The sequence below is a fragment of the Podarcis cretensis genome, assembly GCF_951804945.1.
Source record: "Podarcis cretensis genome assembly, chromosome: 17".
In the NCBI taxonomy this organism is placed as follows: Eukaryota; Metazoa; Chordata; class Lepidosauria; order Squamata; family Lacertidae; genus Podarcis; species Podarcis cretensis.
Window position 1 is genome coordinate 381,476 of NC_137187.1, and position 59,385 is coordinate 440,860.

Genomic DNA, 59,385 nt, shown 5'->3' on the forward strand with positions numbered 1-59,385 from the left:
ATACGGTATATAATGAAAATGGGGCTAAAGAATGGAGATGAGGACAGCAGCACCGGAACTGAAATCTGTTTATTTTCTAGACTGTCCACCCCAAAGATGTGCAACGAAACAAATCCTGTACCCCCTGGCATTTTGAGGAGGCTGCCTTTTTGCTTTTAGGCCTGGAGAAGAATGTTCCCACTGAAGATGCCATTTAAACTTGGTTTAAAGTTGTAGTTCATTGTCTTGCTTAATCTTTGTATTTCCATTTTGGTCAAAAGGCAGCAAAGAAATAAACTATAATATAAAATCCAAATCAATTATATTTCCCATCCTTTGCCAAGGAAGTTTTACAATGGATTCTCTCCACGTTCGGGTCTGTTTAGCAGTTCTGCAAAACTGCTGTGCTGCCGTCAGCTGGAAGCAGAATTAAATCAGGTTCCACACGACAGTCAATGTTGCAATATTTCCCCATAATAATCCTTCAATGCATATCCCTATGGTAAAGCCAAAGGGGGCAATTGCTGTAGAATTTCAGCCCCATGCCAAGAGCCTATGTCTGTTTACTGATGTCTGGGCTGAATGATGGGGGTGGAGACGCTCTTTCAGGTATACTGGGCCAGGGCCATGTAGGACTTTAAAGGTCAGTACCTTTAAAGGTCAGAATTGTGCCTGGAAACTTACTGGGACCCAGCGAAGATCCTTTAGGACCAGTGTTATATGGTCCCGGTGGCCACTCCCAGTCATCAGTCTCGCTGCCGCATTCTGGATTAGTTGTTGTTTCCATTTCATGCCAGCACAGCTATGCTACAGGATGGATGAATAAAGCTGGAGTGACCAGTTCTCTAACTTGTCTAGTTCAGAACCATGAGGACCTGGTTGAGGAGGGTCAGAGACTCACCAAAGGACATTGGGACTGAATGCCTGCTTTGTTGTTGTTGTTTAGTTGTTTAGTCATGTCCCACTCTTCCTGACCCCCTGGACCTGAGCACGCCAGGCACTAATTATTCTAATTATTTGCCAATTGCAGTGAAACCCTCGCAGGGGTTATGTCTTGGCACAAGCTCAACCATAGCCAATTTTCATGTCTGCCCTGAGTGTCAGTGTCAAGAGGTATAAATATGGGAGAGGAAGCCTTCACAGCATGGTATGTTGTTGTTGTATTTAGCCGTTTAGTCGTGTCCGCCTCTTTGTGACCCTCTGGACCAGAGCACGCCAGGCACTTCTGTCTTCCACTGCCTCCCGCAGTTTGGTCAAACTCATGCTGGTAGCTTTGAGAACACTGTCCAACCATCTCGTCCTCTGTCGTCCCATTCTGTCGTGCCCTCCATCTTTCCCAACATCAGGGTCTTTTCCAGGGAGTCTTCTCATGAGGTGGCCAAAGTATTGGAGCCTCAGCTTCAGGATCTGTCCTTCCAGTGAGCACTCTGGGCTGATTTCCTTCAGAATGGAGAGGTTGGATCTTCTTGCAGTCCATGGGACTCTCAAGAGTCTCCTCCAGCACCAGAATTCAAAAGCATCCATTCTTCGGCGATCAGCCTTCTTGATGGTTTAAAGCAGAGGGCTCTCACAAAATGGGAGAAGGTGTAATGATAAATTCCAATCATTGGTCAACATCTTTCAAATGTATTGCAAGGGTAGGGATAAAAGCTATTTGATGAGAGTTTTTCACATACCCCAATTTCATTTTTTGTGGCCTTTTAAAAACCACACTCAAAACAGGGCTAGCCTGAAAGAAGATCAAGACCATGTTGGACCTCCATGTGGATTGACACAGCTGAACTTGCAAGAAGCCACACTCTAAGCGTCTTCCAATATTGGCCATCTTCTAATTGCATCATATTAAGAACAAACAGTTCCACATTTGCACAGAAACACTTCCCAGTGATGTGGTTATTTTTTAAATAATGACTGCTGCTCCTTTTCTTAGCATTTTTCTCTGAGCCTAATCAAGTATATTCTTGCTGACAAATCTAGCGAGACAAAGAGTAATTAAATAAACTGCAAGCCTCAGAAGATGGAGGGAAGGCAGAGAACCAGCTCTCAAGCTGGCTGTAACTGACATGCCAAAGGTGGCGGCTCCAGGGCACTGTAACATGAAGGCTGCACAACCACGGGCTGCCAACTTTGATCTGGCAACGGCTCCTGTGTCTTAGTCACAGGCAAAATTCAGAAAAGCAGAAATTCAGCAGAAGAAACGAAGCTTTTACTGAAATGCAGGTGCAATGATAGGGGACAATTTCCCCGGCTGAATTTCTATTTGCCAACAGCTGTTAAAAGCACAGTTGTAAAATTTAATGGTGCCAGTTACCTTTCCTAACAATTTAGCATGCCAGACCTTCTCTTGGCAGGAGTGCAGCTCAGATGGAGGGAGCAGAACGATCCCATTCTGTCTGGCTCATTTTGATCTCCACACCTCCCCACTTTCTGCTATTATCACAACTCCATATTTTCCAGAGTTGAGTCACAACACTGAAAAGACGTTATGTTCCTATACCCTCAGAAACCTGGCTTAGTCAAAATTATGGAAGGGTGTAGTGACTAGTAGGGCAAGAAGAAGAAAACTCCCTAACGTTTGATAGATAAAAGAGGAATACTCTACCATAGTTGTAGCACCCATATTCTTACTCAAAAAACCACTGCTTCAGCACTTCTCTCTCTCTCTCTCTCTCTCTCTCTCTCTCTCTCTCTCTCCGCCCCCAAACTGGGGAAGCCTCATCTCCAAGTTCCATATATTGTACTAATGTTCTCTGCCGTGGTCTGTTCCTGGGTTGGTTTCCTTGCAAGGCAGGGAGACTAGTGGCATCTTAAGAAAGATGTTAAAATCATTCAATGGATCCCTTGATGCAGATGACCTCACACATTTTATCCATAGGATACAGCCTGGGCAACTGGGCAATCCAGTTTTTTATATTGTATTTTTGTGTTGTGAACTGCCCTGAGATCTATGGATGACGGGCAGTACACAAATTTAAGAAATAAAATAAAGCCATCGCTACAATAGTGTGCCTCTCAGGAGATGAGCCCACTGTTCTTGTCCAAATTTAATCTAACACCACTTGTCTCCTCAAAAGAAAATCCTGTCAGGGTCGGGACCTGCCCCACCTTGCCGTGAAGAGCAGAGCTACACTAGGTATAGGAAAGGCTACCCACGGATTAGGCATTCCTTGGTCTACTGTGTTTTGGAATTTGCTTTGAAGTTTTTATTCAGAAAGCGAAAGAAACTCCTGGCTTCAGAACAAACTTGTTCTATTTGCATGGCACTTCTCTTGCTACTGAATCACTTGCTGAAAACGACCAGGTCGTCCTGCCAAGCATCTGGCCACTAGTTTAAAAATAAAATAAAATAAAATCAAGATTGTGCATGTCATTGCTCTTGAAGAGGAGGTCTGTATGACCCTTTCATGATCAGGGCTAGATTTAGGTTTGATAAGGCCCTCAGCTCCTGAAGGTAATGGGGCCCTTTCTATGTCCAGCTGCCCTTTGCCAACAACAAATTGTCGCTGAATATATGCTGTATGGTAATGTATGGACCTCATAGGTATCTCAAGCCATTTGCCCATGTTGCCCTGCAACCAGTCCATACAGAATGGAGGCACCCTATATATAGAAAGGAGCAAACCAGGGATATTTGAGGGAGCAGGCGAGCAGGCGGGGGCCATGACTTACATCACAGGAGCCAACACAACACAAAACACTGTTGCTGTATCTAGGTTTTATTTTGTTTTTTATCTTATATTTTGGAAATGTACATTCATTTAATTGTTTTGGGGGCCCCCAAGAGAGTGGAGCCCTAAGCTAGAGCTTGTTTAGCTTCTACGCAAATCCAGCGCTGTTCATGATGTTGGGAAGTGCAGCATTCAGCCTCAGTGTAACGTCACCTAAGCAGCCTGGCCAGCCCACCTCAGCGTGTGACGTGGCAACTGAGTGGGATAAAGCGGAATTGCCAAGAGTCCCTTTTAATAAAATCTGCTGCAGGAAAAACAAAACTGCCAGCTTGGTACATAATATACGGTTGTAAGGGCAAGGAGGTCTTCATTAGCTAAATCAGCCATTTTTTTCTGCTGCAAAGGAAAACACTTAGCAGATTGCGCATAATCATTTGACTATGGATAATGGCAAAACAAAATAGGCTGTGAAATGGCCAGGTAATGAACGATCCATTTAATCCTTATTTTCACTCCGGACCCCCAAATGCCTTGCTTTTAGACAGTTACGGTAAATGGTAAGAATCATCAATTGTCAGAGGATCACAATGCCTCTTCTTCTACAAGGCTTGTTGTTCTGAAAGTATCTATTTATTGGGATAAGGCAGTGGTAACCAACCTTTTTGGACTAGTGGGCACATTTTGAATTTTGGGAGAGTGCTGTGGTGCCAGGCACAAAATGGCTGCCATAGAGGAGGCATAACACAGGATGACTTCAGTCAGGTGTAGCATTACACAAAATGGCTGTCATGGGAAAAAGTGATATAACACAAAAATGGAGAAACAACTATCCATGACAACCATATGCTCACAATTGGAAGTCAGGTATGTCCTCCTAGTCCTGATTATTGAGAGAGAAGCTGCTACTGTTGCTGTCTAATAATAGGGAGCATTCCTCAGTACCAAGAAAAAATATATGGACTGTATTTTGATCTGCTACTCCTATTTTATCCCAACTGTGCAGATTTTTAAACAATTGTAGTCAATCTAACTATGCTCTCTGTCAACACAGTGCGTCTTGTGGATAACCCTCTTCTGCCTTCCTGTTGTTCAATCTTATCCCAACTGTTTGAATTGAAACAAGCAGAAATCAAGGTGGTTCTGAATGCCAGGCTGCTCTGAAAAAAACTAAGACAAGGGTTAGCACTTGGGAATCTCTCACAACCATGCAAAGCATGTGGAGGAAAACACTGTTCTGCACCACCCAAATCTCTGAGTGGCACAAGATTCCAGAGGTTCCAGGGGTTTACCCAGGGTTCGTTAACTTTTGGAAATGAGGCACAGCAGAGACTGTGGTGTCTTTAAGATATATGGTTTATTTACACATATATGCAGCCTGAGTCTCCGACGGATGGATTCACAGCGTCAACACAACCCAAAAGGGTCTTGCTTCTCCCTCAGCCTTGAATTCAAGCAGAGATCCAGCATGGCTCTCTCTCTCTCTCTTTGCTTGCTGCTTTTCCTCTAGTTCACATCGCAGCCCCAAAACTCTAATACAAACCCTGGTTTTGTCCTTCTAACTATGGCCCACCCATTTGCCATGTAGCATAGACCCCCTTTTCTTTGTTCTCTTAATGGCTCATCACCCAGGCAATCACCTCAATCTGACCTGGCTTTATATTTTAACATTTGCTGGATCCAGGGATGAGAGGGGTCTGGCACCCATACATGATTAGATTTAAGAATTAAGACCCCCAAACTCATAACAATACAAAGCAAGCTGGAAAATATGCCCTGCTGTCACAAAGATGGAGAGAGAGGGGGATGCTTAGAAGAGACCTGGAGGCCAGATTGGAGGGCATCTTCAACTTGAAGGGTGTTACCTGTGGCACGCAGGTATGGTGGAAGCTTCCCAAAACTAGCATTCATAATTAATTTTTGTTTGTTTTTATCGTAAGAATAGCCCTGCCGGATCAAGTCGGTAACCCATCTAGTCCCGCATCCTTTGCCTATAGGTTTGCCTGCAGGGCTGTTCTTATGATAAAAAAAACAAACACAAAAATGAATTATGAATGCTAGTTTTGGGAAGCTTCCACCATACCAGCATAGGCAAACCTATTCAATTATCATCATGGGAGAAATTATGGAAGGAGAATTGGAGATTTACAGCTTGGGAGGCAATAAAGGAAAATTTGTTAAAGATGTTTTACAGATGGTATGTAACACCAAGCAAAATATTTAAAATGTATAAAACAAAATCTAAATTGTGTTGGAGGGGCAATCAAGCAGAGGGGACGCTACTACATATGTGGCGGACCTCTGATAAAATTAAGAGCTTCTGGGATTTGGTATATGAAGAGTTGAAGAAAATATTTAAACAAATGTTTGTAAAAAAGCACACCCCAAAACAGAAGATTTTCTATTGGGAATATTAGATTCAGATATTGCTAGGGAAAACACAAAAAGATTCCTGTAATATCGGCAGCAAGAATCCTAATTGCCAAAAAATGGAAAAACAAGACAGTACCAACAAAAAAAGAATGGCAAGAGAAAATATTTGATTACCTTGAGTTGGCTAGAATGACAGATGCAATTAGGGGTCAGCCTAAACAAAATTTTCTAAAGGAATGGGGAAAATATAGAGATTATCTTAAAAAGCAGTACCCTCAAATTAATACCTGGACTTGTTTTGATTAACTTTTGCAAAACAAATTAAGGTGTAAAAGTCTAAAATAGAAAGAAAAGTAGGAAAAAACAAAATGAGAAGGAAACAGTTTATTAAATATGAAAGTAGACCTACGTTGAGGATGAAGGAAGTCAGTTGGAAGAAAACAAGAATTGAAATATGGTTATATGTTTATTATTTGTTTAGTATTTGTATCTATATTCATACTTGTATATTCTTTTTAAGTTTATTCTTTTAGTGTCATGTGTGTTTGTGATGCAACAATTATATTTATTTATTTATATATATGGTATCTATCTATCTATCTATCTATCTATCTATCTATCTATCTATCTATCATCCAGTATCCTGTTCTTACAGTGGCCAAGCAGATGAAATAACAGAATCATAGAATTCTAGTGTTGGAAAGGACCCCCTGGGTCATCTAGTCCAAACCCCTGCAATGTAGGAATCTCAGCTAAAGCATCCAGGGAGCCAGGGTGGTGTAGTGGTTCAGAGCGGTGGACTCGTATTCTGGTGAACTGGGTTCGCTTCCCTGCTCCTCCACATGCAGCTGCTGGGTGACCTTGGGCCAGTCACACTTCTCTGAAGTCTCTCAGCCCCACTCACCTCACATAGTGTTTGTTGTGGGGGAGGAAGGGAAAGGAGAATGTTGGCCGCATTGAGACTCCTTAGGGTAGTGATAAAGTGGGATATCAAATCCAAACTCTTCTTCTTTTTCTTCATCCATGACAGATGCCTGAGAGAACCCTTAAGCAGGATTTGAGCACAAGAGAAATCTCCCATCCTGTGGCTCCCAGAGATGCACATCTGTCAGAGCTGCCTCTAGGTCCCAGCTCACAGAGGACCAACGCTAGGCTGTCGTAATGTACAAAAGTCTTTATTGAAGTTCAATTTCCATTTCAAAGCCGCAGCGCGCAGCCCTACATCTTAAACCCTAGATCGGCGAAGTCCCGTCTGAATCTCCTCCCCTCTGACACCAGTTTAAGATCCTAGCCCTGCTCCACCTTTTCCGCTGCTCTCTTCTCCTCTGGGTCCTCCTGCCCGCTGGGGCATTCCCCTTTCTGGACTCCTCTGACGCTGAGTCGCTTAGCTCCTCCCCCTGCCTCCGGCGGGCTTTAGGACCCGGTTCCCAATCCTCATTCTCTGCTGTCCCACGCTCCTGTACATTTGAACTTGCCTCTCGCGCCAACCCAGTGACCTTCCTCCTGAGCGTTACACTACTTCTGTCACTGCTTCCCTCTTCCGGGATTCTGGCCGGATCTGACCTCCCCTCCGTTGTCTGACTCTCCGATGGAGGTGTGGTCAGCCCTGACTCCTCTCCTCTCCCTGCTGGGGGAGACGCTACTCCCGATACCTGGGACTCCTCCCCCCCACTACGCTCTGGTGGGGAAGCTGGTCCTGATTTCCAACTGCTGCTCTGGGAGTCCCCGCTGGCCCCTTGCTTCTGGGGTGTCCCCCTTGGGACCCCCCTTGCCCTGGCCACCGGCGCCCCCTTCTGTGAATCTTCCGATTCGCTGGAGAGGCTCATGGAATCTCTCGGGCCACTGTCATCTTCTCCTACGCTGCCCTCAGATTCTTCCCCTTCGCTCTCCATCTCCCCTCTTCCCTGTGCCTCCATGCTCCTTTTAGAATGGGAGATTAAAAACAAACAAACAATTTGTAATTTGTAATTAAATCAAAGAAGCTGCCAGCAGCAAGGTATGTCGGTTAAGAGAAAGAAATCTAATTCCGTGTTATCTGGGGATCCTTAACCTTGTCTGCTTTGGGTCACTTTGCAAATGAACTTCTAAACTGCAAAAGCTTAAAAACCGGATTGGAACTGCTTGGAGCCGCTTGAAAGCAGCAGCAGCAGCACGAACAAGCGGAAGCCTCTCCAGGATTGCCTGGCAACAGGGAGGTTGGGAACATGCAATTCAGATTGGTGTCCCAGCCCTTTCTGAACAGGAGGCCGTAAATATGACAAGAGAAGAGAGAGCTTCTCTCTGCCTGAGGCAAAAGCTCAGCCCATCTGCAGGTAAAGTTCAGATTTCAAACAGCAGGAAAGAGAAGAGAGAGGCAGCAAGAGGAGCAGCAAAACAGGTTCAGGAATGCCAACGCCCCTGGTTTCTCTAGCACAGGGATTCCCAAACGGTGGTCCATGGACCACCAGTGGTCTGTGTGAGCATCATTCAGGTGGCCCACAGCGTGTCTGTAGATTTGTGGTTGAAGATGGGAGACGGCACATCCAGAGCACTGAATTTTCATATTGATTTTTAAGTGTATTTTATCATTTCTTGTACAGTATCCTATTGCATTACAGTTTGAATCCTGTGGAATTACGACTGGTACAGCAAACAGGAAAATCATTAAGTGGTCTGCTGAGTTGCTTCTAATTAGAGACGTTTAAGCCCCATTTCCTGACTATAATTTTTTAAGCATGGCAGATGCAGAGTCTGTTGTCACCAACATCTCCCTAAATCTCTGCCTGCTTCCTTTCTAAGGGCCAGAGAGGAGCCCGTCTGCAGGAACTAGCAAGCCAGTTTGTTGGCAGGAACGACCTGCTGTGAGCTGATTAAAATGAGAGGGGAAATGATGGCAGTGAGAGAAGCAGCCCAGGGGGGCAGCTCAGACAACCGTGTGCAACCACTGATACCCCAAAAGTTGTCATAAAGGGCAGTGCCGGATTTATGTATAAGCTAAACAAGCTGTAACTTAGGGCCCCACTCTCTTGGGGGGCCCAAAAAAATTAAAGGAAAAGAAACTGGATGTACATTTCCAAAATATAAAATAGAAAACAAATAAAATAGAAAACATTTCTGGCCTCATCAAACCTAAACCCGGCCCTTGTAAGGGGACAGGCTTTGCTGCCCCTTGTTTGATGCACCCCACGCCCAGTGGTAGTGAGACAGCCACTACTAACAAGCCCATCCAGGGCTTTTTTTCTGGGGGGACGCAGGGGTACACACACCCCTAAACATTTGGTGAATCTAAGCTTGGCCTCATTGAGGGGCAGTATTTCAATATGAGTAGGAAAATGAGAGTACCCCTAAACATTCTTTTTAGGGAGAAAAAACCACTGAGCCCAGCCATTTTCACTACTAAAATATTGTGGCGGTTGGTATTTTGGTATCTGGTCTTTCCCAGCCTCAGGACCAGATTAAGCAAATGTGAGGCTTCTGCAATTATCCCTGCTTTCAAGATCACCAAAACATACCCATCAAATCGGTGAATAAAACAGGTATGCTTCTCTTTGTTGAGATGATATAGTGGGAGGCCGGTGAACGTCCTCTTGCGGCATTGCATTCTCACATATGTTTATAGTAACAACCACTGCGAGGAACAAATCAAAACTCATTTTGGAGCAGACTTAATTAGATTGTAACTGTTGGTGCACCTATGTAACAACAACAACAACAACTGGATTTTTCTTTCCCGTTCTTCATCATGGGGTCACAGGTCAGGTTACAAGAATTTAAAAATATTAAAACAGTTAAAGCAGATTGCACTCCAAAGAACAGGGTGGTTCAAAAAATATGTACCTCAGGTGTCAAAGGGAAGGATAAAGAGGTGCATGTTCAGCACTTGATGAAACTACACCATAAAACAGTTAAATTAGAACAAATGCTTCATCTGTGCCCTTGGTGGCCAGAGTCAACAGCTGTGGGCTGGACATCAGTCAGTTCTAGCACAGAGGGTGACGCTGAAATACTAGCTAGGCGAAAAGGCCTCAGGGAGATGGCTACAATGGACGCCTCCCTACCCAAAAATATGTACCATGCGTGATAATGGTAAAACAGGACCTTTGCTGCCTGTGAGATTACAGAGTATCAGATAACAGAAGATGGAAAACAAAGCAGAAAAAAGATAACAAGAAGCCTGCAGTCATTGGAAGCCTGGAGTCCACCAATTTGGGTCAACAGAAAAACAATAACTGCCTGACGGTCCCTCTTACCAGCAAGTCTCCATACACCAGATTCATGGCTTAGTACTGTGATGGGATAACGTCTGGCTCCCAGTCAGCTGAAGTGTCCAGACCAACAGTGAGTTTTCCATTGTTGGCGGAGTGAGACGCAGCTGCTCAAACCCACTTCCTTGCCTTGGGACACCACCCAGAACGAAGGGTCTTCACAATCCCACCTGATACATTCGACTTGCTGGTCTACTCTGTTCATGCCTGGGGTCTGCTGTATTCCTAATAATACAGTTGTTGTTGTTGTTTGGTCGTGTCCGACTCTTCGTGACCCCATGGACCAGAGCACGCCAGGCACTCCTGTCTTCAATACAGTGGTACCTCAGGTTAAGAACTTAATTCATTCCAGAGGTCCGTTCTTAACCTGAAACTGTTCTTAACCTGAAGCACCACTTTAGCTAACGGGGCCTCCTGATGCCGCCACGCCGCCGGAGCACGATTTCTGTTCTCATCCTGAAGCAAAGTTCTTACCCCGAGGTACTATTTCTGGGTTAGTGGAGTCTGTAACCTGAAGCGTCTGTAACCCGAGGTACCACTGTACAACTTACCATTTACACAATGCTTTTTACGGGTTCAAAGCCTTAAACATACATTATCTCATAATCTGTAGCAAACCAGAAAACTCTTCCTTCAGATATTGCCTCTGCTCTAAACTCAAGTCACTTTCTCTCGCCCTCACCGCCTCCATCAATAATGATCGTGAGCTACTTTGCAAGACTATTCCAGCACAGTCTCATAGTTGCTACATAGTAGTGGCATTATGGAACAGATCAGGGTAGGACTATCACATTGTTGTTGTGTTGGGAGCCACCCAGAGTGGCTGGGGAAACCCAGCCAGATGGGCTGGGTATAAATAATAAATTAATATTATCATTATTATCCTCAAAGCTGCCTCACCCCTCGTGGTTACTGGCAGTGCAGGTAAGCAAGGCCCTTCTGCTCCATTCTGTCCCACTACTGCAACTGCACACAATTTCATTGAAACTCTATTATTTATTTCCAGGCTTCCGAAAACGTGCATTCCTCCCTCCTAATTGTTTTTGTTGCAATCACAAAATCAGCTGTAACATTGAAACGAGAAGGCAAAAATTATCTTTAGCAATTTGATTAGCCAAAGAAATTTGGGTCTTTCTGCTATGAATCAACAATATCCCTCTAGGGACAGATTGGTTATAAGAATTTAAGGTCTCAAATACATAACTTAAATGTACAAGGCAAACACGTACATAAATATATACACCACATGTCTGAAACAGTACAGGAGGACAGTCCTGAAACCATTTTGAATCTCCCAAACTGACCAAATGTTTCTCTGCAAGGAGGGGGTAAAGGAAAAAACCTCCCCATTGTCTCTGTGCTCACGAGTCCTGCCTTAAGGGCACATTTAAGATATGAATAGGGTGAGCCTGTGACCTGGATTCAGGAATTAAGTACAGTGGTACCTCAGGTTACATATGCTTCAGGTTACAGATGCTTCAGGTTACAGACTCCGCTAACCCAGAAATAGTACCTCGGGTTAAGAACTTTGCTTCAGGATGAGAAATCGTGCTTTGGTGGCGCGGCAGCAGCGGGAGGCCCCATTAGTTAAAGTGGTGCTTCAGGTTAAGAACAGTTTCAGGTTAAGAACGGACCTCTGGAACGAATTAAGTTCTTAACCCGAGGTACTACTGTAGTTATAATAACAAAAGAGTGGCCAAAACCTAGATAATGCAGTCAGGTAACCTGGCAGACAGGAGATAAACAACACCTTCAGGATTCTGTTTTAGACCACCCCCTGTGATGTATTTCTGCTGGAGAACCTCTTTCTGTGATGTAGGTATGATATATGGAGGGGTGGTTTTGAGCTCCAGGGCAGGGAATTTAAAATGTCTATATAAGGGTGGGCACCAGTGGCGTAGCGTGGATTGTCCGCACCCGGGGCAAGGCAAGTAATTTGCGCCCCCTAACCCTGGATTTGCGCCCCCTAACCCTATCCCTAACCCCCAGATGTTGCGCCCGGTGCGGCCGGCACCCCCTGCACCCCCCACGCTACGCCACTGGTGGGCACACCTTGGTTTGGGGTCCTCCTCCTTTCCTGCGTGTGAGGGGAGCGCCCTGTTGCAACAGTTCTAATAGAGATCAGGCTTACTAGCTGCTTTGCTTCTCAATATTCTCCAGTTGGCCTCTGTTAGTTTCTCCTACTGATGGGGAACCCACTTAAGGACTCTATATGACTCTTGGATACCCCATAAAAGAAAAAGGGCAGATTTTGTTTACAACAGTCATCTGACCCAAGCTCTTAAAATGCAGGAATCTTTTTGCCCAGTGTGGGAGCACGATTTCTGTTCTTATCCTGAAGCAAAGTTCTTACCCCGAGGTACTATTTCTGGCTTAGCGGAGTCTGTAACCTGAAGCGTCTCAAACCTGAAGCGTCTGTAACCCGAGGTACCACTGTACTCTACTGCCTGAGCGTGTGACTTCACAAAGTGACTATCCCTGCAATAGCTATTGATTATTCTGCCACCCATGGTAGGAAAACAAAACCACTGCTTCTTCTATACAATCTGAATCTCCCCACCCCACTCGCTTGTGGGAAAATGACTGCTGGTGCCTGGTGTGTGTGTTGCATCGTTATTTTAATAAATCCCAGCTCAAGGCTATGATTACAGTGGCACATTCATCATAACATCACACACAGAGAGAGACATCGTTCCAGGAATGGTCTCACTTTATTTTCATGCGCTATTAGCACTCAGATCACATATGAGGAAGGACCGAGAATCAGTGAGCTCAACTGCTTCTGCCTGCAGATTCGAAATAGCATATTGCCTTATGCTGAGACTGGGCTTTAGCTAAAATGACAGAGGACTTTGGCTCGTGGTCATATTTGAAAAGAATGGGAGGGTAAGACTCAGTTTTGTAACATCCCTTCCTTCCCCCAAGAACATTTTTCTTAAAACATCCCAACACCCTCTTCCCAAATAATGTGGTGATTTTGTATTTCAAACTGGCTCAGTGCAAAATGAGCAGGATGCAAGTACTGCGGAATTGTGGCCTGTTGCTATTTGCATTCCAGATGCATCTAGATCAGGACGGTATGCAAATATTCAACAGTACAGGTACTAACAAAGTTCCCCCTTTGAATTACAAATATCTGAGTCCTGTTTTCCAAACACTGCGTCTTTAAGGCATGAGCTAGAAGAAAAGTGTGCTATGCAAATGCGCCAGTGCCTGATGCCTCCATTCCGTTTCCAAGAGCTGCAATTCTGCTTGTTTTGAGTGTGAACAGAACCAGATTGTTGAAATGCTCTATCAAGCCCCAAGATCTCAGCCAAGAGTGAAGCTGCCTCCTGCTGCCTCTCTCCTTATGCTTCCCAGCCTCGCTGATGCAATGTCCCCAGAATACTGGATTTATAGCATCCCATATAACTGCAACGCTAGTTTGGGATAAAGCGTTTTATTTGAAATAAAAGGTTTGTGCTGGTTTTAGTTGTTCCCTGGGCACCACATCAGCAAGGAAACCAGGGTTGAAATACGATTTATAAGACTTTGGCGCAGACCCACTCAGACTCAAAGTGAGGTGTGGCCCAATATTTTAATTGTTCCTATGTCTGTCTGCGTTACTGTTGCCCAAAGGTCCTTTAAGATGAAAAGGACCCAAGAAATCAGTTCACATGATGACATATTTCATATGAATATATTGTTGCTGCCACGGGTATTATGTGTATGTGTGTTTTAATGAGCTGAATAGAGTGAAAGATTATAAATTGGTTGGGTGTGGTGAGTATGAACTTAACAGTACTTAATTTATTTTTTGACTGCTATTTTGTTAATGTTGTTTTACAGATTATAAATGATGTATTGATTTATTAGTCATAGAATACATAAATAGAAAAGGGTAAAGGAGCCCTGGACGGTTAAGTCTGGCCAAAGGTTACTCTGGGGTTGCGGTGTTCATCTCGCTTTCAGGCCGAGGGAGCTGGTGTTTGTCCACAGACAGCTTTCCAGATCATTTGGCCATCATGACTAAACCGCTTTCTGGCACAACGGGACACCGTGACAGAACCCAAAGCACACGGAAATACTGTTTACCTTCCTGCCACAGGGGTACCTTTTTATCTACTTGCACTTAGTGCTTTCGAACTGCTAAATTGGCAGGAGTTGAGACAGAGTAATGGGAGCTCATCCCATTGTGGGGATTTGAACCACCAACCTTCTGATTGGCAAGCCCTAGAGGCTCAGTGGTTTAGACCACAGCGCCACCCCACCCCCTAATACATAATACATAATACATAAATGCATAACTAAGAAAAGGTACAGCAATACAATTATTCCTTTCTTCTCTCTTTTAACAATGTGTGTTTGCTTTACAAAACAACAATTTAAACTGACTCTGACTCTGCAAGTTAGAGTTGTTCTGCTATACCCACAGATGACAAAATTCATCCAGTGGGCGAGACGAGCACTATGACTGCTGCCTAACTAGGGATCCTTTGGCTTGCTAGATCATGCTGCTCCTCTTCATTCAGAAAGTAATTCCAGGTAATTTTATCATCTACTTTAATTTCCTTCTTACCAATGGCTGATTAAATTACAAATGCGTCAAGTCACCAGGCCTCTGTTTTCTTGTGACAATACACGTTTCCGTGGCAGCTGATCACTTCCAGGGAAACAAGCCTTATTTCTGTTCAGTCAAACCTCGGATCCTGTTTTGGCTGCCAAACGCCAAAAACCTATAAGAAAATGCTCCAGTTTTCAAATGTTTTTCAGAAGCTGAACGTCCGACACCGCTTCCGCTGAGTGCAGGAAGCCATGCCTCGGTTGTTGAACATTTCAGAAACTGAACGGGCTTCCATAACAGATTACATTTGACAACCGAGGTTTGACTGTATAGCAAATGCATTATTTGAGGTGCAAGAGTGAATTGTACCTTCAGTTTGAATTTGTGGGTGGGGAGCAGGCCTCAACTCCCTGAAGCATGGGAAATGTTCGATTAGGACAACTGTGGGGGGAAGATGATGAGCGTTCAGCTTTAAAACACTTCTTTCTAAGTGATCTATGGATTACAATAATTTAGAAAATTTAAGTGCTGTTGGCACCTTGAATCTATGATTCAGCACAGGACACTAGTATTTTACTTAATTAGAGAGGATCAAGACAGAATTTATTACTGCTGAGTCAGAGGCTATTATGCGCTACAATAAACCGCAAAGCAGAATAAACCTAATTCCTAAACCCCAGCAGGAGCAATGGATTTGCTCCAGCCATGCGCCTGCATTGCCATGAGCTCCCTGCCACTCTTGCCCGTCCTGGTAAATGGCAGTGACACCGCTGCTGGCTGGAGGCTGGGTGCCCCATGAGCCCCTCGTGCCGCGAGAGCCAGGCTGACAACAATAGTTTTAGGAAAAGGACGAGGCCAATTGCGGCAGCAGGAGCAGGACATTGGCTGCTCAAGGCAAGAGCAGCTGACGGGGTGCCACTAGGAAGCCAGGCGCCCAGAAGTGGCATCCCTTCTGCTTACCAGGGCAGGGCAGGAGTTGGGCAGGTGCAGAGGCAGGAGTACCAGACTGGCCACACTAGTGTGCCTTTGCTGCCAGCCCTCACTGCCACTCTGCTTTATCCCATTGCACTGCCCCACGGATATAAGGGACTGGACTGAAGAGGAATGGTGGGGGCTGCCCCACTTCTCCTGAACCAAAAACAGGAGGACAGTATAGATTTAGAACGGTGGTTTGCAGAAGGGCATATTTCAGAGGCTGCAGAGGGCAGAAGCTGGGAAAGACTGGAAGAGGAAGAGCAGGAAGGAGGAGAAGCACCGGGGGAGAGGCAGCTGACAGATTCAGTGTCCTCGGAAAGCATTCCTGACCCCCCTCCCTCCAAGACCAGGCAGGCATTGCGGGTATTAGAACAGAGAGCTCAGAGGCAGAAAGCTCAGATTAACTGATGCAGGAGTGACGTCAAATAAGGGGGACGTAGAGGGGTGGGACTTTACTTGGAGCGACACCATTATTAGGAAGGACACATTCCTTCATTGTTCTCTGTAATTATTGAATAAATTGCTGTCAGGGAACTGCCATCAGTGCCGGAGGGAGATAGCAAAATCCAGAGGGATTCCAGAGAGCGTTCCGGGATTGGGGGAGAGGCAGCCCATCTTCTGGGGAAGAGAATTAGCGTAGCACCAGTGGAGAAGGGGGGCAGATGGGGGAAGCGGCGAGGCGGTCCCATGACTCCTTACCGGGGACCAGCGGGGAGAGTAGGGGTCCTCCGCTGCCTACGCCCTCCTTGCGCAGAAGGCTTCCGCACAGGGAGAGTAGGAGGAGACTAGGCGTCAAAGAGCTTCTTTGCTGGAAGAAGTTCAAGAAACGTCCACTGACGGATTCTGCCAGCAATTGAGGCAGCCACGGGTGAGTGGCTGTCCGGACAGAAAAGGTTCACTCAGGAACCCAGCCAGGTGTTTGCACCGGCTTACGCACGAGCAACCCCTAGAACATTACAATTGCTTTTTAACGTTTCTTTCATTCTGGGCTGCCACCGTGGGAGGGATCTGATTCCCCGAGCCTGACAGAGAGTCATTCTTTTTCATTAAGAGTCCTGCTGGCTACAGTTATTTCAGAAAAAGGAGTAAGCAGGACCAGAATCAAACATAGAAGTGTGGGCGAGCCCTTGGTCTTGAGGAGTCCCCGGATGGTGGTGCTGCAGCTGCTTCAGGTGAAAGCAAGAGTTGCCACCTGGCTAAACAACAGACAAACAAAACACCAACCAGTCTTTCCTCCTTCTGGATCTTTAAGAGTGTGGGGTTGTTTTTTTAAGTGTTTGGTTAAAGAAGAAAATAATAATTTCCAGGATGCCTAGATCTAGGTTTGGGGCAAGGACTCTTTGGTGAGAGAGACCCAGCAGAGATTTAAAATCACAAAACAGGTAGCGTGGAATAACAAAACACAAGTGTGGAAATACAGTCTGTTAGACCCTTAAAATATCCCCTTTTAAGTTCCTTTCCAATGTTTCCCTTTATTTCCCTTAGCATTGAAAGAACACGTTTGGCAAGTTAAAAACTTAATTTACTTACAAAGGTCAGATTCATGTGTTTTTCCATGCAGCAGCAAGAAAACACAGGCAGCAAAACTTGGCTTACAAAAATTGGTAAAATGTTCCTAAATTATTGGTCTAGAAACACAAAAATGACTTGTAAGCCATGCACACAGTCTGAGCCTGGAGCAACCAGGTTCAGATCTTTTCCACACATGGAGTTCACATGGTAGACAGAATGTTTCTAATTTTTTTGTATAGAAACACAAAAATGGCTTTGCTAAAGCCATGCGGCCATCTAGGCTGATTGCTCATTGATTACATGGTGGAAAAGAGAATGAACAAAGAGCTTTGCTAACTCTTGTCCCAAGGTGAGGGGGCGTGACCTGGATCAGTCTGGGATGACTGCTTACTCTGTGGTCTTAACCCCTTCATGCATTAACTGGAGTTAAGCAAATGAGGCTCAATTTTCCCACAAACAGTTTTGCCAAAATGATTAAGTTAAGGGTATTTCCTGGCACAGAGTCCAGCATTATCATTTGCTAATTCTTGTGAGCGAAACTGCTGTTAATGGGGAAGCTATGTGAGTTGATTCAGAAGTTGGCAACCTAACCTCACAGGACAGAGAATCCAGTAGGGGGACACTTCAGTCTCCCAGGACATTCAGTACAGGATCTCAAAGCAGTTGTCTTATTACAAAAGAATTTCAGAAATAGACTTGAAAGAGAACTTGCTGAATTACTTATTACTAAACTGAAAGCTATGGAGAGACCTGGTCTGAATAGAAATATTGGATTCTTGTCTCATTGTTGTTGTTGTTTAGTCGTTTAGTCGTGTCCGACTCTTCGTGACCCCATGGACCAGAGAACGCCAGGCACTCCTGTCCTCCACTGCCCCCCGCAGCTTGGTCAGACTCATGCTGGTAACCTCGAAAACACTATCCAACCATCTCGTCCTCTGTCGCCCCCTTCTCCTTGTGCCCTCCATCTTTCCCAACATCAGGGTCTTCTCCAGGGAGTCTTCTCTTCTCATGAGGTGGCCAAAGTACTGGAGCCTCAGCTTCACAATCTGTCCTTCCAGTGAGCACTCAGGGCTGATTTCCTTCAGAATGGATCGGTTTGATCTTCTTGCAGTCCATGGGACTCTCAAGAGTCTCCTCTAGCACCATAATTCAAAAGCATCAATTCTTCGGCGATTAGCCTTCTTTATGGTCCAGCTCTCACTTCCATACATCACTACTGGGAAAACCATAGCTTTAACTATACAGACCATTGTTGGCAAGGTGATGTCTCTACTTCTCAAGATGCTGTCTAGGCCTGTCATTGCCCTTCTCCCAAGAAGCAGGCGTCTTTTAATTTCGTGGCTGCTGTCACCATCTGCAGTGATCATGGAGCCCAAGAAAGTAAAATCTCTCACTGCCTCCATTTCTTCCCCTTCTATTTGCCAGGAGGTGATGGGACCTTTTCTCATTACATATGCTAAAACTATTTTTGGTCATCTGCACACTATCCCTTGCTTTTTCCTGTAGGACTAATTGCAGTCGTTAACAGTCGTCAACAGGTTTACCATACCCATTGAGTCAATCCCCCATCTCCTACTAGCCTTCTGAGAAAAACCCACCCCACCCTCCCACTATATATAAAGGTCTGGCGACTTCTGTTTCAGTGTATCTGAAGAAGTGTGCATGCACACGAAAACTTATACCCAGAACAAACTTAGTTGGTCTCTAAGGTGCTACTGGGCAATTTTTTTATTTCGACTTAGAAATAGTGGAATGTTATTTCCTGGTACTTAATACCTGTCCATTTGTATTTAGCCACTTCCACTACTGCATATTTCTTTCTTTTGCTTTCCCTGGTGGTTTCACATTGCTCTGAAACAGTATGACAAAATAGTTCCCCTTTAATGGAATCAGAGGCTCTTTTCTTCCGGTGATCTCATTAAAACCACAAAACAAGCCAGCAGAGGGTGTGAGAGCCATAATTAACAGCTGGAAGGTCAATGGCAATCCAGTTACACATAATCACTTTTTTGTTTTCTGTGTCTTCCATAAGCAAATTACCCTTTGAAAAAGACAAATATTTTTATTGCCTTTGAACCTAATTCATCTAGATTATTCATTGGATCTCATTTCAGCTTCCGTACTTCTGCTGCCCGACTTTGGTGCAACATAGATTTTTAAATATAGATCTTCAAACGAATGGTGAGGTAACAGGAAGGAAACAAAAGTAATATTTCTGGACTGTTTCATTATTTCTCTAGTTTATTGGCCAATGTGACCTAACAGAATAGACAATAGAGACTGAGGCAGTATATGTGTATCAGAGTCCCACACACCATTTACTCATCTGATTAAACACATTTCCTTTATTGTCTTCCATCAAGCCTCCTGGTCTTTATTTCCTTATATTCTGTTTCTCTGTATAAAATATTAAAAGCTGTGTGTGTATATGTGTGTGTGTGTGTGTGTGTGTGTGTAAACTCTAACAAGATTTATGCTTTGTACTTAATTTGCCAAAGCTACTTGATTTAACAAAACAAGTGTAAAAGTTATTTTGAAAAACATTGTCACCATTATTTATTAAATTTATATACCACCCTTCATCTGAAGAGCTCATGGTGGTTCACAAAACATGCCCTGTCCTGTGACCATTTACAGGGCTGAAATCTGCGTGAGAAGCTGCAGGGTACATGCAGGTTAAGGAATAGGAAAAATACAGTGAGATAAACAGATGAAATCTATTTCTGCTCATGCCAGGGAAATCACATTAATTTTTTTGGGCCATAGATCATGGGCATAGCCAGGATTTTTGTAAGGGGAGGCAGGCTTTTGTTGGGGGGTGAGGTGGGAGGAGAAACTAGATTTTTATTGATTTAGGGGGGCGCAGCTGCCCCCTGTCGCCCCTTGGCTATGCCCATGCCATAGATGGAACAGAACAGTTCAAATCTCTTGTATTCATATCTGATGTGAACCTGATCATTGGTGTAGCTGTGGAGGCCACAATACCCACCTTCCCTTATGATGGGAATGTTCCAGGGTTGGTGAATTCTGGTCCATAGCATTTAAAGAAATTGCAATAATCATACGAGGACAAAATGAAATGTCACAACTGGCCCTTCTCTCCATTTTCAAAGGAACCAACGTTGATATATTATTTAAAAGATCTTCTGATTTTTTAAAAATAGTAACTGCTCAATTAACTATTGTACAGAAGAGGAAAACTTTTAGAAGGCTTGGACCTCTGAATATGGCATTAACACATTCATGTTATGGCCATTTCTATAAATATATGTCATCTTCAAGCTCTGCCGGGCACTGCTAAACCTGACACTTTTCACACCGCATGGCAGGGCCAGCACCCAGGCGACTGCCTCAGGCAGCACAATCTACAGGGGCAGCAGATCTGGCCTCCATCACCAGGGCGGGTCCTGCTCTATAGTGGAACTTCATTCAGCAGCTCCCCTTGAAATATGGAACTCTGGATCTGTCTATGATCTAGCTCATGAGTAGGCAAACTAAGGCCCGGGGGCTGGATCCGGCCCAATGGCCTTCTCAATCTGGCCAGCAGACGGTCCAGGAATCCGCATGTTTTTACATGAGTAGAATGTGTGCTTTTATTTAAAATGCATCTCTGGGTTATTTGTGGGGGTAGGAATTCATTCATTTTTTTTTCAAAATATAGTCCGTCCGCCCCCCCCCCCCAAGGTCTGAGGGACAGTGGACTGGCCCCCTGCTGAAAAAGGTTGCTGACCCCTGATCTAGCTAGCTATTTTGATGTAATCTCTCTTCCCTTACTGTTGTGTTTTGATGTTTTTTACCTGTATCACAGATGCCTGTTTTCTCCTTTTTTTGTATTTTATTTCTTTATTGCAATTTTATTGGTGCAGTATTAGAATCTTACTGTCCTCTCGAGATTACGATCAATATGCTCCACACTTTGTCAAATGCATGTTTATTAAGTTGCTTTCACTGCACCGCGGTTTCACTTAATGTTCTCCAAACCCTTGGAGTCATAGTAGCGATTTACTCCAGACACACGCTTGTCTCTCTCCAGCAGATACCACTGATAGGTGTTTCGGGCGATTCTCTTCTCCTTGCCCCCATTGGTGTATCTGTGGATGTAGGTGGTGCTCACGCCAGGGATGACCAGGCACACGTACATGAGGCCCAAGCCAGGCAAGATCTCGTACCACATCCCGGAGGCTGGGCGGCTCTTTCTCTCCCCGACCCTGGAGACCTCTCCGTCAGCAGAGCTGCCACACGACCTCACTCTCAAAGCAGAGTTCGCCTGTTTTCTCTTTGGATTTTCTCTGTGCTCTGAAAATCCGGTAAAAATAAAAATAAAAATGATTCTATTTTTTTAAAAGAAGAATCTTAAACTGGAGGGGTTGTGATTGTATAATGTATTTGTGTTTTGTTCTTAAAGAAAATCTGCCTAATTTCATGTCAGCAGACTTAATTGTAGCTCTGCGGTACGTCTCACATATTATCTCTGTAACCATTACATCAATGTTTTTATTACTATCTTTATCGCTTGTCCCGTGTGGTCCAAGTGTGGTGAATATATAATGCAGCCCATTGTTCTCTTCTAAATACTACTCCAGGGGGACAGGCTAAAGATGAGACAGTGTCTTATCAAAACTCTGGAATGTGGCCTATTGTGGTGAGAGACTGCAGGGATCCTAAAACACAGGAGTGCAGATCATCTAAGTGAGCCAAACCACATGCTACTACAAAGGAAATCTCCCTTAGCCCCCCCCCCACCCCTCTCCTTTCGTTCCCATACATGCATCCTTCCCCAGCTTTCATACAGACAGCAGCACGTGCATACACAAACAACACTATTCCAGTTCGAATAACACACAGGCAACAACGACAGCACCCCTCTCATGTACACACAACCCACAAGCTGATGTTCCGGTTCCTTCCTTCTGGTTCCTTCCACTGCTGCAGCCCTGCTCATCCTGGAAATTTACCTGTATCTTTTGTGTAACAGACTCCATTCTGGAAGATTAAATTTGTTTATCAAACCTAGGGTTGTCATATTTCAAACAGTGAAAATCTGGACAGAAAAGTTGTTGAGCATTTTTGGGCAAAGTTGTTCAGTTGTGTGTGGTTTTTTTACTTTTGCCCAAAGTTGCTGTGCACACAAAAAGAGTTTTAAAGGAAAGTTGCCAAAAACGACACTGCTGACATGTGTTGCCATACATCTGGATTTTCCTGGACATTTTAGCTATTTCCACCTGGACACTACTTCCAACTACAGTATTCTGGATATGTCTGGGAAATTCTGGATGTATTGCAACCCTCATCAAACCTGTGCTACATTTGCCAGCACTTTTCTCCAAATTTATTCCAAAATACTTTCTTGATATACATTGCATAGCTTTGTCCTTGAACAATTTATATAAATATACACACATATATGTTAACGAAGTCCAGAGGGATAGGAAGTGGACCATAGCCCCTGAAAATTTATGCTATAATAAATTTGTCAGGGATTATGCATTTCAGAACTATCTTCTAACAGATTGATTGATTTGTCCATTTCATAGTAACAGAAAGATATGCAACTTCAACAATACTGTAGGACTCTAAATCAAATTATAAATTCGTAAATTAAAAACATTTTACACAGAATCTACCTTGGCTGTGGTGAATGCCAGTCATAAGGTCTGAAACCAGTCAGACTTTTTTCTGTTCATGCTTGTCTGTCTGTAACACAAAGGAAAATATATTACAAAACAGATCATTCTTTAGACACAAACTGGAGTCTTTCAAAGGTCTTAGCCAAAATGGTCAATACCTCTTTATAAAAGTTTCCTTGGGAAAGGTCTTCAACTTTTCTGTATTGACACTCAACAAAGAACAGCCCACACTCTGGTCAGTGACCGAAATAAATTGATTCATTCAACAGCAGTCCAACAAGCAAACTTCACTTGCCCTTGGACATAACCAGATCTTCACTCTGCTCAAAGTGCGCAAGGATCATTCAGTTGTGTTCATTGTAATGTGGAGGGAAAGTGCTGTAAGAATGGCCATTTTAATAGCAAGGAATAGTTCAGTTGCATATGTCACACAGTGACAGGTGTATTTCTTTAGTATATATTTTTTTGCCCACAACTCGTAACAAGGAACAGATTCATCCTGTAAATTTTTAGAAACCAACAAATACTGTATTGTGATTTTTAAATGGATACTGTCATTTGTGAGTTTGGACCCATGACACCAAATACCAGGTGAATTCCTGTCAAAGTCATGTTTTGGTCCTCCATCTTGATCCAAAATGGCATCTAGCATGCAAACGGATGAAACGACAGTGGCACCTCAGGTTTAGAACTTAACTCGTTCCAGAGGTCCGTTCTTAACCTGAAACTGTTCTTAACCTGAAGCACCACTTTAGCTAATGGGGCCTCCTGCTGCCATGCCGCTGGAGCACAATTTCTGTTCTCATCCTGAAGCAAAGTTCTTAACCCGAGGTACTATTACTGGGTTAGCGGAGTCTGTAACCTGAAGCGTCTGTAACCCGAGGTACCACTGTACACCCCCATCGATATCCAGGTTTTCCTGCTGCTCAGCTTGTACAGTAAGGGTAGCTGCCTCATTATTTTCGGTTGGGATATTCTCATGCTGTACCTGGATATTTTCCTTTCCTTTTGAGGCAGGAACATTGGGTGCTGCTTGCAGGATGTCTGATGAAGTCGTTTGTTTTCAGTGTCTGTTTGGGGCTCACTAGCTGTCTTCTGCTTTTTGAAGCAGTTGCAGATGCCTGCGGCTAATCAAAACCAGCTGCGCTTCTTTGCTTTCCCTCTCTAAACAACCTCGTATAGAAAACCCTTGGGCCTTTATTTCAATCTTCAACGAACCAAGAAAAGAATTTTCGCTCCCCATTTCCTGAGAAACTTGGGAGCAATTTTATTTTTTCTCCTGCAGGTTACCTTGGGTTTCTGTTTTTGCCCAGTGATTCCACCTTTGGTCCTCACCCTGCACTCGGCTCCCACCTGTGGCTCCTAGAAGCTGCCAGCATGTGACTGCGGTGACACCCTGGGAAACAGCTTTGACTGACCCGCTAAACCAGATGAGGGTAGTTGATGGGTCTCAATCCCTCGCTCAGTCCCTGGCTCTGGCAGATTGAGCGGCTAAGAACAAAAGCAGGTTCAAGAGTCAATAACGTGGTTTCTGCCCGTATTGTAGAGGGAAGTGAGGGACAGATGGGGCTCATCCACCTGGGAAGGGAGCCAACTCTGAAAAACTCTGATCCTCAGCCACCTCGGCTGCCTGGGGGGATACCTTGGGGAGAAGAAAAGGTTGAGTAAAGCCAACACCAATCTGGAGCGGAGTCCCTTAGGCTGTTGGCTGGTGCCTTGTAGGCTTCCATCTGGCAACTCCTGCAGCCAAGCTGGCGCCAGACAGACTGCTCTGCTCTCCTTTGGCTGAGGGGGGAGGCTCTTGTCCTTTGGGCAGCCCAGCACCTCCCTATCCACGGCCCACTTGGCTGCAGCCAGGGCTCAGCTTTGACTCCCCCCCCCCCAACCATCTAGAGGCTTCCTCCATCTTGTCCCATCTGGGCAAGTCGAGTCCGGAGATCAGAAGCACCAAGGGCCATGGGAGCTGCCGGCAGACCGGCCCAGTTAGGCTGCTCTCCCAAGCCTAGTTTGGCCGGGCTGGATGTGTCTGCCGACATCCCAATAACTATACAGTGGTACCTCAGGTTAAGTACTTCCTTCCTTCCGGAGCTCTGTTCTTAACCTGAAGCACCACTTTAGCTCATGGGGCCTCCTGCTGCCGCCTCCACATGATTTCTGTTCTGATCCTGAAGCAAAGTTCTGAACCTGAGGTACTATTTCTGGGTTAGCAGAGTCCGTAACCTGAAGCGTATGTAACCTGAAGCACATGTAACCCGAGGTACCACTGTATATTTAGGGTCAAGGGTGAAGGAGGCCAAATAACTATACAGTGGTACTTCGGGTTACATGTGCTTCAGGTTAGAGACTCTGCTAACCCAGAAAGAGTGCTTCAGGTTCAGAACTTTGCTTCAGGAGAACAGAAATCGTGCAGCGGCAGCAGCAGCAGGAGGCCCCATGAGCTCAAGTGGTGCTTCAGGTTAAGAAGGGACCTCCGGAGCGAATTCCGTTCTTAACCCGAGGTGCCAGTCTCTTTAGGCTTGGCGCCGCCCGTTTCCCCGTCCCAGGGTGGTACCTAAGAGCCCAGTCCGCGGTCGGGAAGGGGCGGCGGCGTCGGCGGCGGGCGAAGCGCGGGCGCCCCGGAGCCTCTGGGCCGCAGGCGCCGGTCTTTTTCCTGCCGGGCCGCCCTCGCCCTCGCCCTCCCTCCCTCCCTCCCTCTCTCCGCCCCTTCCCGGGCGGGGCGGGCGCGCGGCTTTAGCTGGCGCGGAAGAGGCGCCTCGCCCACTCGGCCTGAGCGCGGCTGGCGGAGCTTGGTCCCCGCAGAGAGCCCCCAAGCAGCAGCAGCAGCCCCAGAGCCCGCGAGGGAGCGAGAGAGAGAGCGAGGGAGGGAGCGCACGCACACGTGGCAGCCGCGCCGCCATGGGCCGAGGGGTGAGCGAGCGAGCGGGGAGCCGGAGGGAAGGGCAGGGCAGGGCAGGGGGTCCCGCCGGCGGAGAGGGAGCCGGAGACGGGCGAGGCAGGAGCAGCAGGGCGGGAAAGGAAAAACTGGCCCCGGAGCCCCAAATCGGAAGACTCCACAACTGGGCCGCCGCCGCCGCCGCCTCCTTTCTTGCTCTTGGGTCCCTAGAAGCCGGGATCCTCACTGATCCCAAGGCAGAGGGCGCGTCCCCCGAAGAGCCGCCCGCCTGGGGCTCCCGCTCTCCGCCTTTGGGGGGCTCTTTCTCGGGGAGGCGGCTCCTCAGCCCCGCTTCCCGGCCCGGCCTCCTCCGGCTTTTTCTCTCCTGGGCCGGCAGGTGCCGAGTTCGGGAGCCGGAGACAGAAGGGGAAGCCCGCCGCCGCCGCCCTGAGACGCGGGAGCAGGATGGGGGAACCCGCAGCTTCTCCCCCGGAGAAGAAAGGCCCCTTCCTCCTCCTCCTCCTCCTTCTTTCCCGGGGCTCCCGGGCTGGCCGCTGCCCGGAGGGAGAAGGGAGCCATTTTCTTCGCAATTGCAGAGTTGCAAAATGGGTTATCAGAGCTTCAGGTGAAAAGGGCTGACAGGAGGCGGCTGGCCAGACAGGATGGCATCTCTCTCTTTTCCTGTACCTTCTTTCTGCCCCAGCTTAGACGAGGTTCGAAAAAGGAAAGGGAATTGCCGGCAGGAATGGAAAACTGGTCCAGCCATGGGCGAGAGAGGCTGTGGACCTGGCAGAGGGTGGAAGTGGCCCCGGTCCCTCCCTCCGGCTTGTGGCTTCAGGGCCTGGAAATCGGGTGGACTTGCCCAGGCCTGTAGTGCTTTCCTGTTAATATCAACTAAAAACTTTCCAAAGTCGGGGAGGTTTTTCTTTTCAGAGGCCGGGCCTAGAAAAACAGCTAGAAATAGAAGTCTGGGCAGTGGGGGGAGTTATCCCATGTTAAAAGTGATGAGCCCTGGTCTATTGAGGCCTGAAAGTCTCCGGTTTGATTATGTACCCATTATATAAAATGCTTATCTTGCCTTTTCTCCAAGGATTTAAGTTCTCCCCTTGGCCTGCAAGGCAGGTTAGGGAGAAAGGTGGGATTTGCCCCACGTCACCCAATGAGCCTTAAGGGGCTTGAACCCAAGTCCTAATGGGACAGCGCCCCCCCCTCCCCTCTCAAGTTGAAATACCTTTTTTCATGTGCTCAATTTGAAAGCAGAGTGGTTTTCCTTAACTGTACTTCTGTAGAGGCCTCAGGGTCCAAGTTTTGCAGGATGGTTAATTAAAATGGCTAATTAAGCGGGCGGGACAAGTGGAAACAGGAGAGGCTGTTCCCTAATTGTGGAAACATCTGAGGGACAAGATCCTACAGCTTGATGCAGTGGGGCAAGAAAGTTTGCATTGCTCTCGGTAGTCTACAATTATCCCATAGTGTGTAGTATCTCTTTGCCTTTGGGCAGCTTTCGTTTAGTGCCCCCGTCAGCCACCCCATTCATTTAGCTGAACTCCTCCCTAGTAACTTCCCTTTTCTTGCTGGATGTAAAGGATGATCACATCACTTGGCTTCGCACTGGCCTTTTTTTTTTCGTGGACGGGGAATATTTTTGGTTGCTTTTCATAGAAATGTAGAGTTGGAAAAGGTCCTGAGGGTCATCTTGTGCACGCCCCCCCCCTTGCAATGCAGGAATCCTATAACTGCAATTTATAGCCTGTTTGCTCAAGGCTTCAGCCTTCTTGCCCTTTCCAGTACAACCCTGAACATGTTTAACTCCAGAAGCAAACCTTTCAGGGCTCCTTGGGGTGTACTGCCTTGTAAGTGAGACTGCTGCCTTTTCTTCCCTCCTGCTCTCTTGAAAGTATTTTAACTGCATGGTTGAGATAGTGAGCACACCTGATGGTTCTCCTGTTTTCTTGCAGCAAAGGTATCTGAGGGTAAACGACAAGGGAGATCACAGTGCAGAGGTTTGTCTGTAAAATTCTTAGCAGAGTTGCAAGCTGTTCTGCGGCTCGCTCTACAGTCCTGGATGTATGTTGGCCGTCTCCCAGCACAAACTAGTTTTAAGATGGGGGTGCTGGTGGCAAGCATCAGTCTGAACTGGCTTTGACCAGTAACGACTAGTTCAGTTCAGTGCCATTTGCAGCCATAGAGTTGCAACCTTAATTGCCAAAAACAGGAAAAATAGCTTTGATTGAGCGCTGTCTGTTTTTTGCCTTGGCTATGTTAAAGCAAACAAAGCTGAGATTCTGCAGTCTGGGAATTCTCCTTGTTAGCACTGGCTTCATTAAGCAAACCACAGAGGAATCTCGGATTCAGAAGAGTCGGAGGTAAAAAAACAAAACACCCTTCCACACCGTTCACAGTGACTCTGATATTTCAACACAAGAAAAATGGAAAATTACTTGAACCTGTTTTGTTACTTTTTTGAGCAGGGTATACCTTTGGATTTGGCGTTTATGTAACCGGAGATTCTAGTATAGCTTCAAGATTTAACTTGCTTACACTCCAGAGTATTACTGTGGATGTTAACAGGGGCTCTCTATTCCAACTGCAGTTGTGTCTATTAGCCTGCACACATTTTATTCTTCCGGACGCCATTTTCGGTTTAAGAACTGCGTGAAGTTCCCAGGTCGGCTGTTGCTTCTCCATTGCTGGATGTATGTAGAGATGAACTATCCAGTACTGGGGTAACTGCAGTTGCTTTCTACTAATATATCCCTTTATTCACACCAAACATGGATATCCTGAAGGGATCTGAGTTTTTTTGTTATTTGTGGCATTTATGCATGAAATGGAAAATTTATTTTTTAAAAGTCTGATAGCATTCACATTTTAAGATCCCGTTTAATCCTTCAAATTTATGCTTATGGAGCAAAATTCAGAGTACAACAGTGATTAAAGAGTTTTGCCATGTCCACAGTGTGTGTTTCCTTTTAATTTCCAGAACTTTAGGGCTTTCCTAAAGCCTTCTGTACTATCCGAGCTATGGATCTTGTCAGGAGGAGAGGGCAAATTTTTCCATTGCCCCATCAAGGTCTGCTGACTTCTTCTGAGAATTTTTATTGTCTCAAAAGGCTTTGGACTTGTGTTGTGTTGTACCAGTAGTATTATCTGAGATTAAAGCTGGGGTGTTAAGCAGTCCAGAAACAACCCCACCCCCCCAAACCCTGCAGCCCCTGGAGTGATGAGACTGGTTATCACTTCTATAATCGTGTGGATGTCGCCAGCATTTTTATGGGATTCATGACATGCCAGTGTGGAAATTTACTGTACTGCTACTGTTTTCCTTCCCCACATACCGGGAACTCACAAAATTTCTCTTTCCCCCTTTCCAATGCTGACCTTCAAAAACCATGCACAGTCTCACGGCTGGCTTCCCTTCCACAACTGAATGCGCTTTGGCTCTAACCAGAGCTGCGATAGCAAAAGGTGGGAGCAATAATTTGAGCACCCACAATAATTGATTTCCTTGTGACCCTAGATTGTTTTGGATTCTGAGCTTAGGCAGTTGTGGATTTGGAGCTGATGTTCTCGGCCCATTTTGGACTTTGTTTACTTTCAGAAACCTGAATAGGTAGGAGCAAAATATGTGTGTGTTTATAACTCTTGTATTTTATTTTTATTTTTTTAATGACGTGAAAATGCTTGGAACAAGTAAATGTAGATTTCATGAGAAGCATTCATATACTTGCTATAGACTGAGGGATAGCTCAGTAGGTAGAGCATGAAACTCGTAATTTCAAGGTCATGGGTTCAAGCCCCACGGTGGGCAGAAGATTCCTGCATTGCAGGGGGATGGACTAGATGATCCTCATGGTCCCTTCCAGCTCTACAATTCTGAATCCAGTTAATTGTTCCCTTGTGTGGCAACATGCAGGTTGTTTTCCATTTCTGCACAGAGAAATACAACAGTTGCTGGGGTGTGCCACCAGTTGCAGCTAAAGCTTTCTGCGCACAGAGGCTTACGGCCAGTGACTATGATCTGCTAAATATGCCGTTTCTGTTCCTCTGGGAGGAATGACAGGATAGAAATGTAATAAATAAGCATGACTGTGACTCACTCCGGAACCCATCTTGAATTGGCTTTATTAGCCAGTCTGTAAGATGGGCACCAGTGACTCCTAACTTTCCCCAAGGGCACTGTGCATGCCAGATAATTTTTGAGGACAGGAAGAAGATGTCTTTCATCATGCTGAAATTTGGAATAGGCCAAAGCAGCAAGTCTCTTGCACAGCTCCTGTATGCTCCAAAGTTCAGAATGGTGAGATTAGTGAGGAGGGGAGCAGGTTCTCAGGATGGCTTCTGAGAGAGGCTCTTCAAGCAGGTGAGCCAGTGAGTTGACTTGAGAAAACCTGTGCATGGAAAAGCTTCCAGCTGAAATAAACGGCATGACTGATACGTAAGAAATGATGTGTAGACCTAAGACCTTCAAGGAGGAGAAGGGGGGGAGATCCGCCTCTTTCCTCAGTTCCAGGACTAAACATGTCACAGTGAGCTTTCCCAACCGGTGGCAGATTTCCTCCCCCAGCATTGCCACTGCTTGAATATTACTTGAAATACAACAGGATTCAAATAACTCCTTGAAATATACCAGACTGAAGACTTGGTGGATTAGTTAGGGATAGAAAATCCCAGGAAAAGGAAGGCGGTCATGCCAGGCACATGGGTTTGGCCTCATGTTTTCCAGGGTGAGGGAACAAGCAAGACGACAGCTGGGGAGGGCCCAGATTGTGGTATAGCTGTTAATCAGGGCATAATTATTTTATCCTTATGGCCCAGTAGTCCATTCAGATCAAGCCAGCCTCTTGTTAGCTATGTATGCACCTTGGAGAAGTCCACCCCTTGTCTTGGAAATAGTACATTGGCTTGGTTCATCCCGGTAATAATGCCCCATATAAGGAATGCAAGACTTGAAGCGAGAGAGCAACTTACCTAACTAGCCAGTCTTTTCCTGAAATGGTCAAGTGACAGAGGCAGTTGCTGTCCGGTTGTTTTTCCGGAATCTAGTTCTGGAACTCCTTGAATGAATTTACAGAAACAGAGTTGTAGTTCTGCATTTATACTACTGGCCTTGCTGAAGTCAGCATCCTCATGTCTGAAAATGCCATAAAGGGAAACAGTGCTTAGAGATGGGTGCAAACAGAGCAGTATTGGGACCAACTGAAATGTATATATAAATAGTAAGCTATTCTTCTGAGTTTCACAGAACTTTTCCATTGGCTGAATGGTAAAAGAGGGGAAAAAAAGGGGGGGTTGGCTCAAGTCCTGTACAGTAAGTGGCAGCCCTCAAGTTCAGGAAGCTCTTTGTAGACTGACTATGTTTGTGCCTAGCACAATAGATCTTGAGTTTTCCCAAAAGGATAGGGAAACAAAAGATGGGATGACAGCTCTGTGAAATACAAAAGCCAGCATTTATTCAGATCTATTTCTAGCACTAATGGAGATTATGATCCCCTACAAAGTAGAGATCTAAAGTAAAGCAAAATATGGTTAGCCTTTTTTTTAAAGCAAAATTGGAGATCAATTTTAAGTGTGGACTAGGCATAGTAGCCAAATTGGGTAGGATGGTCTAGTGGTTGGAGGATATACTGCTTCTTCCACAGATAAATTGTATGTTCATTTAAGGTTTATATTACTGATTTTCAGAGGGACCTCACAAAGTGGTTAATGTAAGATCATTACACCAATAAGCACTATTTAAATAAAAAAAAATACGTTGGGGTTTTGTTCTTTTTAGAAGAAGCTGTTTCTGCTGCTTCTCACTCCCCACAGGGCAATGTGGTCCTTCAGAGGCCCCTGTTTGTGGCAGTTGGAGAAGGAGAGGCCACTGGTGAACTTTCCATTGCTGGGTGATGGGGCATCTGGATCCAGTTTGAATGCTCCCTTTGCTGGATGACTAAAACATTGAGGTGGGTTAGCCTAGGTTCCTCAGAAGGCAGCCGCTGGCCTGTTCATAGAGTTCTAGCCTCAGTGCAGAAGTTCAATTCATGTTCAGACTGATGAAAACAAGTGTGTAGCAACATTGCTTTCATACTGGCTGAACCCTGGCAAATTTTTATTTGTTTTTCCTTGAATTTTCCCACCACACTTGCCATCCTCCACTTCCTCTCTCTTTGAGAACCACTTCCTTAAGCAGTGGGCTCACTCCTCTTGAAAAAGGCTTTTTAGCTGATAAAAGTAGGCAGTCCTGGAGTTCAGGATGAGAACTGGGTCTCCCCTAAGCCAAAGAAATAGCTGTCTCCTTTGACATACCTTCCCTGCAAACCTGGGTGGGTAGCAACCAAAACTGCAAATACAGTGGTACCTCAGTTTACAATCTTAATCCGTTCTGGAAGTCCGTACTTAAACCGAAACCGTTCTTAAACCAAGGCGTGCTTTCCCTAATTAGGTCTCCCGCCGCCGGTGCCCTTTCACAGTTCAAATTCCGTTCTTAGACCGAGGTAAAGTTCACAAACCGGGACACTACTTCTGGTTTTGCAGAGTTCGTAAACTGAATCGTTCGTAAACAGGGCTGTTCTTAAACCGAGGTACCACTGTAATGGTTTGTGTGTCGAGTGTGTGGGTGATTTATCTTGACTTTTTAAAGATACTGAGTAGTACACGCGGTCCCTTTTTTTTCATTGATTCCCAGTATCCAGTTGTTTCTCTGACTCCCTTCAGTAGCCATTCTCAAGCAATAATAGATCAGAAATGGGGATGGCAGCTGGTTGCCTTAGCCAGTTTTGGCTTTCCAGAGCAGCCAGCGTCCGACTTCCCTTGTGGGGGGTACATTGATTATCCCAGATGGCGATTGGTGGTGGGGAGAGTTGCCGTCTTAGGAAGATAAGCATTGTTCTGTTACTGCAGCCACAGAAACAGTAGCTCCAGCTGTCCTTGAGATGCTGTTTTAATGATGTCACTATAATAGCAGAGCAGATTCCCAGGGACTTTGTTTTATGTACTCTGGCTTTTATCTTGTCCAGATTGAAAAAAGCAACGCTCCTACTTGTCTAACCCTCAGCTTTGTCTTACATTTGGGATATGGCACAAGCAGTTCTAGTTGCACAAGGCTCAAAATATGGAGAAGCTCTTGGCATATTTACAAAAGACAGCCCAGAAAGGAGGGAGGAAGAAAAATGTTGCTTTCTGAAGGCAGCACCAGTATCCTCGTTTTTCGCTTAATAATTCCTCTTACACCAACCCACTAAAATAGGTCAGTTTTATGCCTGTATTGCAGATGAGAGGCTGAGGCTGAGAACTCTTGGCTTAAGGCATAGCATCTTCACTGTGCTGCGCCTCATGTCTAAGCATAATGTTCTTCATTATATATTTCATCTTCTGTATATCTAGCCAACATGACTTGCAATGTAATCCTGTACTCTGAAGTAATCCCATTGAATTAATGGCAGCTTGCAGTCAGCTAAGTATGTGTAAGACCGCAACATCTGAACATTGGGCGTTTCGACAATATTTAGCTTTTTCAAAAGTGTAAACAGTTTAGTATTGCTTTAAACAATACAGTCATACCTCGGGTTACAGCCGCTTCAGGTTGCGTTTTTGCGGGTTACGGACTGCCGAAACCTGGAAGTACCAGAACGGGTTACTTCTGGGTTTTGGCGGTCATGCATGTGCAGAAGCTCCACATCGCAACCCACACGTGTTGCAAACCCTGTGTGTTGCGAACGTGCACCCCGCACAGATCACGTTCGCAACCCGACCGTCCACTGTTCAAGTTCTTAGCATAATCTTTGACAGAGAACTATTTTTTACTTTGTGCAGAAAGAATTTCATAATCGTATGTGTGTGTATATAGGAGAATATTTCAGTTTACTTCACAGATCTACTATGACTAAGTGCCTCCTTCAGTATCCGTGGCTTAAATCATCCCTGTTGAAATGCTGATTGTTCTGAGAGACTCGATTGTTCAAACTGCTTGGAAAGATGCTTTGCTGTAGTTATTTGCATCATAAATGTAAACATTATTAGCCTTGTGGCTTTGTTTTCCCTGTCTATCTGAATAACACCAGTGGATGATACTTGTTGTTTTGTATTGGCTCCGTCTCCCTTTCTCACCTGCATGAATGCACAGCTCCTCTGCCTGACCTGTTACAGCATCCTGGCCTCTCTTTTCTGCTCAGGTTTGCACTTCCTGGAGTTCTGTATATTTACCAGAGCCAAGCGGATTTCTGAGGCCTTAACCTTGTTGATTCATTATATCTCATTTATGTCTCATTTTGCCCAATACTCCAATCAGAGTGGGTGGTGAGAGGAAGCAAGTTGGTGTTGCCCAAATTCTGACATTGCCATGCTACACACACACACATATATATAACCTACACCCAAAGCAGGAAGTGTGTGTTTTCTGCTCTTTCTGCTCTCTGCCTCCAAGAGAAGCTAACAGAATGAATTGGTGCTGGCCCTGGCATGTAATCTGCAGAGCACTTAAGTCCACTTCAGCAATTCACAAAGAAATGGGGCGGGTGGGGGGTGGATTCCAGAATTTTCCAGGCATGTGAACTGGATTGCGGGGTGGGGGGGTGCAAGCCACTTTTGAAATGAGGGCATGGAAATAATAAAGCTGGGCTTGTGTTCAGTACCCTCTTTATGATTTTTATAAGCTGTACTTCCTTTTGAGCTGGAAACGGAAGGGGCAGTGAAAGCCAGCCTGTGTCAAGCAGTCTCTGGTATGGCTTATCTGCTGTTAATCTAAGATTTCTTGCATTTCAATGCTATTTAAAGCAAAGAGACTGGAAGAGCTGAAGTGGGTTTTGTTTTTTTCTGACAATGGCACTACAGGTTCCCCCCCCCTTCCTTCCTAAGTGACTTCACTGTTTCCACCTCCCCCATTTTTTAAAAAAAAGAGAAGGGAAAATATGAGGTATGTTGAGCATTTTCAGCTCAGCTTCATCTTCTGCACAGATAAAGCTCCACTGCATTTATTAAAAACAGCCTGTAGTTTTATAACAGAGCCCTGAGTGCACTGTAAAAGTATGAGGAAAATACTCTTTGATTCTTTAATTACATAGGATTTTAGGTACTTTGAGAGAATCAACATGTGGAGCTCGTAATTCTGTCAGTAGCCTTCTGGCCTCTGCTTGCCTTTAGCTATATTGCCAATTGTATGAACTCCAAAGGGGCTGTGGTAAAAGCATAAAACTTCCACTAAGTTAACATCAACAGGTTGTCACTGTTTATTCCTGTCAGCTTGATTGAACAGCTTGGCCTAGTTTATCCAGTCAGACAAGACAGCAAGTACAGCATCCAGATGTATTTATTTATATTTACTACCTTATAACTGTGCACAGTTAATACAGGGTGGCTTAAAACAATTAAAATTGCAACGGTGTGCCAAATGACATTGCAGGCCTATACATGTACAGGAAGCCCACTGAGTTCCTAAGGGCTTACTCCCAGGCAAGTGTTCACAAGAGCGCAGCTTGAATCTCTGTTTCAGACTTCCAGCTTCTAAGAGCTCCCCTTTGAATTGCTTGCTTGGAACTGGAACCATTAGTTGAATCTCTCTATTTGTAGAACGAGATTCTCCATGTGCTCATCCTAGTGTCCCAAAGTGGATGGAAGATTGGGGAGCAGGGTCTCCACTCTCGAACAATAGGGGAAGTAGTTGAAATGACACTTTGCATCCCCATCTTTCCCCCATACATTAAAAAGGTGTTTCTGTGCAAAAGTTCCCCGTGCAGGCTTCATTATACTGGTGATGAATATTTTGAGTACAAAAGCAGGATTGAGGAGAATTGTATTAGCTTCCCACTTAACTAAGTTAAGAAGCCTCCATCCTTTGGCGTTGACATTTGGCATGTTGTCTCTGGACCTAGAAGGCTGTTTGGTTGTTGTTGTTTTGTGCTTACTTTATCCAGAGTTTGTTGTCGGCTTACAAACCCTGGCTTGATCACTGGAACCATTCCTGTTTCAATTTGCCCTTTGTGTGAAGGAAGGAAGAGTGTGGGAGCAAACAGGCTGTACACACTTGCATGCTGCTGCTTGTTCCCGTTACGGTTTAAGCAAGCCATAATTCCTCAAGCAAGGAATCCTGGCTCATTGTTATCTCCAAACATGGTCAGATTGTTTATCCAGTCCATAAATCGTTGGAAAAAGCTTTCTAACGGTTCCACGATGTAGCAGCATGAAATGGATTGTGCTAAACTTGTGATAAGACTCTTATGGGATGTTCTTAGAAACGACCACGCTCTTAACACAATTAGTCGGGATGCAGAATGTCGTGTTTCTAAAGAATGTTTCCGGTTTCCTGTAGTGTGACTGACAATGCAAGTGCACATATCTTACAGGGGGTTTGCTCCAGTGTGAAAAAGAATCATGCTCACATTGGCTCAACTCAGGCACCATATTTAAACTATGGTTTGTACTAACCAAGAGGGATGCGGATGGCGCTGTGGTCTAAACCGCAGAGCCTCGGGCTTGCCGATCAGAAGGTCAGCGGTTCAAATCCCTGTGACGGGGTGAGCTCCCGTTGCTCGGTCCCTGCTCCTGCCAACCTCGCAGTTCAAAAGCTCACCAAAAAGTGCAAGTAGATAAATAGGTACCGCTCCGGCGGGAAGGTAAACGGCGTTTCCGTGCGCTGCTCTGGTTCGCCAGAAAGCGGCTTAGTCCTGCTGGCCACATGACCCAGAAGCTGTACGCCAGCTCCCTTGGCCAATAAAGCGAGATGAGCGCCGCAACCCCAGAGTCGGCCACGACTGGACCTAATGTTCAGGGGTCCCTTTACCTTTTGTACTAACCATAGTTCAGAACATAAATCATGGTTTGAGCTTCCAGATGAACAGTTGCCACTTGAGCTGAAACAAATGGTCTTGGAGGTTGCCTGCTTTTGTTTTCCATCCTTGTAAAGGTTAACTTGATGAATTCATTATCAATATCAATATCAAAGATGCAGCAGCTCCTGCAAGCAGATGGATGGACGTAACTATGGCCTATCAGTTCTGACATAAACCATATCAGGCTTAGTGCAAATCCACTTTGAACCTCTAAGACCTGAGCCATTGTGCTTTTACTCAGTCTCTGGTAGTTTCTAAATGGGAGGGGATTTTTTAGTTCCCAGTGAGTCCCTGTGAGTGTGATGCATTGGCCAGGAGTTCTCTCAGTATATTTGTTAAAATAATATCTGCCATGAAAGATGTGCTCGTCTCCCTTTTTAAAATTCAGTTAAATTGGGTTTTTATGTGGAATCTTAGGCTTTCATTCATTGCCCTTGCCACTTGGATTTCAAATTTGTAAATGGCTTTTTATTGTACCTAATTGTAAACCTCTCAAAGTGCACCACAAACAGCTGGTAGAAGTCATTGTTACAATCCTGGCCCCTGTGATGGTTGCTTTTGTGTTGTCTGCAGCACAATTTGGTTCACTCAGAAGTAAATCCAGCTATGTTCAGTAGGCTTTAGCGCTTGGGAGAATTCAAGTGTCCCCACAATAATTGCTTCTAATATTCTTACAGACAGGTCTTAATTTCTCTTTGATGGAGAGGCCTATAACTGAAAGGTAGAGAGCATTTTGTATCTGTCAGGTTCAGGGTGGATTTGATTTAAATCACTAGTCAGTAAGACTTGATTTAAATCTTCTACTTTTTTTTTACAGAAAGACTCATTCCTGCTGGTATAATCTTAATATTTACAACCAGATAAAGGTTTCATTTTCGGAATAAAAAATTTTCAGAGTAGTTTTTACAGTTATCTCAAAAATTACTGATTTGGTTATACTATTAGAAATACATTAACAGATAATTATGAAATTATTTTGAGGTTTAATAGGTTAACTGTTTATATTTGGACAACTTTTCTGCTGTACTTTATTGCAAGGAGAAAAATAATAATTTCCTGAATAACAATTTAAACAATTTAGTTAATTGAAACAATAACATTATAGCATATGTATCCATGTTTGTTAACTGATGTTGTTAAACAATTAACTGAGTTTTAGCACACATGAAAAACTTAAAACAAGTCCTTATTTCCTGTTAAATAGCATTTGGACTATAATGTAACTTAAATAGAAAAGTATATTTAGAAAGATTTGTCCTCCAAAAGCATTTTATTTTAAAAATACAATTTAAATTTTAAAAAATCCGATTTTTAAAAAAATATATATTTTTAAAAATCATTGGTTTTTATCCGCCCTGGTCAGGTTCCACATTTAATTGCTGCAGGTTATTTCACCGGTTCAGGTGTGGCTGGAAGCAGAGTTGTGAACGCACTTTACTCAAGGTACTGGGGCGGGTCAGAATTTGACATGACGAAGCTGGATGGACTGTTTCATTGCAAGGCAAATGATTTCTGACTTTTCTTACAGACTGGACGTGACAAGTATGAGCCTGCGGCTACATCTGAGCATGGAGCCAAGAAGAAAAAGGGGAAGAAGGAAAAGGATATGGATGAACTGAAAAAGGAAGTTTCGCTGGTAAGGACCTTTTGACATCTAGAGGTGGGGGTGACTCAGCTCATGAAGCAAGAGTTGGCCTTTCAGACTTTCCAAAGATGGTTTCCTAAATTTCAGTTACGTGCCCTGTTTCCTGCTCTGAACTTAGCTACAAGATTCAAGCTTCATTCACTTTCCTGGGCTTTATTGGCTAGCTATCATATTTTGGGGGGAATAAATTTGGGAACAAATTTGTAACAAAAGTAGTGTGAGGCGCAGTGTTTTGCCTAGTTGCTGTGGTGCCATAACCTTCTATAAGTTGTCCTCTTGCCTAAAATTTCAGCCTCTCATTCCTCTGACAGTTTCCCTGTTCTTCCCACAACCCTCTTTTTTAAAAAAATAAAATCTGGTTGGCATCGAAATACAGTTTCTCTCTCTCTTGTATATTGTAAATTGTAATATATGTTTTAATATACAGAAGTGGCGCTGTGGTCTAAACCACTGAGCCTCTTGGGCTTGCTGATCAAAAGGTCGGCAGTTCGAATCCCTGTGACGGGGTGAGCTCCTGTTGCTCTGTCCCAGCTTCTGCCAATCTAGCAGTTTGAAAGCACACCAGTGCAAGTAGATAAATAGGTGCCGCTGCAGCAGGAAGGTAAACGGCATTTCCGTGTGCTCTGGTTTCCGTCACAGTGTCCTGTTGTGCCAGAAGCGGTTTAGTCGTGTTGACCACATGACTCGGAAAGCTGTCTGTGGACAAACGCCGGCTCCCTCGGCCTGAAAGCGAGATGAACGCCGCAACCCCATAGTTGCCTCTGACTAGACTTAACTGTCCAGGGGGCCTTTACCTTTTTTTACCTTTTGAAATATAAATATAAGGGAAGGACACTCTGGCCTCAGGGAAGCTGCCTCCCTAGAATAACATCATGGCAAGGAAAATTTAGCAATTGGCATTTGGAGCTTTAGGGCTGCAGAGCTAAAGAGAAAACACTTTGACCCCATACATCAACCAGTGTACTAAGGGTTGGGGTGTTTGTGTCGGTGTGAGAGAGAGAGAGAAGTGAGTTTGGGGTTCTCTGTATCACAGCGTGTTGCCTTTGAGAATCATTTGACTGAAATAAACAAATGCAATAAGTATTATGGTGAATTTACTTATTTGAGATATTTCTGTATTGCCCTTCACTAAAATTGGTCCCAGTATGGTGTAAACAATTAACGTCCAAACAGTCAAAACACATAATAAAGCAACGCGAATAAAACAAAAGCCATCAGGAAAATGGAACCATTTCCATTTTTTCTTTTTTAAGGTTTGAAAACATAGGGAGTTTTCTCCGGGCCCCTGGGGTGGGGCGGGAAAACTGTGGATACTAAACGAGTCACCCTTGAGAGGGCATTCCATAAACTGGGTGCCACAAGTGGAAAGGTATTGATTGTCACATACTTCAAGTCTCAGCTGACAATCTAACAGAGCAGGTGGGGTAATACAGGAGAAAGTGTTCCTTCACATTCCTTGGTCCCATAGAGAAAGAACAGGGTTAGATTGCCATCTTTCTCCCAACAAAGATCTTGTTAGGAGAACCAGAGAGGTTTCTGTGCCATAACCAAGTCTGGAGCCAGACTGAAACGAGGTTCAGTAATGAGTTGCCCAGGAGACCCCATCTTTGGTACATCTATTCAAGCACCGAGCCCCAAAAGAGGCTATTAGTGACTGGACAACAGTCGTCCGAGGCCTAAGAAGGTTTTTAAGGAGATGTGCTGCTGCTGCTGCTGCTGCCGCCTCCTTAAAGGCTGCTGGGGCTGCTGCTCCCTTTTTCATGTAGACGTTAATTACCTCCTGGATCCAGAGTCAGTCCTCTTCTCCTAGGTTTAGTCCTCCATAGACAAGGGCTGAGTACACAAGCAGTAAGCCTGATTTATCCTGAAGCAACAGCAGTTGAAACAGATCCCCACCCCGAAATTAGACACAATGCTTTAATGACATCCCCAGATGGCTCTTAGAAAGTAGGACTTGAGATCTGATCAATAGGAGTGATTTTATCTTTGAAATGTCTGGCAAAGTCGTCACAGCAGGCCTCCCAAAGGCTCTTGGATTCCTCCCCCTGGGCCGAAGCTGGAGAAAGCAAAGCTACTCAGAAAAGCTTTGTTGGACAGCTTTCTAAAGGTTCAGTGGTGGTAAAGCATTGCTTTTTTGTCACCTTCACCACAGATTGGGTCCCTCATTGTGTTTGATTGTCTTCTCCACTAGCCTTTCACTCTAGAAGCGTTTCGGAAAACCAGGATGTTGCATAGCTGGATTCTCAAGTGGATACAACTGGATAGTCCTATGCAGTCCTTTGCATGCATTCTTGGGAGTATATCTCATCTGAACTCAGTGGGACTTACCTCTAAGTAACCATACATGGCTTCAGCCTGTAAAACACATTGGTTGTTAACAAAGGCGTTTTAAATAGCTGCCTTTTTTAATAACAAGCTAAGCTAACCTAAAAGGGGCTGTTTCTTGTTCTGTCCTTCTAAAGCAGTGTTTCCCACCCTTGGGTCCCCAGATGTTGTTGGACTACAACTCCCATCACGCCTACCTAGCAGGACCAGTGGTCAGGGATGATGGGAGTTGTAGCCCAACAACGGATGGGGACTCAAGTTTGAGAAACACTGTTCTGATTTTTTTTAACCTGCTGTTTTCATTAGGATCCCCACCAAAGAGAGCGAGAAATATCTAGTCACATCTAGTATTATTATTTTGCTTCTCAGTTTAGACTAGCAGTTTGGAAGCTCCAGCCCACCATGACCTCCCTGCCTTCCTCTCCCGTTTTTTCAGTTTGGAATGTCTGCTTCTACTATTTAGCAAAGGCTTAACACATATAAACCCCAATTAATATGCAACTAAGCTAGAAACAGTTGTCACCATTTTGGGGGTAATGTGTTTGGCATAAGTTAATTGCATTGCATAGAATTTCTGAATTTCTTGGGTGAAATAAAATCACCACCTATGCCTTGCTAATCTTTACTTCGCTTTGCAGGATGATCACAAACTCAGCCTGGATGAACTTCATCGGAAATATGGTACAGATCTCAGCCGGGTAAGGTGGCCAGCTATGGAGTGCCCCCCCCCGCCCCCCAATTCTGGTTTGCAATAACATTCTAAAGAGCCCTCCTGGTGAAAAAGAAATTTCTTCATGCTTAATGTTTTAGTCACCATTTGAATGCACCTAGTCTTTCCACACTGGACTGTCCCACTCAAAAGTTCTTACCTCCCCATTTCCTGAATGGTTTCTGAGATTTAGCAGTTGTTTGCCTCACTGCCATTTACATTCTGCTATAATTTTTTTTAAAGAGCCATGGGATTTCTTGAACGATGCTGGAAAATTGTGCTGGGGCTGTTTCATGCTTGGAAGAGATAGAATAATGCAAGCTTGATTAAAGGGCTGTGGTCTTTAATCTCTTCAATTTCACTTTTTAAAAAGCCACCTGCAATTAAACGGGGCTCATCCTTTCATTTTTAAAAAGTTACCATATTTTTCTGTGTATAAGATGCCCGCATGTATAAGACGCCCCCTATTTTGGGGCGACTCCAAATTAAGAAAACACCTCTCAGCACTACCTGTGTATAAGACGAGCCCCAATTTTAAACCTTTTTTTTTTTTTTGGTAAAAAACCTAGTCTTATACACGGGAAAAATACGGTATTAGTGTTAGAATGTATCTGGCTATGTCATACCGGTGGCGACCATTTCACGCAGGGGTTGCTTTCCTGGCCCCTAAGCACAGCGCACAGAGGCGGAGCATGTAGATGTGTGCCCCATCTTGTTACACCCCCCCCCCATTCCACCTTCTTCCTGGTCCAAAAGAACCCGCTCATCAGCAATCACGCATCAGTTGGACATGCCAAAAATGGTTGCCACCTGTACTTGTAGTAGGCCATTGAAATCAATGGACCAGTTAGTCATGACTGATTTTAGTCCATTGATAGCAGTGAGTCTGCTCTTGAGTATGATGTAGCTGGATTCAACCCTTCCAGGATCAGTAATTATTAAAAAAACTGCTGGTGACTGGCGCCATCTTGGCAATGGCATTTCCCTTACACTCTCACAAGAACGTCTGTTTTAAGATGGCACCTGCATATACCAGGGTTGCCAACGCTGCCTTCCACTAGTTGTATTGTCACCAGCCCCAGACAGCATGGCTAATGGTCTGGGATGTTGGAAGCCATAGGACTTTTGCTGGTCCGTGTTAGCTGCTCATGAAAATATACACAAACCATTTAAAGGCAAGCTATGCTCTGCCTCCTTCGGTTGTTTTGTCCTTTGCAAATTTAGGAAGTGTTAATTGATTGGATGACAGCTCTACTTGGAAGTCTCTCAAAGTGGAGCAAATCCATCTCTAATAAGGGAAGAAGCTAGCTAGCTTTTTAGGAAAGGCCAGCAAGAGAGAGATGGCCTATTGGCGGTGGTGGTGATTGCATTTCAGAAACCATCAGTAGTTGGAATGGAAAGCCTGCTTTGATGTTCCTTAGGGAGATGCTGTAATATGTCTCTTCTTCCACCACCTCTGTGTTCAGGGTCTGACTCCTGCACGCGCCCAAGAGATCTTGGCTCGGGATGGCCCCAACTCGCTCACTCCGCCTCCCACCACCCCAGAATGGGTTAAATTCTGTCGGCAGCTATTTGGGGGCTTCTCGCTTCTGCTGTGGATTGGAGCTATTCTTTGTTTTCTGGCATATGGTATCCAAGCAGCGACAGAGGAAGAACCAAATAATGATAATGTGAGTTAATAAATGTGTGTGGGGGGGGGGGGGGGAGAGAGAGAGAGAGAGAGAGAGAGAGAGAGAATGAATGAATGAATGAATGAATGAATATGAATTGGGGAGGCTTCACTGTGGCATTAAGCTGCATGGCAGGCTTGACTTGAATCTAAACCGTATGACCCAATTCAGACATAACTGGAGGTATTGATTCCCATCATGTGAATGAGCTTGTAGTAAGCTTTTAAATTCTTGGTTTGTGTTATTTAGCATGTTTCCCCATTATGTCTGATCCAATATTTGCCTTTCATAGTTCCATTGTTTTCTAACAATGTTGTTTCTAACGCCTTAACTGGTGTTACGGCCTACTTTATTTCAAACACTTCTGCTAAAGTGATCTACCAGTGGCAGTCTGCATCATGTTGCTGGTCTTTTTTTTCCTGTGATCTGGAAAATGCTTTGTACTTCCTCTTGTTTTTCCTTTTTCCCTTTTGTTTATTCCTCCACCATCACCTTATTATCCGGGTTATGGGGCAGGATGAGACATACTGCTGACAAAGTGACTGACTTGCCCCCCATGCTGAATACAACTAATGTTATGACCCCAGGCCCACTGTTTGGGAATTGAAGGATTTGTTACTCAAAAAAAACCATGGGTTCTCGCCTAAAACTAATGCAGTGTGTGCATCTCTTTGCAGTTGTACCTTGGGGTTGTTCTTTCTGCTGTCGTCATCATAACTGGCTGCTTCTCTTACTATCAAGAAGCCAAGAGTTCGAAGATCATGGAGTCCTTCAAGAACATGGTGCCTCAGGTATGTAAGCGCTGCTTGTTCAGCTTTTGGTGGTTGTTGTTGTTGATACATCTGTCTCGAGACACGGGTAGGCAAAGGGCTGATCCAGCGCATGGGTGCTGGCAGGTGTAAAGTTGAAAGTTGTGTTGTTTCTTCTTCTTGCAGCAAGCTCTGGTGATCCGGAATGGGGAGAAGATGAGCATCAATGCTGAAGGGGTGGTTGTTGGCGACCTGGTGGAGGTGAAGGGAGGGGACAGAGTCCCAGCTGATCTGAGGATTATTTCAGCTCATGGTTGTAAGGTATGTATGAGCATGCAGTGAGGCTTAAGGGACCGAGGTGCAGCCTGCAGAGTAACCAATTTCTCGTGCATTTGCTCAACAACATGCTTCCTCGCACAGGTGGACAACTCATCCCTCACGGGTGAATCGGAGCCCCAGACCAGGTCTCCAGACTTCACAAATGAGAATCCACTGGAGACTAGAAATATCGCTTTCTTCTCTACCAACTGTGTTGAAGGTAATACCCACTTTGGAATTTATGATCAAATGAACCAGCAGAGCATTGAAGTGTGAGGAATTCTAGAAGTGATGGGTACTTCAGAACAAGGGAAGCTCTTGATTAGCTGCCTTTTCTGTTGGCCCATGATGCTGATAGATGATAATTTGTGCGGCCAAAAACCTCAACATAGTTGCTTGCGTTTGTGTTCTCTCAGAACAGTGATCACTTTCAGACAAAGGGAAGCCCAACTCCAGCCATATCTGAGCCAGAATCGGAGAATGATCACATTTCTGCCCAAGCTGCCCCCAATATTTTCGTAGCCACATTTGTTTTGTCATCCGCTTGTCAAGAAGGTGCAGCATCTTGCCCTTTGGGGAGTAGGGGGTAGGCGAAGGTGACATGGGTGAGTGTCTGGAGGCGGTTGGAAGATGGATGGTGGCTAACAGAATGAGGTTGAATCCTGACAAGACAGAAGTACTGTTTTGGGGGGACAGGGGGCGGGCAGGTGGGGGGGGCTCCCGTGTCCTGAATGGGGTACCTGTGCCCCTGAAGGACCAGGTACGCAGCCTGGGAGTCATTCTGGACTCACAGCTGTCCATGGAGGCGCAGGTCAACTCTGTGTCCAGAATGGGTGTCTACCAGCTCCATCAGGTATGAGGCCGAGACCCTATCTGCCCGCAGACTGTCTCGACAGAGTGGTGCATGCTCTAGTTACCTCCCACTTGGACTACTTCAATGCGCTCTATGTGGGGCTACCTTTGAATATGACTCAGAAACTACAACTAATCCAGAATGCGGCAGCTAGATGGGGACTGAGAGTGGCTGCCAAGACCACATAATGCACGTCCTGAAAGACCTACATTGGCTCCCAGCACATTTCTGAGCACAATTCAAAGTGTTGGTGCTGACCTCTAAAGCCCTAAATGTCCTTGGCCCAGTATACCTGAAGGAGCGTCTCCACCCCCATCATTCAGCCCGGATGCTGAGGTCCAGCTCCGAGGGCCTTCTAGCAGTTCCCTCACTGCAAGAAGTGAGGTTACAAGGAACCAGGCAGAGGGCCTTCTTGGTAGTGGCACCAACCCTGTGAAAAGCCCTCCCATCAGATGTCAAGGAAATAAACAACTATCTGACTTTTAAAAGACATCTGAAGGCAGCCCTGTATCAGGAAATTTTTAATGTCTGATGTTTTATGATATTTTATGTGCTGTAAGCTGCCCAGAGTAGCTGGGGAAACCCAGCCAGATGAGCAGGGTAATAATAATAATAATATATATATTTTTTAATTGTGGGTAGTAGCTGCCAGCTGCTTTATGAAGCTGTGCGCAGTGAAGCTTCTCAAACAGCGTCTTTTCTAAGAAAGATTACTTGGTAAAGTTCCTCTTGTGAAAACCCGTGTGCCACCATTCATGATGAGAGTGGGAGTATCTAGTTTGCTTACATCAAACTTACAATGCCACCTTGACATGCAGAACTGCCTTTACACAGAGTGAGCAAATACATGTTGTTTTTCCCACGCCCGCAGACTTGGCTGCTAAAACTTTGCCACTGTTTTCCAGGCACGGCCCGTGGTGTCGTCATCAACACTGGCGATCGTACGGTCATGGGCCGCATTGCTTCGTTGGCTTCCGGACTGGAAGGGGGGCAGACGCCCATTTCTATTGAGATTGAGCACTTCATCCACATCATCACTGGCGTGGCCGTCTTCCTTGGCGTTTCCTTCTTCATCCTCTCTCTGATCCTTGAGTACACTTGGCTGGAGGCGGTTATCTTCCTCATTGGCATCATCGTGGCCAACGTCCCCGAGGGGCTGCTCGCTACTGTCACAGTAAGTCAGTGCTGATATCTGTATGATGCCCAGCTCTGCCTCTCTTTAAAATCAGAACCAGTGAAGGTCCTGTGTGAGTGCCTGGAGGCAGTTGGAGGATGGATGGCGGCTAACAGATTGAGGTTGAATCCTGTCAAAACAGAAGTACTGTTTTTGGGGGACAGGAGGCTGGCAGGTGTGGAGGACTCCCTGGTCCTGAATGGGGTAACTGTGCCCCTGAAGGACCAGGTGCGCAGCCTGGGAGTCATTCTGGACTCACAGCTGTCCATGGAGGCGCAGGTTAATTCTGTGTCCAGAATGGGTGTCTACCAGCTCCATCTGGTACGCAGGCTGAGACCCTATCTGCCCGCAGACTGTCTCGCCAGAGTGGTGCATGCTCTAGTTATCTCTCGCTTGGACTACTGCAATGCAATCTACGTGGGGCTACCTTTGAAGGTGACCCGGAAACTGCAATTAATCCAGAATGCGGCAGCTAGACTGGTGACTGGGAGCGGCCGCTGAGACCACATAACACTGGTCTTGAAAGACCTACACTGGCTCCCAGTACGTTTCCGAGCACAATTCAAAGTGCTGGTGTTGACCTTTAAAGCCCTAAACGGCCTCGGCCCAGTATACCTGAAGGAGCATCTCCACCTCCATCGTTCTGCCCGGACGCTGAGGTCCAGCTCCGAGGACCTTCTGGCGGTTCCCTCACTGCAAGAAGTGAGGTTACAAGGAACCAGGCAGAGGGTCTTCTCGGTAGTGATGCCCGCCCTGTGGAACGCCCTCCCAGCAGATGTCTAGGAAATAAACAACTACCAGACTTTCAGAAGACATCTGAAGACAGCCCTCTTTAGGGAAGCTTTTAATGTTTAATAAATTATTGTATTTTAATATTCTGTTGGAAGCCACCCAGAGTGGCTGGAGAAACCCAGCCGAATGGGCAGGGTATAAATAAATTATTATTATTATTATTATTATTATTATTATTATTATTATTATTAGTGGGAACTGCTGCAGAGATGGGCGGCCACATGCCTTCCAGAGCCAATTTGCCCCTCTTCCTTGGCAGTTGAATGCAAGCCTTTCTCTTTGTCATTCTCCAGGTTTGTCTGACATTAACTGCCAAGCGCATGGCCCGCAAGAATTGTCTGGTGAAGAACCTGGAAGCTGTGGAAACTCTGGGCTCCACCTCGACCATCTGCTCTGACAAAACTGGCACCTTGACTCAGAACCGCATGACGGTTGCTCACATGTGGTTTGATAACCAAATCCATGAGGCCGACACCACAGAAAACCAAAGTGGTAAGCTGGCTGCTCTCTCCATCAAATACATAAGCTCTGTGGTACGGCTGCCTCTTGCTGGTAGTCAAAACACGTAAATCAGCATGCCCCCCCCCCCAAAAAAAAGTGTTAATAAGGCTCTACAACAGAAGCTCTTACCATTGCATGAAATCGTTTCTGTGTTCCCAGTGTAGCCAAGGAGAAACACATTCAAAGACTGACTGAAGGAGCATTCATGGCTGTGTAATCACAAGAAAGCTGGATTCTAGATTAATTTACTGTGTTTAGAAAGCCCATGCTGCCTTTGAAAAAATTAATAAAAACCAGCCGTTATTCCGCACACTCTCTATATAATATACCCAGAAGTCCTGAGATTCATGCTTCAGTTAGTGGCATCTCCCAGGCTGGGCCTAAGCTGCCACTTTAGTACTGTACGGACCGTCCATAATTGCCAGCATGCACAGGAGATTTGCACAGTTGTTGTATGCACGAAGTCATACTTGGTGACAAATGGGGCTGGGGGTTAATGGGACAAAGCCAATAAATCTGGTTTTGTGTCTGACAACATCCCTGCTGCTTCCCACCTCCACAGGTGCCTCTTTCGACAAGACGTCTCCCACCTGGACGGCTTTATCCAAGGTGGCTGGACTCTGCAACCGGGCTGTGTTTCAGGCCGGCCAAGAAAACGTTCCCATTCTGAAGGTGAGTTCATCCCCCGGCTTAACCACAGGGGCTGCTCACTGCTTCCGCTTGACCCTCCGTGTGAAAGCATCACGAAAGAGGATGCAGTCTGGGGGGTAACAGGCTTTTGCCAAGGCAGCACCTCCAGGGCCAGAATGGCAACCTTTCTTTATTCTCAAGTTGTCAGTGGACATTTCTGTGGATTCTTCTTTGGCCCAGAATCACTGGATTGCTGTAAGGAAAAGAAAGTAAACTGAAGGAAGCCTACGCTAACTTAGGAATAGAAAAAACGTAATAGTGCAGAAGTGTGATTTAAATAATCCTGTACAATCTGTGCTTGTCATACTGATCAGTCTGTGAGACATCTGACAACATCCTCTCCTTTTTATTTTCTTTTGCAATTCTGGGCAAGCAGCAAGGCCAGGAAATTATTATCATCATCATTATCAAGCTGCTGGTCTGTGTTAACCTTGCTTATGCAGGCCTGGTTTTAGGTATAGGTCAGGGCCAAACTTGGCCCTCCAGCTGTTTTGGGACTACAACTCCCATCATCCCTAACTAACAGGAGCAGTGGTCAGGGATGATGGGAATCGTAGTCCCAAAACAGCTGGAGAGCCAAGTTTGGCCATCGCTGGATAGCTGTTCTTTTTACCAGCAGAGCAAATTTAACTTATTTCTGAGTATCTCCAGTTTATTTCCCTGACGGGCAGCAGCTGTGCTCAATATCTTCTGTTGTGTCATCATTTTGGAAGTAGCCCCTTCCGCTAAAAAGGTTGTATCCCTATTGAAGAGAAACCTGGTGAGAGGCCTGTGTCTCAGTGGTGTAGCCTGTGCTTTGCATACTCCCAAATTCTGTCCCCAGCAGCATCTCCTGATGGGGCCAGGGAAAGTATTCTGTCTGACTTATCAACGCTCCTCACTTTCCATGTAGATAATACTGAGCCAGAAGGACCAAAGTGCTGACTGTGTGTAAAGCAACTTCCTCCTTTTTGGCCACTGGGTTACCTTAAAGAATGGGGAAATCGGAAAGGAGGGAGGTTCATCTTCAAGGGCTTCATCATCTACTCACTGTGAACCCCTGTCTTGTTTCTCAGAGGTCAGTGGCAGGGGATGCCTCTGAATCTGCGCTGCTCAAATGCATTGAACTGTGCTGTGGGTCAGTCAAGGAGCTGCGAGAGAAAAACCCCAAGGTGGTGGAGATACCGTTCAACTCGACCAACAAATACCAGGTAAGAACCGGGTATTCACAAAACGCCCACCACATTTCACGTAAACTGTAGCTGTTATATCAAATGTAGCAACTTTTCACTTTGGGCTAATGTCACGAACTGGCCAGATGCAGAGGAGTGGGGGGCGGGAGGCACCAGCTGGGGAACCCCCAAGGGAAGAAGGCGTCACTGCCCCAGGGTATTGGTGGTGGCATGGCGAGTGCTCAGAGGGAGAAGACTGGGAAGGAGGTTTGGAAGCTGAAGAGGCAACAGAGTGTAGTGAGCAGGAAGAGGCAGAGAGCAGCCCGGAATGAGAGGCAGCAGAGGACCGGGGCCAAGAGGGAGAGATGAGGCAGGCTGAAAAAGCCAGGGGGCCTCCCCCTCCTGCTGTGTCCAACTCCCCACCTCCCTGGTCTCCCAGAACCCACAGAGGTATGAAGAGGGCAGAATGGAGACCGACAAGGCATCAGTCTCAGATTGCTTGGGAAGAATGCGGGGGGAGGCCCAAGATGTTTTGTTTCTTTGAATGAAGAATTAACTTCACTCATACCTTGTGAGTTACTGCTCCCGACACCTGCCCTGACAGCTAGGTTGGTTCTGTATTTAACTTGAGTGCAGTTTCGTTCCATGCCAGTCAGGTTGTGGCTTTGTCTGAAAGAGCTTTGTAGATGTTTGAGGCTGTGTAGAACTTTGTAGTGCATTCCGAACCACCCTCATAGATGAAACGCTACCCCCGAAATCAATTTTCTAACGCTGTTCAAAAATGCAGCTGTCGATCCACAACAATGCAAACACATCAGAATCGCGGTACCTGCTTGTGATGAAAGGAGCCCCAGAGCGAATCCTGGACCGTTGCAGCACCATCCTGATCCATGGGAAAGAGCAGCCCTTGGATGAAGAAGCTAAAGATGCCTTTCAGAATGCCTACCTTGAGTTGGGAGGCCTGGGGGAGAGAGTGCTAGGTAAGGTCTTCTGTGGACTCTTTCCCAGGTCTGTCTTAGAATAATGTACTTGCTTTAGTACAGCCAAGAAATCACTCTTGAAGCAGAGCAATGCATGCTGGGATCTGTAGCTTGGTATAGATTATGACGTGAAACGTTGGTCAGGTTTTGTTTGTTGTAAGCTTTCAATGCTTGCTGCAGCCTCACATAGAAGGAGAGAATCCGGTTCTCTCTGAATAATACTTTCCACTCGCTTCCCCCAGAGCCCAAACGCCGGATTCCACAAGGGTTTCTCAAGTGTTGTTGGGCATCTTAGCAATCAAAATAGCCCGGCTCCGCACCTGCTCCCCTCATTTGAGAGCACCTGAAATCATTTCCATTGGATTTTTCGGCAGGCTTTTGCCACCTGGCTCTTCCCGATGAGCAGTTCCCAGAAGGCTTCCAGTTCGACACGGATGAAGTCAACTTCCCGGTAGAGAATCTCTGCTTTGTTGGGTTGATTTCCATGATTGACCCTCCTCGCGCTGCTGTGCCTGATGCCGTGGGCAAATGCAGAAGTGCTGGAATAAAGGTAAGCCACTTCTCCCCGTCACTCTAAAATAGTAAATCCACGACACCCAAGAACACAGAAAAGGGGCTTTATTTGTGTGCCGAGGAAGGTTCAGTCCAGGGAAAGCTGTCAACTTCTTTTCCATTTCAAAAGCAAGTGTGAAAACATGGTTGCTGGTGGTGGTCCTACCTCTTGAATAAACTGCTGCAACACTCGCCTCTCTGCTCAGGGACAGTGGCATTCTGAAGGGATGGGTTTCCTCCATCTTGTTTCTAGCTGCCACAGACTGATGTTGCCCCCTTTTGCGTTCCAGGTTATTATGGTGACAGGCGACCATCCAATCACAGCTAAAGCCATTGCCAAGGGTGTTGGCATAATCTCTGAGGGCAACGAGACTGTGGAAGACATTGCTCTTCGCCTCAACATCCCAGTCAGCCAGGTCAACCCCAGGTATTGAGAAGCTGTCTGGTGGAAATGGACCGTAGAGCTTGTCTCAGGGAGGGGGGGGGGTGCCTGCCAGTCGCCTTGTAAATTCCAGAATTTTAACAGCAAGTGTCTGTGTTAAGAGATATGTGAAGAAAACTGGTAAACAGCATGTTGGGTAAGCTGTGTTGCTGCTTCATCTCTCAATTGAGCTGACTTCATCCTTTTATTTTAAATAAAATTATACACACACACACCACTCAGCTACAATCATCTTGCAAGTGGTGTGTAAGAAATACAATACAGAAAACATAAAATTCAGTGAAAATTGTAAAATCAGGCTTTGGTTAAAATGCCTTCTGGAATAATAGTTTTACCTCGGCTCCCAAACGATCAAAAACCAGAAGTGATTGTTCCAGTTTTTAAACATTCTTTTGGAAGTTGAACGTCCTGCTGGACTTCTGCAGGAGCTTCCTGCAGCCAATTGGAAGCCATGCCTTGGAAAGCGAATGGACTTCCAAGGTACGTCAAATAATAAGTCTTCAGAAGGCGCTGGAAGTTCCAACAGAGAGGAGCCCTGCTGAAGTCAGCCAAAAGTTGAGCCCATAATACTTAATAATAACAATTTATTATTTATGCCCCGCCCATCAGTTCCTGATGGATATGAACCATGAATCATCCATGGGGACCACCAACATTGACTCCATATTCCGGCAGGCAGATACAAGGGGTTGGGCAGTCCCTGAGGTGTAAGGCGCCCAGAGTGTTAAGGCACCATGTAGATTTATACTAGAATATTGTATTTTGCCACTTTGGTCTTCCAAGTGGACTCTTCACTAAAACCATGAACATGATCAGCAGCCCAGTCTGGCTGAAAGCGGGCCCACAGTGGAGGGGGGGGGAGCAGGATTTGGTGTAACATTTAGGAGTCCTCAAAGCTGTCTTCTTTTAAATCCCAGGGATGCCAAAGCCTGTGTCATTCATGGCTCCGATTTGAAGGACATGACCAGTGAGCAGCTGGATGATATCCTGAGACACCACACAGAAATAGTCTTTGCCAGAACTTCTCCTCAACAGAAGCTGATCATTGTGGAAGGCTGCCAGCGCCAGGTAAGCCGAGGGGACCCTCATTGAAGCTGATGGTGCTAAACTGGGGTCAGGGGTGAAGCCTGCTGGGGGAAGAAAAGGGGCTATTCCAGCTTAATCTAATGTGTGTGCAGTTTGGATCTGGCAACTGAAGGTCCTTTTCCTTCCCCTCTTCTCCTTCCAGGGTGCCATTGTAGCTGTCACAGGAGATGGTGTGAATGACTCCCCTGCTTTGAAGAAGGCAGACATTGGCGTTGCTATGGGTATCGCTGGGTCTGATGTCTCCAAACAGGCAGCTGACATGATTCTGCTGGATGACAACTTTGCCTCCATTGTTACTGGGGTCGAGGAAGGTGAGTCCCTCATCCCTGTGGGTGGTTTGGTGCCCTGAATGCAAGGAGCAGAACACTTCGCTTGCCTTCCTCCCATCCCAAGTCAGATTCCAGGTCTCCAAGAACTTTCAGTACCTGGAGCTCCGCATTGGTGTGTGTGTGTGTGTGTGTGTGCGTGTGCGTGTGCTGAAAGCTTCCTTGGACTTGAATGCTGGCCAGCAAAGTGGAACTAGTTCCTGCTCCTCAGCACTAGATTATTTTTTGCTTTCAGTTAAGTTTAGTCTGCTGAGGTGATTTCTTTCCGATCTACACCAGTGTGAAATGAAACCTGCTGCCTATGTGGCTTGTGTGGACGTTAGTCCTGGGTACCTTGTGAAGACGGTCCTTTTCTTCCCCTTTCCTTTGTCTCAGGCCGCCTGATTTTTGATAACCTGAAGAAGTCAATTGCTTACACCTTGACCAGTAACATCCCTGAAATCACGCCTTTCCTCATCTTCATCATTGCAAACATTCCCCTGCCTCTGGGTACAGTCACCATCCTGTGTATTGACTTGGGGACTGATATGGTTAGTAAGTCATCTTTTTATTTATTTCTGCCATAAATAAGGTTTTGGTTCTGACCTGTAAAGCCCTAAACAACTTGAAGAAGCCAAGTTACTTGAAGGCGCATACTCCTCCCTATTGCTCTAGTCGATCATTGCAATCAACTAACCACAGAACTGTAGAGTTGGAAGGGACCATGACGATCATCTAGTCCAACCCTCTGCAATGCAGAATATTTTTTCACCCAACGTGGGATTCGAATCCATGACCCTGACATTAACAGCCTCATCCCCTGCCTGTCCCAGATGAGGCTGTCTTAGTACTGCAGCCTGTGGAGATCTGGTTATCAATGCAGAGCAGGGGATTGAGTCCAATCTGGATGTTATATTTCTAAAATGTATTGTTCACTGCCTTGAGACTGACTTGGTAGGCGGTGTAGTTTATTATTTGTTAAAACTTTGGTAGCACTTTTGCACCCAATAGCCTGCATCCTTCCTGAGGTGTTTGTTCATATTGCACAGGTCTTCTAAAATGCTTCCTTAGGAAGACTGATTTTCCCCCTCTCCCCAAACCCCTTGTATTTTTATCATTATTTTGGTATGGGCAAGACAGATTCATGCAGGAAATGAAACTTGTGAAGTTATATCTAATACTCTCTCCCTCCAAAGGTTCCTGCCATCTCTCTGGCATATGAGCAGGCAGAAAGCGACATCATGAAGAGACAGCCCAGAAACCCCAAGACAGACAAACTGGTGAATGAAAGGTTGATCAGCATGGCTTACGGTCAGATCGGTAAGGAAAGCAGTTGGCTGGTGCAGAGGTGGACTGACTGCAGCTTGCATACGGTGGAATTTGGCCCTTCCGTATTGTTGGAAGTTGTTTGAGGGGTTCATACAGTTGAGGCGCATGAAATCTTCCTACATGTGGGAGAAGTGTGAGGTCCAACTTTTGGCACAGTACAACGGAGGGCTTGGGGTGTGGACCTGCAGCTGAACCTTTCCCCTGTGCCATTTCTGGCAGTGTGTGGACAATCACTGTATCCTGAGCAAGGCAGGAAAGGGAGCAGAGGAGGGCATAGTCAAAACTGGAAAGAGGTTTTTTCAGTGGGGAGGGACCCTCACACACCACCTGCTACTGGGAGGTGGCTGCCTTGTGTAATCTTACTTTAGCCAATTAGGAGCTTAAAATATACAGTCCTACCTTGGTTGTCGAAGATAATCCATTCTGGAAGCCTGTTCGACTCCCAAAAACATTCAACAACCAAGGTGCTGCTTCCGATTGGTTGCAGGAGCTTCCTGCACACAGTTGGAAGCAGATGTTCAGCTTCCAAAGAATGTTTGCAAACCGGAACACACACACTCCTGGGTTTGCAGCGTTCGAGAGCCAAAGCATTCGACTCCCAAGGCGTTCAGCTTCCGAGGTATGGTTGTATAATGTGGGAGGAGGGAGGGTGGAATCACATAGAGCTTCAAACTTCCTGGTAGTCTTAACTTACACAGTTCAGAAGTGTTAATTTAGAAGCAGCTGGCTCCTCTACAGCTGGTCCTCAAGTGCAGAGGATGATGAAGAAAGCAGTCATGGCCAGAAATTTAGAAGGTGTGCATTCTTGTGCTGCAGACTGGTGGGGCACAGCGACGTCTCAGTTGAGAATGGGGGATAGCTGACGTAGCCTTTGTGTGCTCTGCCAACATTGAGAGCATCAGAACAGTAGCTCAGTGCAAGTGCAACTGGAGCTTTTGTAGCACAGGTGTGGCTTCACTCTCTTACCTTGAAGATTGGCTGAAAGGAGGCCTCCGCATCTGTGTCCCAGGTGTTTCTTAATTCAAAGCGTTGTTTTCTAGCAGTTGCCCAGGGTGAACTAATTCCCCTTCTTCCCTTGCATAGGAATGATCCAGGCCTTGGGAGGCTTCTTCACCTACTTCGTGATCCTTGCAGAGAACGGCTTCTTGCCCTCCACCTTGCTGGGGATTAGAGTGTCGTGGGATGATCGGTGGATCAATGATGTGGAGGATAGTTACGGACAGCAGTGGGTGAGTTTTCAGAGCTTAAGAGGACTGTTAAAGAGTTACGTTAGCTGCACTATGGATGGCCACAAGTAGGAAGGACAAAGTTTGAAAACAGTCTCTTTTCTGCTTTAATCCCTCAGACTTACGAGCAAAGGAAAATTGTGGAATTCACTTGCCACACAGCTTTCTTCGTCAGCATCGTGGTGGTGCAGTGGGCAGACTTGGTTATCTGCAAGACCAGAAGGAATTCTGTTTTCCAGCAAGGAATGAAGTGAGTCGTGGGTTGCCAACAACCCCCCTTTCTCAGCGGCTAGTTTTTGTGTGTTGGCTTTTGAGCCTTTCGGGAGAGACAAAAATAGATGGAGATTAAAATGGGAATCGCTCTGTGCTGCCGATGCTGAACGCAGTTTGTGCCAGATTTCATGTGAAATGGAAACCAGGTTGCCAAACAGAGCCAGTGTTGTAGTGGTTGGTGTGTTGGTCTAGGACCTGAGAGACCAGGCTTCAAATCCCTAAGCAGCCATGTCTCCCTGGGGGACACTGGGTCAGAGTCACTGACTTTCAGCCTTATCAGGGAGTACACCTGGTTCTGCCCTTCTCTTTTTTCCTATCACAACAAACCCCGCAGGGTAGAATCATAGAATAGAATCATAGAATCATAGAGTTGGAAGAGACCACAAGGGCCATCCAGTCCAACCCCCTGCCAAGCAGGAAACTCAGAGCACTCCTGACATATGGTTGTCAAGGTAGGCTTACCTTAGAGCAGTGTTTCCCAAACCTGGATCTCCAGCTGGTTTTGGACTACAACTCCCATCATCCCTAGCTAGCAGGACCAGTGGTGAGAGATGATGGGAATTGTAGTCCAAAAGGAAAAAAAGCTTGCAGACCCAAGTTTGGGAAACACTGCCTTAGAGGAAAGGGTGAAAAAAGTAAGCGCAAAGTGTAAATATAAAAACTTGAGCCCTGTAGCTTGTGCTCATTTCCACTCGGAAACCAGGGTTGTGAATAAAGGTTACCTCTTCGAGGGCTAACTTTCCTTAAAACTTCCACAGGAACAAGATCTTGATATTTGGTCTCTTTGAAGAAACTGCCCTGGCAGCTTTCCTCTCTTACTGCCCCGGAATGGATGTTGCTTTGAGGATGTATCCTCTCAAGTGAGTAGTAAATCAGCTGCCTGAAGCCGATCATTATCTAAGCTTTCCCTCTCTTGCTGTGGTTGGTCTTGCTGTAATTTCTACCACTCTTAATTCCTTGACTGAATCATTTTTGTTTTTAAAGAGCTGGGATTATCCTAAATTGTACGTTAGCACTTGTTTGTGAAGACTTCATCTAAACCTCATACAAGTATATATTAAAACTGGAATTCTTATCTTGCAGACCAACCTGGTGGTTCTGTGCCTTCCCCTACTCTCTCCTCATCTTTGTGTATGATGAAGTGAGAAAACTCATCATCAGACGCAGCCCTGGAGGTAAGAGTCTGCTGTCTGGCAACGTTATTATTGCGTGGTGTGAATACATTGTGTGGTGGTGGTCTGGCAGCGTGAGGGGGGCTGTTACATGAGGCACTCAAAGTAATTTAGCATTAGCCAGTAAGCAGTACAGTCCATACATGGATGCTGCAAGCATTTTTACAATTTTGGAGGGGTCCATTGGGTGGATTAAATGTGGATTCCGCTACCTTATTTCATAGCTCTGCCAAGATGGAGAAAAAGCCCTCAAGGTGATGTTTTGGGGCTTGGATTGTAGGCATAATAGTTCACAACTATTAACATTGGTCAGAGGCATTAGATAGAATAGGTTAACTTTTTGCATCTGATGTTGAGGACATGCAGCAAACTTGAGAAAGAAGAAACCCAGCTTGATGTGGATCTTTTTTCCTTCTTTCTCTCTAGGCTGGGTGGAAAAGGAAACCTACTACTAGAATACTACTGGCCAGATTTGGTTGCACTCTTGACACTTTTCCGCTGTGTGAGCTTCTGGAATGCAGGAAGATGGAACCCTTGTAGGGGGTGGAAGCGATTGGCCGAGGGCTAGAAGAAGCATGGAATGGGGGAGGGATGGGAGTGCCCACCAGAGTCCAGGGGTGAGAGTGGAAGGCGGGAGTAGTTTTTAAATGTGCCTTTTTGTTTTTGTAAGAAACAATGAGATTTTATATCTGGACTTTTACAAATAAAGATGGATCATAAGAGGATGTTTGTGTCTTTGCTCCTGGTAATTGTGCACATGTGCAGAACGGGTGCTGCGGCAGCCAGCATGGGACACATTCGTTAAGAAGCCGAGGCTTCGGGCAAAACCACTGAAAGGGGTGGCCCAAAACTCTGACACACGTTGCCTGTTTTGGTGTCGTCATCTGCATAACAGTATACGTGCGTTTTGGAAACAAGTGATCCTGACCATATTCAGTCAAACCTCGGTTGTCAGAACGTAATCCGTTCCAGAAGCCCATTTGGCTTCCAAAATGTTTGACAGCCGAGGCGCTGGCTTCCAAGTGGTTGCAGAAACTTCCTGCACACAAGCGGAAGCCGTGTCGGACGTTCAGCTTCCAAGAAAGGTTCAAAAACCGGAACATTGACTTCCGGGTTTTCAGCGTTTGGGAGCCGAAATGTTCCAAAACGGAGGCGTTTTGGAGCCGAGGTTTGACACTAATCAAATTCATGTCTGTCTAGGTAAAGTCTGTCCCCTGTTTTGCCTTTCTTTTTGCCTGGAGGTGTTCCTTGAGCTGCTGCCGCCCTGTTCTCTTGAAAATCCTGGTGAGGTTGGCTCTTCTGCCTTCCGTGTCCCCTTTTCCTCATTGACGGGGCACATCGAAATGAGCCAGGAGAAAAAGCAGGGATTGGGAAGAATGTAGACGGATAGGAAGAGTGCAGATTGGCCCATGCCCATGAGATTTCCCTTACTCACATGCTCAGATAGGGATCAGTGACTCGCTCCTCTTAGATGCTAAGGATACACTTGCAAATGCCAAACTTGGGTTCTGGTTTGGAATGAAACCAGGGCGCACAGAAAAATAAGACAGTGGTTCCTGCACAGCTGGGAAACTGGGCAGAAGTAGATTAGTTTGTAAAATTAAAGCAGGAAAGAATTCTCCAAAATGGCCCAGCAGATCTGTGAGTTCACAGGACATTGAGAAGGGGGAAAACAGAGTTGTGTTGTAATTCCCAGTTGATTAATTGGGGGGGGGGGGTTGGTGTGGCAGAGAGAAGAATGAGTGCCCCCCCCCCCAGGTTGCACTGTGTGAAGGATTTGGAAGGAGAAAGGGGAAACTTCCCTCTGCTCATTTTCCTGAAACCCCTTCCTTCTCCCCTGTAGAGCATTCAGAGGTTTTGTTTCCATGTATGGCATGGGTAGGCAATCTCTCTTCATCCTGAGAAACGCAATGCACGCTGATTGTGAGAGGGCCAGAGCCAAGAGAAGCAGGCGGCAGATTGGGTTTGACTTTCCGCTTTTTACAGCAGGCTGCATTCCGTCTGGGCAAACTTCCAGAGATTCCTCCACCCCCTTGGTCCTTATCTCTCCATTGTGCATCCTGGCAAGGGAGAGGTATTATCACAGCACTTGAAGAGGCCACAGCCTGGCTAGAGTACAAAGGTCCCCCCAGTCTGAGATTTCCATCCCAGCTGTGTTTGGGGGGGCAGGTACATGTCGCTCACAAGGAAGAGTCACCCATGCTGCTACATGGCTGCTCTTGCAGGCTGGTTAGAGCCTTAAACAGGAGATCCTGAACCGTGTGTTCATCAAAACATTCAGTCATACCTTGGAAGTCAAGCAGAATCCGTTATGGAAGTCTATTCAACTTCCAAAACGTTCAGAAACCAAAGCGTGGCTTCTGATTGGCTGCAGGAAGCTCCTGCGGCCAATTGGAATCCCCATTGGATGTTTGGCTTCCAAAAATAGTTCGCAAACTGGAACTGTCACTTCTGGGTTTGCAGCATTCGGGAACCAAAACGTTTGAGAACTAAGCTGTTCAAAAACCAAGGTACGTTTTTAATTGATTTTCAAGTATAACAAAACCAAGAAAGCAACAATAACAGTATTTCCAACCCACTCCTCTCCCCAAAGTATGGAGACAGGGGGAAAAAAATACATTGGAATTGAGACTTTGAAAGCAACGCCATGCAAGGAGAATAGAGCAAATAAAAGAGTTGTTCCACAGGGTCCCGCGAGAAGCCGGTGGATGGAAGAAGCAGTGTGCAGTAGATGCATATTCAGTAAAACTGGACCATGCAGTAGAAAGTTTCATAGAATAGTAGAACTGGAAGGGACCTTGAGGATCATCTAGTCCAGTGTTTCCCAACCTTGGGCCTCCAGATC

The 59,385-nt window shown here is 45.7% G+C and overlaps 2 protein-coding genes across 4 annotated transcripts; one reads left to right on the plus strand and one right to left on the minus strand.

The window, feature by feature from the left end:
- Nucleotides 1-21,206: 21,206 nt before the first annotated feature.
- NDUFA1 (NADH:ubiquinone oxidoreductase subunit A1) lies at nt 21,207-25,492 on the minus strand. 3 transcript variants are annotated; one of them, XM_079960382.1, is made up of 3 exons: nt 25,470-25,492; nt 22,916-22,985; nt 21,207-21,587 (listed from the first exon to the last, which is right to left on the minus strand). In XM_079960382.1, exons 2-3 carry the CDS (start codon nt 22,938-22,940, stop codon nt 21,253-21,255), a joined length of 360 nt encoding a protein of 119 aa, XP_079816508.1. In that variant the 5' UTR covers nt 22,941-22,985; nt 25,470-25,492; the 3' UTR covers nt 21,207-21,252. The 3 variants fall into 3 exon arrangements, with proteins under 3 accessions (XP_079816508.1, XP_079816506.1, XP_079816507.1); XM_079960380.1 differs by lacking the exon at nt 25,470-25,492 and adding an exon at nt 24,337-24,526; XM_079960381.1 differs by lacking the exon at nt 25,470-25,492 and adding an exon at nt 23,077-23,099.
- A 315-nt stretch (nt 25,493-25,807) lies between these two features.
- Nucleotides 25,808-57,265, plus strand: ATP1A1 (ATPase Na+/K+ transporting subunit alpha 1). The gene is made up of 23 exons (XM_079960238.1): nt 25,808-25,825; nt 38,127-38,234; nt 41,207-41,266; nt 42,744-42,947; nt 43,625-43,738; nt 43,883-44,017; nt 44,117-44,234; nt 45,773-46,041; nt 47,127-47,325; nt 47,897-48,006; nt 49,080-49,214; nt 49,963-50,155; nt 50,530-50,705; nt 50,998-51,134; nt 52,067-52,217; nt 52,378-52,546; nt 52,937-53,091; nt 53,737-53,860; nt 54,953-55,098; nt 55,215-55,345; nt 56,127-56,228; nt 56,452-56,543; nt 56,967-57,265. Exons 1-23 carry the CDS (start codon nt 25,814-25,816, stop codon nt 56,993-56,995), a joined length of 3,069 nt encoding a protein of 1,022 aa, XP_079816364.1. The 5' UTR covers nt 25,808-25,813; the 3' UTR covers nt 56,996-57,265.
- Nucleotides 57,266-59,385: the final 2,120 nt, after the last annotated feature.

Coding starts and splice junctions, on each gene's coding strand:
- NDUFA1 (XM_079960382.1), bottom strand. CDS start 22,940: ATGACTGGCATTCACCACAGCCAAG. Junction 21,588..22,915: donor TGGCATTCACCACAGCCAAG/GTAGATTCTGTG, acceptor CCGGATTTTCAG/AGCACAGAGAAAATCCAAAG.
- ATP1A1 (XM_079960238.1), top strand. Junction 47,326..47,896: donor CACCACAGAAAACCAAAGTG/GTAAGCTGGCTG, acceptor CCACCTCCACAG/GTGCCTCTTTCGACAAGACG. Junction 52,547..52,936: donor TGTTACTGGGGTCGAGGAAG/GTGAGTCCCTCA, acceptor CCTTTGTCTCAG/GCCGCCTGATTTTTGATAAC.